At 42.8% G+C, this 69,531-nt stretch overlaps 6 protein-coding genes across 8 annotated transcripts; 4 read left to right on the top strand and 2 right to left on the bottom strand.

The window, feature by feature from the left end:
* Positions 1 to 10,973: 10,973 nt before the first annotated feature.
* Positions 10,974 to 13,520, bottom strand: g6pc1a.2 (glucose-6-phosphatase catalytic subunit 1a, tandem duplicate 2). Its single transcript, XM_030755010.1, has 5 exons — positions 13,211 to 13,520; positions 13,017 to 13,126; positions 12,329 to 12,446; positions 11,910 to 12,025; positions 10,974 to 11,811 (listed from the first exon to the last, which is right to left on the bottom strand). The coding sequence occupies exons 1-5, from the start codon at positions 13,441 to 13,443 to the stop codon at positions 11,309 to 11,311; spliced, it is 1,080 nt and encodes a 359-aa protein (XP_030610870.1). The 5' UTR covers positions 13,444 to 13,520; the 3' UTR covers positions 10,974 to 11,308.
* Positions 13,521 to 14,340: 820 nt separating this feature from the next.
* g6pc1a.1 (glucose-6-phosphatase catalytic subunit 1a, tandem duplicate 1) lies at positions 14,341 to 18,179 on the top strand. The gene is made up of 5 exons (XM_030754943.1): positions 14,341 to 14,558; positions 14,659 to 14,768; positions 16,253 to 16,358; positions 16,445 to 16,560; positions 16,844 to 18,179. The coding sequence occupies exons 1-5, from the start codon at positions 14,341 to 14,343 to the stop codon at positions 17,350 to 17,352; spliced, it is 1,059 nt and encodes a 352-aa protein (XP_030610803.1). The 3' UTR covers positions 17,353 to 18,179.
* Positions 18,180 to 20,303: 2,124 nt separating this feature from the next.
* psme3 (proteasome activator subunit 3) lies at positions 20,304 to 26,961 on the bottom strand. The gene is made up of 10 exons (XM_030754447.1): positions 26,775 to 26,961; positions 26,257 to 26,289; positions 25,650 to 25,712; positions 23,911 to 24,015; positions 23,762 to 23,810; positions 23,564 to 23,682; positions 23,293 to 23,429; positions 23,135 to 23,189; positions 21,614 to 21,700; positions 20,304 to 21,521 (listed from the first exon to the last, which is right to left on the bottom strand). The coding sequence occupies exons 1-10, from the start codon at positions 26,814 to 26,816 to the stop codon at positions 21,441 to 21,443; spliced, it is 771 nt and encodes a 256-aa protein (XP_030610307.1). The 5' UTR covers positions 26,817 to 26,961; the 3' UTR covers positions 20,304 to 21,440.
* Positions 26,955 to 40,526, top strand: nbr1a (NBR1 autophagy cargo receptor a). 2 transcript variants are annotated; one of them, XM_030754445.1, is made up of 22 exons: positions 26,955 to 27,198; positions 27,536 to 27,598; positions 27,683 to 27,701; positions 28,693 to 28,715; positions 28,956 to 29,138; positions 29,363 to 29,440; positions 29,566 to 29,789; positions 29,911 to 30,030; positions 30,265 to 30,564; positions 30,920 to 31,079; positions 31,474 to 31,722; positions 34,135 to 34,266; positions 34,389 to 34,464; positions 34,672 to 34,782; positions 36,150 to 36,329; positions 36,431 to 36,589; positions 36,713 to 36,867; positions 36,954 to 37,363; positions 37,552 to 37,637; positions 37,856 to 37,943; positions 38,150 to 38,249; positions 39,023 to 40,526. In XM_030754445.1, exons 1-22 carry the CDS (start codon positions 27,097 to 27,099, stop codon positions 39,209 to 39,211), a joined length of 3,207 nt encoding a protein of 1,068 aa, XP_030610305.1. In that variant the 5' UTR covers positions 26,955 to 27,096; the 3' UTR covers positions 39,212 to 40,526. The 2 variants fall into 2 exon arrangements, with proteins under 2 accessions (XP_030610305.1, XP_030610306.1); XM_030754446.1 differs by lacking the exon at positions 30,265 to 30,564.
* A 1,741-nt stretch (positions 40,527 to 42,267) lies between these two features.
* tmem106a (transmembrane protein 106A) lies at positions 42,268 to 47,321 on the top strand. 2 transcript variants are annotated; one of them, XM_030754749.1, is made up of 8 exons: positions 42,268 to 42,450; positions 43,252 to 43,421; positions 43,700 to 43,763; positions 43,865 to 44,018; positions 45,532 to 45,672; positions 45,766 to 45,809; positions 45,912 to 45,965; positions 46,919 to 47,321. In XM_030754749.1, exons 2-8 carry the CDS (start codon positions 43,256 to 43,258, stop codon positions 47,028 to 47,030), a joined length of 735 nt encoding a protein of 244 aa, XP_030610609.1. In that variant the 5' UTR covers positions 42,268 to 42,450; positions 43,252 to 43,255; the 3' UTR covers positions 47,031 to 47,321. The 2 variants fall into 2 exon arrangements, with proteins under 2 accessions (XP_030610609.1, XP_030610608.1); XM_030754748.1 differs by having other exon boundaries at positions 42,269 to 42,450; positions 43,249 to 43,421.
* Positions 47,322 to 49,762: 2,441 nt separating this feature from the next.
* On the top strand, positions 49,763 to 52,230 carry arl4d (ADP-ribosylation factor-like 4D). Its single transcript, XM_030754750.1, has 2 exons — positions 49,763 to 49,880; positions 50,793 to 52,230. Exon 2 carries the CDS (start codon positions 50,905 to 50,907, stop codon positions 51,508 to 51,510), a length of 606 nt encoding a protein of 201 aa, XP_030610610.1. The 5' UTR covers positions 49,763 to 49,880; positions 50,793 to 50,904; the 3' UTR covers positions 51,511 to 52,230.
* The last annotated feature ends 17,301 nt before the right edge of the window (positions 52,231 to 69,531 follow it).

Here is a 69,531-nt window from a genome sequence, read left to right as displayed (position 1 = left end):
TTATACAATACAAAACTCTCCATAGAATACATTATACAGGACACAGGATGTTCCAAATGGGCCTCAGAGACACAAATATATGCACCCACTGTTCAGGCAACCATACTGAAAACTATATGCATGCAGTTTGGTCTTGCACACCTGTTCAGAGGTTCTGGCAGAGGATATGTGAGGAATTATCCACATGTTTTAATTGCGATATCCCAACATCACCAAAACTGTGCATTCTAGGTGATTTAAGTGAATTAAACATGGAAACAAATATATCACACATAGTTCTTACTACCTTATGCATCGCTAAGAAAACTATCCTCATGAGTTGGAAATCAAAAAATGATTTATGCGTTACTCACTATAAGAATCTACTTTTAGACCACATTAGTCTGGAAAGAATGTCTGCCACCTCTAAAAATCAACTGGCAAAATTTGAATCTCTCTGGTCCCCACTGATCAGCTCCATCGCATGATGGGGGTGACGAGCTGTGGTCTGGTTTCATGGCGCACCCGGTAGGTGGCTGGGGGTGGGCCGGGGGGACCTGGGTGTCTGATGGCTCTGGCCTGGAGGCGGTGGCTACCGTTTTGTGGTTTCTGTGTCCGGGCCCTGGTTGTTGGTGGTGGGGACTTGGATGGTGCTCTTATGGTCGTGGGGTGTGGGGCTCGGGGTCCCGTGGTGGCGGTGCTGGCCCCGTCCGGGTGGCCGGCTTCCTCTGTGGGGGCCGGGGTGCGGGGGTCGGGGCCCTGGTGCCCGGGGTTGCCCGTTTCCTGGCTGGGCCCCTCCCTGTGCTGGAGGGGTCTGTGCCCCCTTGGGCGCGCCGCCGTGTGGGGTGGGTTGGCTGTGTCGGGGTGTCTGGCTGGCATTCCGGGATTCTGGGTGCCCTCCCCCATGGGGTGGTGGGGCGCTCAGGTGAGGGAGCAGCAGTTGCCCCACACGGGGCCGGTTGGTTCTGACTCAGGACCACTGTGTGCGTGTGTGTGTATGTGTGAGTATGTGTGTGGGGGTGTGTGTCTGTGTGTGTGTGCGTGCGTGTGTATGTGTGCGTACGTGCGTGTGTGTGTGTGTGCGATATTTGTCGTCCTTTGTATGCATGTGGGGTGTGTGTTGTGTCCTGTTCGCAGTGGGGGCAGTGGGTGCCGGCCTGGAGTACGGTGGCGTCCTGGGGGTGCGGTCACTTCAGGCCCTGGACCTGCCTTCCCTGGGCTGCGGGGGGGTGTAGGGAACTGGGGTGCCTAGTGAGCCAGTAGCTAGCTGGCTCTCTTCCTCCGGGGGGTAGTCCTCTGCCTCCCGGTCATATTTATCCTGCACCCTCCCCTCCTCCCACTCAGTTTAACATCACATTATGCACACATAGGTTCTCGGGGGAGGGGGGCTCGTGCTGCAGTGAGTAGGGCCATCACCTCGGCTCTGCTCGCTGTGCTGCGTGATGTCCCACTCCTCCTTTTTTAATTGCATTATACAGCTCACAACACATCATAGTACATATAGGGCCTTGGGGGGCAGGTGTGTCACACAGTGGTTAGTGGGTGGCACTGCTGAGGTGGCCCCACTTGTCTGTTCACTGCTGCCTGCACCTCAATTTTATTTACATTTTAGACATTGAGGGCCTTGGGGGGACAGTGTGGATGGGCGCTGTTATTCAGTGCTCATATTACATCTGTCCCTCCAATTTTAAAAGCACTGTAGTTTTCACACAGCCATACACATTCTTCTCAGTACATACACTCACATCACCCCCCCAACACGCTGAGTGGGAGGAGGGGGCGGGCGGGCCTTCTTACACCCCAGTTCCATGCACCCCGCCTGGGATGGGGACTGGCTCATTGTTCGGGGCTGGGTTGGCTGCTTCCCTGGGTTGCCGCTGGCTTGGTGCTGGTACCCGCTCTCCCACATTAGGTGTCCATATATGTTACATGTGCGTATGCATGAGTGTGTGACTGGTGCATGCGAATGTGCGTGCGTGTGTATGTGCGTGTGTGTACATGAGGGAACGACTGGTACGTGTGTGTGTGTGTATGTGCGTGTGAGTGTGAGTGTGTATGCATGAGTGTGTGACTGGTGCATGCGAATGTGCGTGCGTGTGTATGTGCGTGTGTGTACATGAGGGAATGACTGGTACGTGTGTGTGTGTGTGTGTACGTGCGTGCTTGTGAGAGTGTGTGTGTGTGTGGACAGCTGGGCCTGGGTTGGTGGCTTGCCAAGCCTTGGCACCTGTGGGACACGGAGGGTGGGAGTTACCCCTCCCTACCGCTCCACGCTGCTCCCCACTGGTCGTCACTGCCGCCCCTGGGGTGTGGGTGCCCGTGGGTCCCGGGATGTGTGGCCGGATGTCTCGGCATGGTTTTTGGCCTGCTCCCTTGGCGGCCGTGACCTGGGGGTGGCTTGGGCCTCTTTGGCGCGTGGGGGGGCTCTGCCGGGTGTCGGGCTGCTCTCGGGCGCTTGGGGACTCGGGGGCCGCATGCCTGGCTCGTGCTGGGGGTGCCGGCCTGCCGGGGGGGGTGGGCTGCCCGTCGTCTCTGGCTCTCTGGACTCTAGCCCCTGGATTGTGGGGGTTCCGTCTGTAGCCTCCCTCCTTCCTCTTCTGGGGAGTGTACGCGGTTGCCATCGGGATGTGTGGGACCAAGTCTTCTGAGCTCCTGTGCTGTGGATGGCCTGGGTCCCCTGGGTCCTTCCCTATCTGCCTCTGGATCGCGGGGGGCATGGTTGCAGTTTCTCGCCCTCATTATCGAATACATTGCATGACAAAGGCGCATACACACACATTACTACAAACAATAAACTTGTGTGTGTGTGTGTGTGTGTGTGTGTGTGTGTATATGTAGGTGCATATGGGTGTGTGTATGGATGTGTGTGTGTGTGTGTGTGTGTGTGAGTATATCAACCCCTTTTATTTTTTATTTTTTTTCTATCTCCTTTCTTCCTTTTCTCCCCCCCCCCCCCCCCCCCCCCGCTTTTCTCCCCCCCACCTCTTGTTCTTGCCCCTTCCTTGTTGCCTGTCAGACTTGGCATGAATAACTAAATAAAAAGATAAATAAATAAAAATAAAATTGCAAACATTAACAAGAAGAGCCTATAGGAAACATATAGAGCTGTTCTTGTCAAAGCAAATATGTTTGGTACATCAGTGCATTCGGATCATCATTCCGATTGTGAAAGATGCCAGACATGACAGGCTAAAAAAAAAACAAAAAAAAAAAAACTAACATTTCTGGATTTATTTTCTAACGTTTTGTTTTTTCCAGTCCTCTTACATGGAGGACAAAGTGAGCACAGGGTGTGTGAGGACCTTACATTAATTGTTAAGCCCATCTTTTTAACATATAATGTCTAAATGAGTTAAGTGCACAAATCAATTATATAATCTCAAGGAGTTTGTAATATATTTTTCTTTTCTGAACCAATAGACATAAAAATTCACGATATGTTGTTATAGCACAGTTTACCCAAATGTGTGCTCCTCTTTTTCAGTCACGGTGCTTTTACTAAATTCACAATGATTCAGGTCATAAAGATACAATCAGCACCACAGAAAGGAAGTGTGCTTTTATCATCTGAGTCCAGCTTAGACAGCGCGAAGCATCTCATGGACCCTTTTTTATTAAATTATGCATCAAGCTTATAAAGGGGCCAAATAAACACCAACAAATACAGGGGGAGTGGCTTAATGTGATGTCAGGGTTGTCAGATATACCATTTCTCCTGCTATCATCCAGTATTTCTAATAAGCTACAGTACATCAGCCTATGTAGAGTCTGAGATGAAAATACTAATGAATCTAGTTGGACAAAAATGCAGGGATGGATAATTTGATCTTTAACATTTTAAGCTTGGGTTATTCTTTACATCTAAAATTTCTATATTTTAGATTTTCAAATGAAAACACAGTCACATGAGGATGTGTATTTTTCTTTAATGATTTTGCTGCAGCAACCCAAATTTGAATTCATCTCTTAATGATGTATCTTATAGTCAAACTATATGGTTTTTCAAATGTGTGTGCAGTAACAGATCCTCTCTGTGGGGGTGTAAATGTCCTGACCAAGAATAATTCAGGATTAACAACATGAAATGTTGATAGCAGAAACTTTCAGCCTTATAGTTCTCAGAAGTTGACATTAGCTTTGCAAACACAATGTCTTTCACATTTGTGTGCAGGTCTTTGTGGATAAAGAGATTTTTCTGTAGAACAAGCATTCACTAACTTTTCTTTTCTCTCCTGTACATATGCAGGAGTTTGCATATGACTCCATGGCAGTGAAATTATATACCTTCTCTGAGTTTAGAAAAGACTTGATACTGCACATCAACAAATCCAGTGACCCTTGGTTTCTTTCACTATTAAAACTGTCACATCTCAGCACTCAGAACCAAAAACAGAGTTGATCCAGGTGTCCATGAAGGCTGCTGCACCTATCAACAGCTCTGAAATTCCCCATTTTTTAAGAGTGATGTTGCTCTGTCTCCAAAGAAAACTTAAACAAACATTTCTAAAAAGAAGTAAAGAGGGGGGTGGTTTATGGCTCTTTATCACCTGTAGCACCATGCAGCACTTGGATGGTGGAATTTTTACAAGATGAGGCTGTTACCCCCCAACCCCCCTACCTGCAGGGCCCAGGTGTCTGAAAGCTAATCCTCACAGCCGTCTGTCCCACCAAGCACCCTGTGCAGGAGCAGTAGTAGTAGCCGTCGTAGTACCAGTGTTGTGTGTCCAAGAAAAAACAAGGACTAGTTCTTATATAGTGCTTTTCTACTCTAAGTGAGCACTCAAAGTGTTTGTACATCATCTTTGCATTCACTCATTCATGTGTATCTAAGCTATGTGCTTACTGTCTAGCATTCACACACACATGCAACCCTGACCAGCCAGGAATCAAACCACTAACCAACCAGTTAGTGTGTGACCTGCTCTACATCCTGAGCCACAGCCACCCCTATGGTGGTGCATTTATTCAAGTATATCGGTATGCGGTGGGTTTACAGACACAGAGGGTGGGTGTGAGTAGGTAAACCAACCCAGAGCCATCTATAAGAATGCTGTTTATACAGGAGACTACAAGGAAGAGTGGGGCAACAGAAACTCTGATTACATACAGAGAACAGAGGTGAGACATCAAAGGCTTGGTCAGCGACCAACGGGGAACCAGACTGCAGCAATAAAGACAAGATGGAAAGAAAGCAGCTAACAGGATTCATGTTTACATGCAAATTACAAAGCATGTGTACTTTTATTTATGTTTCCTACGTATAAGAATTTCGGTGGGACAGAGGACACGAGGGGTTGTTAAAGTTCACAGTAATACACCCACGAGGATGTGCGCAGATAACCACTGTGTCGGGCATAAAATACGTTGTGTTCCAAGGAAGACGTGTTACCTCCACAGTAACCCTTTCACTACCAATGAGATTAGCTAACAGGCGTGCGTGTCATAAAACATGGTGTGTTAAGACATGAGGGTGCTGCTACAAAAGACATAAGGCATTCACTAGCGATATTCTTGGCTAACAGCTGTGTGTGTGTGTGTGTCATAAACCACATTGTTACATCCATTTCCCTGCTTCATTAAATATCTAGGTGTCCATACACAGATTAGTTGATGCCAAACGATATAAGACACGATCATATTGTGTTAATGTATCTGTCTCATTATCCATTGTTTACAAAACAGCACAAAGTGTGTCGCGTGCTACAAGAACACTTTTTAACTCACATCTGTGCATGTTGTTTATATTGAATCATGCTAAAACACATCTAGTTTGATTTCACTATAGGGGGGCTCACATGTTTTTCATAGTTGCATATCACTGTTTGTTGTTGTTGTTGTTCAAAGTCTGCAACAAAATGTTTTTAAATAAAAGTTGTAATGCAGTTGTGGACAAACAGCTGCAGTTTTATTCCCAAAAACTGGACATAATATCGGACACCATCATGTCTCAGAGTATCGATCAGACATTCAACAGTTCATTTAGTTATCGTCCACGCCACAAAGACCAAAACATGGTGTATTTATATATATTTGTATTTCTGCCGGGTGGTACAGAGGGGGCATTGAGCTCACACATACACACACCACTACTCATAAATCCTAAAGGTGTTAAAGCATCTTTGTACTTCGGCATTGCGGCAGCATCTCTGCTGTATAGCTGTTATCAACATTATTCTTAAACATAATTGCCCATCTATTCATCTGTTGGTTGATCTACAAACACTTTAGATGTTTTGTTTGCACAGATGTGCTCATAATATGTCTGTAGATTATCACTGCATCCGTTTTACTGTTTCACAAATTCCAAGTTGGACACACAGGACTAGTGGGTGTGTAGACACACAAAGTATTTTTTGCTTATCTCCACTCCTATTTGGTTTTAGTTTAAACCAACTGTATAAGAGAGAGAAAAAAACTATATTCTAACCATCGCACCTGAAAGGATGCTCAAAGTTTTACTCAAAAAAGCGTTGCATCTCTCACATCTACTATGAAATGGTGAATAACAGTTAGGATTAGCTACCAGGTGATGTTTTAGGAGTAAAATCACTGTATTGAATTGCATTATTTAAAACTATGAGATGAAATTAACAGTGTCACACACATGCTTGTGATGTTTATGTATGCAAAAATCAAAACATTCAGCGCTCTGAAAACATTACATACAGTTTAGTCAAAATGAACTCTAAGCAAATTCAAAATCCCACAGACTGGAGAAGGAGATAACTAAGAAAACATGAACTCTGCAATGATCCTAAACACCAAGGAAAGCCTTTAATCATTAAAGATATGTAGGTGTACAACTATCACACATTTACCACTGTTTTTAACTGTTTTTATTCCTTTCATGGTAACCATCAAGAGGTATGATTGAGTAAATTATCCACATATTTTCAGATCCTGCAGCAGTTGTAAGTGCATTCTGAAATTAAGTTAAAGAAAATATTGCAGTTGCACATGGGTTACTGGGTTCATATATATGCTGAAGTAGAGGACTACCAGGCTTATGTAGTTGAAGAAACAATTTTATTTAATAAGATACATCCACACATACATAATTTTGTTGTGATAAAACAGCATTCGCACACTTATTTGGTACTTTATCCGTAGTTAACATCACAGAGTTTATCAGTTTTTAATGATCAGATACACATGAACAGATGTGATTAACGTCTCTCTGACACGCAAAAGGCGAAAAGAATCGTTAGTTTGGACGTTTTAGGCAGAAACAGCATTGAATGCATAGTTTGTTTTTCAGAAACATTCATTATGTTTCAGAAACTGTGACCACAGAACAGTCCTTTTCTTTTTGGAACAAAAACTATAGCTTTTTTTATTCTGTACACAAACGGCGTATCCATCTTTTTCACAAAAAACAACGTGTCACTGTAGGTATTAGAAAATGATATATTTTCATACATAAATGATGTAAAAATCATTCATTTTATTAGTGGTTTTCGTCCATATTTTCCAACATAATGCTTGGTAATCATTTATTTTACAGTTACTATGAATCAAACATACATATCAATGAATATGAATGAATTTATTGTCAATTTAGATGAGGGGAAAATAACGCCTGTTTTACCACGAGACCCGCCCCCTTCACACACATGGTCTTTAAAAGCCGTGGTCGATTGCTGTAAGGTCATGTATTTTCACTACACAGGCTTTGGGGTAAGAATATGGCATCTTGCAACTCTTCTGATCAGACAAATCTCGGTCCTGCAGAATGCTGTACAAACACTACAGTCAGTGAATGTGTCACAAAGGGCACTGAAGGGCAATACTGCATCCCTACATCCAAAAAAGGGTGTGATGATGATGGTGACGAGGCTTCGGTGTGGAGCACATCACCGCCGCAACCCTGGACTATCGACACCAGCGATGAAGAGAAAGATCTGTGGCATTTTAGTCCTTCTCCTATCATCGATGCATCAGAGTGGGCCTGGCCTCCTTTCAGCGGAGCACAGAAAACACCTGACCCCGAGCAGCTTAAGTCTGAAGATGCCATGTCAGACAAGCCTAACCCACCACACAGCGAGGCAAAGAAATCACCAGACCCCATTCGGCCCGCGGGTGATGAGAAAACACCTGATCCCGAGCCGCTTAAGGATAAGGACCCGTCATATGATCCGACCTGGTGGCGCGGCTCCCAGACAGCAAAATGTCCATGTTCATGGTGCGATCCAAACTTCCACACACGACGGCACCGTATCCACGCCAAGAAGAACAAGGGGTGGGATTTCGGTGTAGCTGCCATGTTAGGCATCCCACTGAACCGTATCCAGGATGAGGGGAAAGCACCTGATCCTGAACCGCTCTGGGTTCAGGATGAAGACATGCCTTACACGCGTGTGACGGACACCGTCTCTGCTCTGACTCACTGAATTTGTGACATTTCAGTAACAAATTTTGATTGTGTGATAAAATATTTGTTGCCTGACGTTGTTTTTTGTGATAAAGATGGATACGCCGTTTTTGTACAGAATAAAAAAAGCTATAGTTTTTGTTCCAAAAAGAAAAGGACTGTTCTGTGGTCACAGTTTCTGAAACATAATGAATGTTTCTGAAAAACAAACTATGCATTCAATGCTGTTTCTGCCTAAAACGTCCAAACTAACGATTCTTTTCGCCTTTTGCGTGTTAATCACATCTGTTCATGTGTATCTGATCATTAAAAACTGATAAACTCCGTGATGTTAACTACGGATAAAGTACCAAATAAGTGTGCGAATGCTGTTTTATCACAACAAAATTATGTATGTGTGGATGTATCTTATTATACTTACCAAGAATATGACTATGAATGTATTATTAGCAACTGTAGAAGCAGTTTAGTAGGTATTGAGTTGTAACCATCAAGGTGGTATTGCACATGATGGAGACACTGGCAGAGTAAATGTCCAGTTCAGCAGTTCTTTAATGTTCTAATATCCCACGGCACAACTGATGGTTTCTCACGGCATACTCATGTGCCACAGCACAGCGGCTGGGAAACACTGCTGTAGAGGCGAAGAAATGTGACTGATGCAGTTGTTAGGGATTATTTTTTACTCAGTGAATAAAGGACAAATGTTTAAAGGTAAACTCCAGTAAATTCATTAATAAACAGTGGATCAACCAAATAATAAACAATTAAATAATACATTGAGAAAACCAGCGGGGAGGGCATTACATAATTTAATAACACGGCGTTTTAAACGGCGTCATATCTGTCACAGAACGCCTTTTTTTACGGCGTTCACTGTGCACGCATGTGACGTAAAATGCGGCGTTCAATGACCAGAAAAAACGGCGTTTTTTACGCCGCTCACCATGATGCATTCAAAACGCCGTAAAATACGGCGTTTTAAAATGATTTCTTTATTAAACGCGTTAGAATAGTGGCGAATTATGACCTTGATGGTTTGCCATAGAGTAAGGAGTGAGAACGTGTTGCTTTGCCAGGTCTTGCTGCCATGTGATTGGATAATTAGATATTTGCGTCGATGAGCTGGTGAACAGGGGTACCTAATGAAGTGACCGATGGGAGTACCTTCGATACTCCTTTAAAGCGATACAAATGACAGACAAACCCTTCTGAAGCCGAGTTTTAAAAGTATGCTGAGGCTATAAGTGTGGTGTTCAAACTGGAACTGTGGGTGCGTGCGTGCGTGAGTGTGTGTGTGTAACAAGTCATGCTTCACTATATGTTATTTACTCTGTGTCCCACTTAAATGTTCATCAGGCACGCCACGCGTGTATTATGCAAAAAAACAGAGGGACAAATATTGAATGTTCAGTGTGCACTTTTGGCCTTTTGTGCCTGACGGACGCTGACGGACACACACACACACACCGGTATGACGTGAGAACGTGTCATCACTGCAAGTCATGATAACGGATCGCAGTTAATGATTGATATCATGCCAAAATGTTATCTTTATCATAAGAGATTATACAACAGCCAAAAGGGGACATGTGGGCGAGGGGGTGTATTTCTAATATATATATTTCTAATATATTCTGTTTTTCACTGTCTTGCTCTGCTTATCTGAACCTGGAGGAATCCAATAAAAGAGCAAAGCTGGTAAATTCTCTAAACGATGAACTTTCATTTGTGTATCTGTCTGGCAAAAGAGGGAAAAAAAAAACAATACAAAGTACAACAAACCTGATGATGAGGGCTCGTGTGAGGGATGTAGTTTTTTATTGCATCTCTTTATTGCATTAAATTCCTATGGACCCAAAATACAGTACCAGACAAAAGTTTGGACATGAGTGTGTCTGGTAAATGTCTTAACACTAGTTAGTGTATGTATGCCAGTGCATCTAATTTTTTCCTCCATAGGCTAATTTATGGAAATTTATTTGATATGAATGTCCAGAAGGGAGCAGGAAAGAACAGGCACATTTATTCTGGTACTGGACTTTTTCTAGTGTAATTCAAACAGTACCTGTACTTTACTTGAGGACTTTTATTTCCTCCTCTTTAACAGGACTACATATTTGATTACTAGAGTTAGAGTTAAAGTAAAAAATAATTAGGAATAAAATACATATATGCAGTTATAATTAAAAAATCAAGTAAATTTCTTTTTCAAAAAATATTTTTCACATTTATATTTGTTTTTTTATGCAGCACAGTGGCGCGGTGGTTAGCACTGTTGCTTCACAGCTAGGATGATATCTACAAGTTCTGGACAGGCTAAGCAGAAGAGAATGAATAGATGGATGGATGGATGGATGGATGGATCTTTGTTTTTTCTGTTGGGAGAAAACCCGGAGGAAACCCAGAGAGACACGGGGAGAACATGCAAACTCCACACAGAGAGGTCCGGGCCGAGGTGGGTTCAGAGAGAACCGACCCTCTCCAGCATTGGGGAGAGAAAGCAATTGAATCCAAGTCTAAATCTAACTGTGGAATAAAATGGTTATTAAGGGTGCCGTCCAGTAATTGCACATTGTTAAAAAATGAACCAAGCTATTTTTTACTTTTTCAAGATTTTTATTAAAAAAGAAACACTCTCAAAAATACTTTCTATAACATTGAAAAAATACATTATTATTACAGTTAAAATAATATATCAAAGCCTCGAGTGACTGTCCGCGATGAGCATAATTATCGTGTTTTTCTAAACTCAAAATAGTTCTTTAAGTGTCACTGGGCATCGTGGATAGTGCTTTCACACAGTGTCATGCAATGTTCAAGGTTCAGTGTCCAAATAACACAAAATGCATTTTCCCATTGATCTCAAACCTTTTCCTGAGGATCACGTGGTCATGTGAACAAAATAAGCACCAAAGGAATGTGTTCTCATTAGTCTTTATGATCTGAGGTATGTGCTCACACTCCCTTTTTGCTGTCCTGGCTCAGAGATCGGTTCACGCAGTACGGGATGAGGCTGACAGTGACCAGTGGCACGGTGGCGCTCTTACAGAAGGACAGCAGGTAGAAGAGGGCGGCAGTGTGCGTGGGAGGCTTGAAGGAGTCAAACAGGTGCAGCAGGAGCAGTGAGCTGATGATGCACCCGGCTTTCACTAATGGGCTGCTGCTCTTTTTGGTTTCGGTGTAGAGGGGGGAGTGCAGGCCCAGACCCAGGCCAAACAGGGTGCCCATGTTGCGCAGGAGGCTGGCGAAGGGCGTTGTGTCCAAGTGGACCCACTCCGGCCTGATGCACCACTTTTGGGCTTTCTCCAGGGTCCACAGCAGGTCCACACCCAGAGCTTTGAGCAGGACGTAGAAGCCAACAGCAAAGGAGGTCAGGAAGAGGGTTGTGTAGAAGTACTTCTTCATGCTGGCGCTGTAGATCCACTGAGTTCTGTTGAAGGCCTCAGCCACAATCATACCTAAAAAACAATGATGCACATTTTGTGTTGCTTATTATACCACTGCAGGCTGAATAACTGAACACCCCATCAACCGCTGACACTGTAAATATACTGACCTGTGATAACACCAGCGATGACCTGGTGTGGGAAGTGGGCAGCAATGAAGACTCTGGAGAGACATACACACACCTGGACTCCACAGAACAGCGTCCACAGAAGAGCCTTCAGATACCTGTCAAAGTACAAATTCACACAGCCGAAATTCAATGATTTATGACAGCTCGATTTTTCAGTAAGTAAAACTTTCTGAAGCACTGCAATAATAAACACAGTTATCATCCACTTGTCATGAGAACTTCAGTTGCCTGCACGTCAAAACAACCCTGTTTCCAACCAGCAGTTCTCAGAAGTCAATCATCAACCACAGCACAGCAGAGATAGCGCATCCAGAGCGATAAGCTCTGGATGGAGAAAAATGGTAAACAACACCGACATCAGCCGGGCCCAGAGAGCAAAATTAAAGCCACAGACTCACCACTGACTGTCTGTGGATTTCTTGCTGCCTTGTTTTTTGCTGGTCATGACGGCGAGGATCGAGGTCACCAGGGTGTAGTAGACTCCCGCAGCTCCCATAGCATGGCCAGAGGGGCTGCCTAGGTAACGCAGACAGAGAGGGGAGGGGAGATATTAACATGAGGATGAATGAGGATAACCACTGACTGACTTCATTTGAGAATTCTTCTTAAAAAGCTACTAAATAAGCATTGTTGTTTTATTCCATTTATTTGTCAGCTCCTGTCAATTTGACTTTTAAAAGCATTCAGTCAGCTCATATGTCTGGCTGGTTAGGGTCTCACATTCACGCCTGCTGTCCATTTAGAATCACCAATGAACCTAACATGCATGTTTATGGTCTGTGGCACAGGGAGAGCACACAAACTCCACACAGGAAGGCCAGGAGGTTCAAATCAAAAACCTTCTTTCTGCGATGCCCAAAAATATGTACTAATTTAGCTGACAGCATAAGGTCCTCATCTTGAGGATGTGCATCAACATCTCGACCTTTAGTATGTTAATTTATTTGTGTTCAGTCAATTTACTTCAAAGTAAACTCCAGGCTGTAACACACGGAGAGCGAGAGGCGCTGTGGGTTAATGGCAATCTGTTTATTTTTACCCTCAAGCAGGTTAACGCAGTCGTGCATGAATAGTGATGTCTCTTACCTGGTCCGGTCTCACAGGTCATTGGGTACTGCTCGATGTGAGGAGGAACAGCGTTTGTGTAGTAGGCTGTCTCGTGGACCCACCAGTATGGCCTCTCTCCAAACAGAATCCTGAAGGGGACAGCGGTGACGTGCATTCAGTTATCATCTAAAAGAAGCTTATTTTACATGATTATACTTAAAAAATATGCTCACCATTTGAACACTAAATTCAGCCAGTCTCCAATCACAGCCACCCAGATCAGCTTGATCCCCACTGAAGCCCGCAGGTGGAACCAAAGAGGGAAAAAGATGAAGAAGGTGTTCCTCAGATCAGCTGCCCAGGAGACCCAGAGAAACAAGCCCTGGGCATCTTTATAGTTGGTCTGCAGGTAGTGGGTGCTGCTTACCCCAAAACCCTGCAGGGCGTCCATTACAGCGCTGAACATCTTAGCGTCGAGAGAAATCGCAGTCTAGTGATGTGTGAGTGGAAAAAAAGAGACTGCTGCTATCAGTGAGACAGCTGGGTGTTTTTATACCGGAGGACCCACTACCCAAACGCATGCACACGCTGATCTTTGGACCTTACAGATGTGTAATAAAACACTGGGAGTCACTAGAGTTTGGGAGGCATGTCACACAAACAAGTTGGGAAGATAACAGGAAAACAAAACGTCAATCAGTATCTCTGAATCACTGTACAGAGAGAGTCACAGGAGAGAGGAAGTCAGTCGATCAGTGGCTATCTTTCTCAAGTGTGACTTAAATGAAACACTTTGCAGAGAGATATTTAGTAATCCATTTGTTGATTGCATAAGGAAATCAATGATTAGGTTTAGGGTGAGTCGAAGTTGAGGAGAGAGTTGGTGATAAAACAGAAAAAAACAGATCAGCAGGTGGTACACGAGGTACTGCTCTCTTATGAAATAAAGGTCTGGTGGGGACATCGGTGCAGATGAACTCATACTTTGTTCTGTTTCCAGAGGCACGCTTATGAAAAGCTCAAAGCCATTTTGTTGTTTCTCACACTGGAGTTAAAGGATGAGAAGAGATAACGGGACTATGCTGGAAGTCTGCGATCTGTCCGAGGGGGAGCTGCTGCTTTCTGTTACGATAGCTTTTAGCAGAGGGGCCCCCTGAGGTGTAAAGGTTAAGGAACCTGTCTGCACCGTCCCAAAGGCAAACAAACTTGCTAGCCTTGAGTAAAGTCCAGTGGTTCCCCACTCAGTGGGAGAATAGGCAGGGCAGCCTGAAAGAACTTGACTGCAACCTAACCAACAAACAAAGACTAAACAGCTGAGATTTTCAGTGCCTCCTCCTCAGAAAGAGGTCTGGGTTGCGATACCATGGATCTTCTCCACAGCTGGGGCGTTGAGCTGGCGGTCTACCTGCAGACCAGATACAGCAGATACGAGGGTTTGTTCGATCTGGCGTCCACAGTGGCAGATCTGCACACCACGTTCTTCTGGTTATTCCCGATCTGGTTCCACCTGCGGAGGGACACAGCGCTCAGGCTCATCTGGGTGGCTGTCATTGGAGACTGGCTCAACTTGGTCCTGAAATGGTAATCAGGTGAAAGGGTTCCAACTTGAACCACAAATTTAAAAAAAGAATCAGAGACAGGGAACAACTGCATGATGACTTTTTTGGTTTCTTCACGCCAGGGTTCTTTTTGGGGAGAGACCCTACTGGTGGGTTCACGAGACCAAGTTTTACAGAGCAGGACCGGTCCCGTCGCTCCAGCAGTTCCCCATCACATGTGAGACTGGACCAGGTAGAGTTCATGGCAGACCTGTGGCCCACGTGAAAGCTGTCACTTCCTGAAGAGTTGATTGATGTAGTCCTTCATAATAGAATGATAAGATTTATCTAGGACAGTGAACTATAAGAATAATTAATACTGCAATATATCACCACCAGACGATAGTTGTACCAATTGGCAAGTGCCCACAGCTTCCTATGAATGGGTCTAGCCTTAACTGTGATAAGTAGGTAATAAAGCTCTGGCCTTTTGTAGTGATTTTTATCTTGTGCCAGTTGCCTTTGGCAGATCTTTGTCCTTATACGCAACAGTGGAATCAACTAAATGCATTTATTTTACTTGTTTTTATCCAGTATATGTGTGGAACAACTCCAACTACTGCAAACTTTAAGAAAAATAGCATACAATGATTTTATATTCATATTTCATACTTATCAAGATTTTATTTAACTGGTTCAGTGCCCTTTCACAGAGCGTGTACCCCAAGTTGTTTTGTTATTGCTAAAAGTTATAGATTTCCTTTAAATATGTGATGTTTTGCAATGTTTTTAAAAGAGGACAGCCATAAGAACACACTTACTGCTTGTGTGTGTGTAGCTGTGCAAAATGGAGAGATTGTGAGTTGCTGCCATAGACAGTACAAAACATGGATGTAGCTCACAGGTCAGAAAGGTGAAGCCAGTGTGTTCAGCAGTCGTCCGGTTGCATAGAAGCGTCTGGGAAAAGCTCTTTGGCTCTCTGACCTCAGAAAACACTTTCCGGAAGACTTTCTGGGCTCAGCTGCTCCTCTCAGGTACAACATGTGAAGTTAATTTTGTAAGTTATGATCAATATTAGAGTCAAAAAGGAGGCTTATCCAGGGTTTGCTCACTGGCTAACATGGATTAATCAGTATTAAAGATGGACATATCGTCCAGGTCTGAAAAGTGAAGCCAACCTTAAACCTGCATTCCATTTGATGGCCATCAACGGCCAGCCCCTGTCTGCAAAAAGACCATAAGTTATATAGAAGACTAGGGGAACCTGTCCCTTGGCTCCAGCCCTCTGTAAATGCTTTCCTGATGAGTTTATGAGCTCAGACACTGAACGCTAAGATGATGACAGTGAAAACACTCATGTCCATTCTTTTATGCTGTCTGTGATCTAAACACGATGACCACAAGCAATAAATACATGAAATTAAATAAAATCATGGAACCGTTGGAGGGATTATATTTTGTAAAACTTCCCTTCAAACACCTGTTTGTGGGTTAAGCCTTGGTTTTAGTGTTAAAGTCAGAATTAGGTTTAAGTTAGGGTTTGGCACACCAAAAACGCTGATAACAGAACGACTTCTAGCAAAATGTGACCTCAGACTTGGCACTACGCTTACTCGAGTCCCCTGCAACCCTAACCCTAACCCAAGTAGCAGATAGGGTGGTTATCAAGATAGCTGAAGAACAGACTTAATTACGAAGACTGAGTTACCAGTTTTGACCCAGTTTCTTTCCTTGCAGGAAGCCCTTCAGGTCATGCTATGGGTGCAGCTGGTGTCTGGTATGTGATGGTAACAGCACTGCTCTCTATTGCAAAAGAAAAACAGTGCCCCCCTTTGCTGTACAAGTGAGTCTGTGTTAATACAATCTTTTTTTCTGGCTCTTGGGAATCTGTGGGATCTGTGCACTTACATTTAGTATTCATCTTGTCAGATTTTTGCAGACGGGCCTGTGGATGCTGATGGCCATGGTTGAGCTGGTGGTATGCATGTCCAGGGTTTACATGGCTGCTCACTTCCCACACCAGGTTATTGCAGGAGTCATTACAGGTCGGTCCACCTAAACAATTAGGGATGATAAAGGGATGATGCTTGCAAAGATTTTCACACATGTAATTTTCATAAAACATTTTGTGAGGGGTGGAAATTAAGTCTACTGAATATTTTAGTGGGCAATGCTAAAAGATCAAACAATAAGCAGTATAGAGTATTAAAATGTGGCTCAAGTGTAAATTCATTGGCAATATTATAAAGATATGATACTTATGGTAAACCATTTTCACTTACAAATACCTGTTACCTGTTTAAAGGACCTTCTCTGTTGTTGTCGCAGGTGTACTGGTAGCTGAGGTTGTCTCCAAGAAGAACTGGATCTACAGCGCCAGCATGAAGAAGTACTTCCTCATAACCCTCTTCCTGACCTCTTTTGCTGTTGGCTTCTACGTCCTGCTCAAAGCTCTGGGTGTGGACCTGCTGTGGACCATGGAGAAAGCCCAGAAGTGGTGCATCAGGCCAGAGTGGGTCCACCTGGACTCTGCTCCCTTCGCCAGCCTCCTGCGCAACATGGGCACCCTGTTTGGCCTGGGTCTGGGCCTGCACTCACCGCTCCTCAGTGGCTCCAAGAAGAAGAGCGCGAGTGCCAGTTTCAGGATCGGATGCATTGTTGTCTCTCTATTCCTGCTTCAACTGTTAGATGGGTGGACATTTTCCCCTGAAAACCATATGACTTTCTATTCCCTTTCCTTTGGTAAGAATGTAGTCGCACTTTTGATCCCAACCACTCTGGTGCCTTGGGCTCTCAGCAAGATTTATCCTGTAAAGACAGAAGGCAAAAACCTATAGAGTCAACTGGAAATTAAGTTTCTATATTTACTAGGATTGTTCTCATTTTCAAAACAACATTAGGTCTCAGTTTCCCAGATTTGGATTAAGCCTCATCTGTGGAGATCCTCACTCATCTTTTTCTTTTAGTCTGCAGCTTAAACCATATCTAGGAAACTTGGGCCGGCCTCGTTCCCTCTTAGAAGTAATGGGATACTTGGCTCCTGGGAACAACATTCAGTGTCCAAATCTATATTAGACATTGAATGTTATTGTTCCCAGTGTCCAAATATGAATCAATATCTATATGGCCCCCCACTGAACACTTTCAGATGAACGCTGTCAACCTCTCTGATACACTGGGACCCCACGTTTGTTTAATCTGTACAAAAATTTCAAATGAATCCAAAAAACGTTTGTTTTTTGGGCAAAAAAGAAGCTTCAGATGTGCTGACAGGAGGGTTTTACTGCACAGAGACAGATCTGACCAGGATGCTATGCTAAGCTACGCTAAGCTCTCTCCTATCTGCAGCTCAGACACAAAAGTGGCACCAGTCTTCTCATTTAGCTATGTTGAAGTAAAATCTGAACAATTTTCTTCTAAAGAGTACAAATGGTGCTATTAGGATTTCAGCTGACACAGTGCTACTGCCATCATATTTCACCTCCTGAAAATCAAATAATGGTTCATTTTTGTGCATCTAATTAAATTTTTGTCAGGTTTAAATGCTGACAGATTCTTATGTTTACAATAACGGTCTTTTTTGGTGTCTGTAACACTGTAAGCTCCTTTCACGTCAACAGTATACAGGAAATAAAGATTTTTAGGAATACACACAACCAGCACCTCAGAAAACAAGTTTTTGTTTTTTTTGTTTGTTTTTAGCAAATAAAAACTGTTTCTTGTCATCATGTTTTCCTGCTTATCTGAGAAGCGCAGTGCAGTTTTCTCAGAACGTCTCAGACTGATACTGATTAATTCTCTGGCAGGAACAACCATTAAATATTAACCAGAGCATGCTCCACTCACTCAGCAGTCCCACATAGTGACACTGCCTTGCACCACAGCCATGCGCTTTCAAAGGGACATGGAGGGTCAAGGGGCAGAAAGCGTTGCAGACAACACGTGGGCCCCATAAGGCTTTAAAAATAGTACCTGGTTTGAAGGATCTCTGGATGTATGGTACTGAGATCAGCAGGATTGCAAAGGTCACAATCACATTATCGCAGACACACCTCTGTAAATCTGTTAATTACATAGTCAAACTGCAGCATATTGTACATCTGAATGCAACTGTAGGTCACCTAAAGTCAGCAGGAAACTGATGGCGGTCTCCCTGCAGCAGGTAGTTTAGACCCCACAGATCTCGACATCATGGAGTCAGTCTGGGATTTAATCCACCAAAGAACAGCGACAAGTTGTTAGAGGTGCTTGGAAAAACCCAGCTGCAACAGTTACAGATGGACATTTCATGGCACTGTTGTTGAGAACAACCTCACATTATCTTGCCTAAAATGCAGCACTGCACTATTTCACAAAATAATACAGTTCATCTTAACAGAGACCAATAATTATCAAGGCTTGTTGATCATTTTATCTTTTTTTTTTTTAGGTTGTTCTGGTTATTTCCGGTTCTTATCTTGAGAAGCTTTATGGGGCTGCTGTGTACAGGTGGGCTGCAGTGTGCTCAGGGGGACAGACGTCAGGAACATTGAGTAACTGTTTAGATCAGTTTACATTTCCAGCAGTCGGCTCAGCCGGGTGAGCTCCTCAGTTCAGATGCACAGATCTAACAAACCAAAACTAAACTGGATTGAAAAACAACAAAAATGAACAAAAATAAAAACTAATGAAAAATACAAAACTGTAATAACTCTGCTTGCAAATAAAAATCATGATGAAAAAAAGAAATTATCTGTAAACATTATTATATGTAAACTGAAGCACATATTTAGGGGAATATTGGAATTAGCTGTTAGTAAAAAGAATACTTAAAGTTAACATGTAACCAAAAAAAGGTGAGTGTAAGTTTTGCCTGCCCTGAGTTGTGTGAGCTTATGAGCCTTCTGCCCTCTGGACAGTAAAACATGCTCAAAAATCTAATCGTGAAGAGTGCCGGGGGTTCTCTTCTATCCTTTTGCAAACCCAATCAACATCGTACAGGTAAAAGCCCATCACATCATGCCAAAATGCAGAAGCATCAAAAGAACTAAAGTCAGAATGCTCATTGTGCAGAATAGTTCATAAAGTTCATTACACTCACCACCCACTTCATTAGATACACCCTGCTAGTACCAGGTTCTCTGAGATGGTTATTTGGGGAAACCCGTCTGGCAGCAACAACCACGCCACATTCAAAATGACTTAAATTACCTTTGTTCCCCATCCTGATGCTCAGCTTGAACTTCAGCAGGACGTCCTGACAAAGTCTGCGTACCTGAAGGTGCTGAGTTGCTCCAACACGATCGGCCTATTAGATATTTGCACTAGAACAGATGTACTTAACAAAATGGCCAGTAATTGTTGATACCCAACAATTACTTAATCTGTAATATCAAAACTCAGTGGTTAGTTAAAGTGGAGAAATTTCAAACTTCCAAATTGAGCTGCTTAACATTTGACTGAAGTTACCTCAAAGTTTTCCAATCTGGCACCCACAGATGAAACATTATCCACTTAAACACTATTTCATCAATTTTTTAAACTATGGATTTTCTTTTTTTTAAGTATAAATTTTGCATAGAATGAACGCACATAGGAAAAAGAATTTGATACTTGAACACAAGTAAATATTGTGCCTGGTTAAAATAGCAGACTCAGAAGTCACAGTGACATCTGCAGGTCAAGAGGAAACATTGTTTCCATTTCTCACCAGTATTTTACTTTATGCATTAAAAACCAAATACCCCCCCCCCCCCCAAAGAAAAACACCTACTTTTATTTGATATAACACAGCAATGTTATAACAATGTTTTATCAAAAAAGTTTTTTATTCAATACAATGAATGCACCAACATAAAAGAAGCTTTGTTGATGAAGCTTATGCTTTTTCGCTAAAACAATTCAAGCCTAGGACCTAAAACTTGCATCATTTTCATATTTCATGTTACATCTACGCTGTGCAATGTGTAACATTCACAGAAGGAATTAACAGCATATGTTGGGTATCCTATAAACCACTGTACTTGTGATGCAGGACGAGTCCCATATAAGACAAAACAGCAAAAACAAGAAAAGTGGGCAATGAACAACTTTGCTCTGAATATTTAAGAGATACAAACGAGGCAATTCACAAGAATCCGAGGATAGAATGTTTAATTAAAATTAAAAAATACAAAGCGCCTTTTAATGTCAGAAGCCCCTTTCAGACATGCATGTTTCAAATAACACATCTCAACTTTATCAAGTTACTGCTTAACACTTTTTTTTTTCACTCTGCAGAAGTCTGAATTCATGCATTAGCAGACAGGCATGCAGGCACGTTTCCCCATGTTGTGAGGTGCTCAGCTCACCAGAGAAGATCCTTTAATAACATTTTATCTCAGCTGTACCAATTTAATCTTTCACCTATGCCGACTAATCCAGGAGAAACTTGTACTCGGAGTCTGGGAACAGTGGGGCACATCTTAACACACACAGAGGCCCTGCTCTCTGCCACAACAGCAGACAGAACTGTAAAGAAGTGTGGCTGCACTTAAATACTAGCTGCCACATTTCACATGTGCAAGAACGTCTCCAAGAATTTGAAACATTAAAATAAGAATGACGTGTGAATGACAGGCTGCCGTGTAGTTAACAGCAATATTATGTGGCCCATGTCTGAAAGGGGCTTATGACCCGTCTCCCCATTTTCTGAGTGAACATTCTTCAAATGGTTTAAAAACAATATTTTATAATTAAAACAAAAATGTGTGTCCATCTATAGAAGCTATGTCTTTGTACTGGGCTGTCTTGATTGTACTGAAGTAGGTGAAGGTCTAGCTGTAGTCCTGCGGAGCAGGGCCCGGCTACTGTAGCTCAACAGGCATGGCAGAGAGACGGGGGGGTGAGACGAGGGGGCGACACGGGAGGGGGCGGGCGGGTGGATGCTGAAACAGCTGGATAAACATCAGTACAAAGCGTCAGTATTACTGCTTCGAGGCCTCTTGATCTTCTCGATGTTCTTCAGGATCATGTCGTGTAACGTCACCTTGAAACAAGCACACATACCCGTTATTGTTTTCTGAACCTAGATAAGAAATAAAAGTGAACAGATGATAAATAATAAAGACCACAACATACGTATTGATTTCTGAGCTCCGAAACTATGATTTTCAGACTGATGTATTCCTTCTCGTCGATCTCGGTTACTGTGCGCCGATAGTCCTCCTGTTTAAAAAGTTGATCCAGGGTTTAAGTGTGTTTTTTAATAAATATAATGAGAGAACGCTGCTCTGCTGAAAACCATAACAGCTGTTTGTAATAAAAATGACAAGACTGGACTTAACCCAGTATGGATTTGTCAATATAACCACATTTATTAGATATAATACACACAAAAAGGGACCACGTGATCATCACAGTATAAAACAAAGCCAGTTAAACTTCAGGGATCTCAGTCCATCCGGTGAGGAAGCAGAAACCACAGAGTAAACTTCACCTGCTTTGGTACCAGTCCAAGTATCAACAAAGGTGGTGACCACAGACCGTCGCTTTTTTCATCCCCAACGACCGACTGCAGCCCATTCAGGTTACGCAGGTAGTCCGACTCCTCCAGGATGGCACATCCATACATGCAGTCTCCTAGCACCGTCTCCGGAGTGGAGATGGGCCGTTAAATAAGGAGAGCTGGACAGGACCGCAGAAGGGCATCAACTACCTCAGCTCCTTTGTGTGAGGAGGAACAGGAGGAGCACTGAGACAGCCCCACAAAATGACCTCGAGTGTCACTCATGTGCATGTTTGTGACTGAAGTGTCAGAAACGGACTCCATGAGGGTCCGATGCCCTTCAGTGGGACCTATGCTGACTGACCAGCACTGTGCAGCATTCGCCTGAAAACACCAGAACAGGCAGGTCTGTGACTGGAAGCTCATTCTCTTCACAGACGAGAGCGCGTTCACACTGAGCCCATGTGACAGATGAGAGGGGCCAGCACCCTCAAAACCATTTGAGGGTCGTACTGTTCTTACCTCGACAGTGCACCTGTTAGTTTCATTTACACCCAAGCAGGTGAAATGGTCACCTTACTGGACAGACTGACATCGCTGGTGTTTAACTGATTTTGTTTTATACTGTGATAATCACGTGTTCCCTCAAATATTTTTGGCTGTGTAAAACACTGATTTTTTTTTAAAGGGTGCCAGAACAGTGAGACTGCATCGCCCTGTCAAGACTTAAAATTCTCTCCAACCCTAACCCTATCCCAGAGGATATCTGAATCTGGACTAGTTTGTACCATTTTCTTGAGATCAAGTAATTATTTGTAAAGATATAATGTGACATACTCAATTTGGCCCAATCTGAAAATCAGTTAACAGTCCAAAAACTTTCTGGATCCAGGTCCAGGAACCAAACGAGTTCCTTAACCTCTGACAGAAGTAAAGTTAAATGAACAAGGTGTGATATTTTGGTCCTTGTCTTATTGGTTACTGTACATGTTGCACACCACTAGATGTCACTGTTTATAGCTTTAAAACAAAGAACCACCCTTTTAGAAATGTCTTTTTCTCCAGATATTTCTTATAAGATAAAAAATTGTTAATTTGTAGCATTTGGTAGACTTTGACATCTATATGTCTTTACTTTCTAGCCATTTACTTACCACATGTGGATATTTTGCTATTTTAGAAACCAGCTTTGCCCTTGTGATGTAGTATCTGGAGATACAGAAAACAGAAAGTGGTCTCTCAACACAAAAGCCAATGTGGGACAAATCCCAAAGCTCACACACGACTGGGATTTCTGTAAGGTTCTACTAACCTGGATATCTGGTCGAGGTAAGATGCAGCCTCCCCTTCAACTGTTCTGAGTTCAGCTACTGTCTCCTCCTGGATTGACACCCCAAAGTTGTTGCCATCCTCTATTCTGGGGATGAGGAGCTGAACCCACATTTTAACCTGCAGAAGAGATGATTAGAGCTAAGAAAAGGGGAGGCAACATCTGAGATGCCATCTGACAAGTAAATGCTTACACTAACAGTATGGTAACAAAATAACATTACTTAGATAAGACCAGACTTCTGAGAACTTACTGTGTTACATTTTTCTATGAGTGTCCTGATCTCTGGCTTGACCTTTTCAATAAGATCAACGAGGTTTGCATTGCTCTTCATCATCCCACCCGGCATGACGAAGACCTTGGTGCCGGTCACTGATAAATAAAGGAGTAAAAAGTTAAATCTTAGTCATAAAATCCAGACCCAGTATTTGGCCAATGATACTGAACGTACCCATGTCATCACCACTTCCATCCTCCAGCTTTCTCTTTTTGGCATTTTGCTGTGAGACAGATGCAACAGTATTGGGAACAATTTCTCCTCCTTGCTCTGAACAGTTACTGTCAGCATATAAAAACTAAAGATTTTAAATGGAACCTCACCGCTTCTAGTCCGTCGTGGAGGTTTGAGAATAAGATGGGATCTGGCACTGCCAAGTTTATCTCTGAGTGAATCTCCTTCAGTTCAGTGATGTTTATGCTCGGATCCTGAAAAACAGACAAGATTAGTTTTCATGTGTCAAAATCTTCAGTCATGGTAAGAAGAACTCATCTGCTGCCAAATCTAAGACTTTACATGTCAGAATATCATAAAACATCATCTAACAGGTCCTTAGCAGGTCTTAGGTAACAACCTCAGATGATGATCATCATCATCATCAAATGACATATTACACTGTCATTATTTAACAAAACCTAAGATAAGATGCAGAAGCAGTGTGAGAAAAACACCTCATGACTCAGCAGCTTGCAGACCCACCTTTAGCAGCAACAACTTGAACTGTTTTCTGTATGACTTTCAGTCTCTCACATCGCTGTGGAGGAATTCTGGCCCGCTCTTCTTTAAAGTGTCGCTTCAGGTCATTGAGGTTTGCAGACATTAATTTATGCACAATCTCTTATGGTCCTGCCACAGTATTTCAGCAAGGTTGAGATCTGGTCTTTGAATGGATCATTGCAACACCTTGATTCTCTTTTTTTCAGCCACTCTGTTGGAGATTTGCTGGTGTTTGGATCGTCGTCCTGTTTTGCGACCCAGTTTCAGCCGAGCTCTAGCTGTCAGACAGATGGCCTCACATTTGACTCTAGAATGCTTTGATATACAGGAGTTCATGGCTGACTAAGACTGCAAGGTGCCCAGGCTCTGTGGCTGAAGGCTTTCTCCTTCCAAACAAGCCATGCTTGTTCAGTCTTTTTCCTAATTGTACCGTCTTGACCTTTAACATTTAGCATACTGAGGCCTGTAGAGTCTGAGATTCAACTACTGGGTGCATCTGCAACTAAGGATTGCACAGTCTGTCCTTGGGGTGAAATTGCTGGGACATCCACTCCTGGGAATATTGTCTTGAATGTTTTCTGTGTGAATAACAACATCTCACTCTAGAATGATGGACTTCAAATTGTTTGGAAATGGCCTGATAACTCTTCCCAGATTAATGGGCAGCAACAACTGCTTCTAAGATCATTGCTGATAACTTTCCTCCTTAGCATTGTGTTAGCACACACACACACACACACACACACACACACACCTGAATGCTCCCAATCAGCAAACTCTCAAAACTGCTTTTATAGATATGGTCACACTTGCAGATGCTAACCAAGTGCATTTGGTTAGCAGTAGCTGACGACTACTTATCCTCTTAATTCCTATGGAGGAGTAAGGGTGTACTTAGCTTTTCATACAGCACTTCTGTATTTTTGGTTTAGTTTTTGTTAAATAAATCATGACAGTGTAATCTGTCATGTCTTGTTCATTTAAGGTTGTATTTTACCAATTTCAAGACCTGCTAAAGTCAAGATTACTTTTATTATGTCCTGATACATAAAACTGCATAACTGAAGAGGGTATACTTTCTCTTTACCATGACTACCATAAGTTTGTACAGGCCGACTGCTTCTGCAATTGATTTCATTCAAATAGTACAACATGCTACCAATTCCAGTTTTCTGGGCATTTATGTAATATATTTTTCTTGCTGATATTATTTTTAAATTTGTGTGTGTAATAAAGACCAACTACCTGCTGCTGAATATTAAAGCCAGAAAAAGCACAGGAGTCTCAACTATCTGCATAACGATCTAAAATGATGTTTATTTACTTGAACAAACAATTAACTGACCTTGAGGAATTGGTCAAGCTCCAGTAACTTCTTTGGGAAAAAATTGGCGACTAGATCCTCTGCCTGGAAGAAATGTGCATTGTTAGTGGAGCCTTCGGGCATCATATTGGTGAGAAACTGTCATCTCAAATTAAACACACACATATATATATATATATATATATATATATATATATATATATATATATATATATATAGCAATACGTATGTATATCTCCGTTTAAAACTGGGTGGCTGGGACTGAGGTGATAGAGTGGGTCGTCAGTGGATTGATCCCCAGCTCCTCCAGTCCATATGTCAAAAATACCCTTAGGCAAGATACTTAACCTCACTTACCCTTGATGCATCCATTGGGGTGTGTGAGTGTACGTTAGATAAAATGTGCTTAAGCATAGATAAAAATGCTGCGTGAGACATTTGGTGAAAGAGACTTATAGCAGAAAGTGCGTTGAGTGCTCAAATTGAACAGAAAGGCATTAAATAACTGCCAGACTGATTTTTTTATTTTTATTAAAGTTTTCCCCCTCTGGTAAGTGGGGTTTAATGAACTCTTGCCAGGATAAATCCCTGTATGTATACATTTTACTTCACAAATTAACAGACTTACTTCTGCGGTGATACGTTCCCTGAAAGCACCGACCTGCAAACACAAAGATACGACAGTCTGAATATCGCACCAAGTAAAAAACAAACATTTTAATATCGTAAATTTGTTTATTTTGGTCCACAAGTGCCTCAGGGCAGGAGGCAGAAGCTCTAACGTGGTAACTCGACGCCGGAGTGAATAGCAGCTGGTTGAGTTAGCCAGCTTGGTAGCAAGGCCTTATTCAATGCATGTGGTCGTCCAACAGTAACCATTTTCCCAGGAAACAGACCTGTAAATCAAACTTTATCTAGTTCAACATGAGGCGTAACCTCACCCCGACACCACACCTGCGGGAAGGTTTGACAGGTGTACTGCAGTGGGCGGGAAACAATAAGCCGGTTAGCCGATAGCTGCTGTTAGCCTGGCCTTATCACATCTCCCACATCATGCTACCCAATGTGACTAACATGCTAGCAAAGAAAATGGCAACAACACGCCGCATAAACTCAACTGGAGTTCACAGAATGCCAAAACCTCACCTTGGATTTAATTTCACTGTCCACCTTGAGGAGTGAAGACATCTTATGTAGTCGAATTTGCGCAGAACGATTGTCCCAACAGCATTAAATTCACCTGTGAACGTATGGCTTATCACTTGTCAGCCACACTTCGTGAGCTTAAAGATGACGACAATAAACACGCGACGGCGGTGATGTTGCCAACGCGCTTGCGCGCAACGTCACCGTCTTTTTCCAGACGCAGCTGACGATGTAAACAAGAGAAAACATCCGAGGGCAGCGGGGCTTACACAGGCCGGGTTTCACGCAAATGATAGCCATTAAGCACCCATAGAAGGCGGACATGGGTCTCCCTGTTACTATTAAAGTCAATTTCCGGGGGAACGTGAAGAGGTTTCTGGCTCAGGATATGGATAAATTGGAGTGGGAAGCCGTTGAAGTCTGGGTAAGCCGCTAGCAGAGTCTTGGCTAAACGCTGGCGCAGTTTGGTGAAAAAAGTAGGCCCAGACGTTTTGGCCTAGACTCACAAACAGAGCCCCCGAAAGGCAGACGATACTGTTGCGGCAATATGTGTTCATAAATAGTAATTTTTAAGCGAGCCGGCACGTTACAAAGTAGGCACGCAACGGGAAATGTGCTCAGTTTGCTTTGAGGTTACTACATATGTATAATACAGTATCCAGCTGTGGGGAGCTTTCTCTCTGTTATTGTTCATGTTTCTCCTCTAACACGTGTTAGGAGAAAAACTGAACTGCTCTCACTTCTTCTGCGTTACTTTTCAGATCAAAGCATCATTTGGGATCAACCACTTTCAAGTGAAGTACTTTGATGAAGACAATGAAGAGGTAAGAAATCGTGTTTCAATGCTTCTGTTTTGGCTGGGTGTAAGTTCAGTTATTAATTCTGATCTCATTTACCTTATATTTCAGATTTGCATTAACAGTCAAGGTGAGAAAAACATTTAATTGCTTGTTTCATGTTTCATTTCATGTAGCATATGTTTAAGTTTAGGTCCTGGTGGTTTTTCAAAGGAAAATCACCAGGACTGTGATAAAAATAACTATAATCAGCATTTATATAAAGCTGGGTTTAATTTGCCCAAGATTAAAATACATTTTTGTTTATCAAATGACTAAAAATAGCAGGAAAAGGTATAAACCTGTGTTAACCAAAATAACAGAGTCTTTTCCATAACTACATGTGGATCCTTTATGCTTACATGCACAGTCACCCCCTAATATCCTGTTTGAGCCTGGAAACCTAGGAGCCCAGCTGATATAATCCTGATCTGATATGGGCCTATGACAGACAATATTGGCATTCTTGAATATGTTGTCCTAAATCATTGTCCAGGCCCTGTTTTTAAAGAATTTGCTCTGGTGGTGTGTTTACTTAAGTATTGTAATCTACAGAGAGCTTGCCACCAGATGGGGTGTGTGGTTTACATATAGGTGTTAAACAGAGACAAAAGGTAGAACAACAGGGGTTGGGAAGACAACAGTGAGGTGATGAATTCAAGGACATACACAGGTAAAACAAAGGGGAGATAGAATTGCAGGATCAAACACAGGCAGCTGCTTTCTGGTTATGGGGACTGTGATCAGGAAAGATTTGGATAATAGTGAATCTGTCTCAGTATTCTTCATCACACCCAGAAGCATTTTTCCACATTATGTTCTGTGAAAATATTTGGGCAGCAGACCGGTTTTGACTGCAATGTTGCAGAGTATGCATACCTATAAACGGAGAGGTGTGGACTCAAGCTGTGTTCTTAACTAGTTTGTGAAATGCATTCCTGGAAAGTTAGTAAATTTAGAAACTAATTTACTCATGGTGTACCTATACATAAAAATATTTTTTTTAAAAAGCAAGCAAAAGCAGAGATTTGAGACACAGAAATGTTTAGTTATTTACTGTTTGTTTGCTTTTTTCCCCACAGATGAATATGAAGAAGCCATTAAGGTACCGAAGCACTGCTGGGATTAAACAGTAAAGACCGAGTGAAAGTTTTTGTTACTACAGAGTCTCCCCTTATATAGAGAAGTTGTACTGTAAAACTTAAGACACAAAGAATACAACTATGTCCTTAATAACAAACATTGAAAATATGATAATATATGTATATGCAGTGTGCATATGTACTCATGTATTTGTATTTTGTATGTTCTTGTGGTGTGCATTTCACGCTGCTTCTCCATGCAGAGTGCAGAGAAGCAGGGAAACCAGTTGCATATGAATGTGTACAAGATGAAAGGGCAGGCCTGCGGGGGCCCGCTGAAGACCGAGGTGAAGGAGCTGAAAGGAGACCTTCGACCCGCTCCTCCTTACCCCTCGAGAGTTAAAACAGTGGACAAAGGCACGCAGGTCACCCCGGAGCGAGAAGCTGTAAGGAAATCTACTCTTTCCCCACTTTCTTCTCCCTGTAGATTCTCACATGTGTATATAGTCTGTTATAATTATAGTCTGTAAATTAATGTGAAGAGCCTTTGAAATCATTTTAATAAAGTCGGTGCCTCCAGTCAGTTAAGTCTTTCTGTCTGTAGGAAAAATGTTTGTACCTAAAACAAGCTAAAATCTCTGATGTTGCCACTTAACTGATTCTGATGCAGGTAGCAGTAAAAGACAACAAGGGGAACAAACCAGAAGACGAGCCCCCTCCCATGTGGTTCAGATCATACATGGAGAAGGTAAAATTTAACTGCTGCTGTGAAGCAGTGTTGCTACATTTAATATTTTTGATGCATGATTAATGCTTGAAATAAAATGCTGTGCTTCGCTTCTTTTTACATGTATAAAATTCTGTTTTTCATAGTTTAAAGATGAGGTGGTGAAGGAGGTAGTGGAAAGGATGTGCAGCGACTTTTCTGTCCAGTGTTGTACCCACAAGTCTCCTGAAGGGCCCCATGAGACCAGTGGGGCTATTGGCGGTATTATGGGACCCAAACCAGGCCCCTCCACCTCGAATGGATCCCTTGGCTACACCCCAAACTGCAGCAGCTGCAACAAACTCACCTCTGAAGGAGCCTACAAATGCAGGTATGCATAAAATGAATTCTAGTTATTATAACATTGTTCTTTAATTATTTTTACATGCTTGTTGTATTTTTTTTAAGCTGTGTGAATGTCTATATTGATGCCTTTTTATTTTCCCTGCTAGCGTGTGCCCATCCTGCATCCTGTGTGAGATGTGCAGACATAGCCATGACCCTAGCCACAACCTCGTGAGAACCAAGACACCTCTCTCCATCCCTGAACATGGAATGTCAGGAGAGTTAAGGTAAACTGCCAAATCTGAGGATAACTCCACCCACTACTTAAAACAATTTTACTCACTTCTTCTGGATTAATGAAGGAAAACATGAATAGAAACGCACACACAGTGGGATCGCAAATGATTCTTGCAGCTAGATTACTGTAATTCATGACTTATCAATGGGAATGTATTTTTGTTTTTGGAAAATAAACATTTGATAGTCCACAAATAGGTGTTCCTGATGACATTTTAAACCAGGTTCCCAAGGCGAGGAGACAGGACAGTGCGCAAGGCCGAGCGACAGCGCCTCAAAGCAGAAAGAAGGCAGCTAAGAGCCGAAGTGAAGGAAATCAAGAAGAAACTGAGACTGGAGAAGAGGGGGCTGCAGTGGAGTGGGCCCTCTACCTCAGGAAGAGCCACCCTGACAAACATGGCCTCCACATCCACCCAGGTCCCTGCTCTGTCCCCTCCTGCTGCCTCAGACACAGCCTCAGGTCCAGCCCCAGTCCAAGGTCCCAACCCTGCCCTGGTCCCTGAACCCCAGGCCTCCAGTCCAGAGTAAGAGCCACCTCGGAAGAGCGTCCACCAATGCTGGGTACCTTGAACCCAGCATGGATGCCAAAAAGTCTTTTTTTTCCAAGAAAAGAAATGAAAATATGCCATCTTTGTAATCTAGTCTGTATGAGTGTATCGCTGGCTGCTCTGGGGTGGTGGAAATTGTTGGAACTACCTCAATGTGAAAACTGCTGCTGCTGCTTCATAGATTTTCTAAGAAAAATGCTTTTGAGCTGCAAAAAAAAAAAAAAAGAAAAAAAAATCTGGGGTCCTGCTTTTTTGATTCGTAGAGAACAAAAGATGGGTATTATAAGAAACCAGGGCTTTTTTCAACAATGCTCTGTACACTTGAAACTAGGGGTCCCGGGGTCTCGCACACGTCCTTGGTGCCCACAATGGCTGCCTTGTTTCTGGATGAAAATCTGCCTGACGGCACCAATCTGGAGCCTGGTACCAAGTTCATCAAATACTGGAAGATGAAGAACACGGGCTCTATCTGCTGGACCTCAGAGACTAAGGTACCCCTCCCACTCGTCAAGAGGACAGGCTGCACTCTCTTTCCCTCCTGCTTTACTTCCACTATGAGCCCCCACTCTACTCATAGCCTCTTCTTATCCACTAATAGCTGTTAAGATTTTTTTACCCAGCCTAATAACACTAACGCCCTCTTTGTCTGAGATCTTTATTATTTTAATTCAGTTAATCTGTGTCGTAGTTTAATTTTGAAGTCTTTGTCACTGTTTGAGTGGATGCGTGTGCGCATGTGTGTGTGTGTGCGTGTGTATGTGTGCCCCTCACTTGAGTGTGTATATTTTTTAAGTTGTGTGACTTTGGTTGCATGCTCTTGTCTTTGTGCTTTTTCGCATGTGTATTCCTATTTTGTGTTTTGTGTATGTGTGTACGTGCACCCAGCTAGTGTTCATGTGGGGAAACCTCAGCTTGGCATCAGAGGAGAAGAGGGAGGTGCCGGTGCCCTTGCTGCCTCCCGGACATGTGGGAATGGTCAGTGTGGCCTTAGTTGCTCCTGTGACAGAGGGGACGTACACCTCCCACTGGCGCCTGGCGCACTGTGGGTCTCAGTTTGGCCCGCGTGTCTGGTGCAGCATCGTGGTCAAGCAAAGAGACAAATACATCGGATTCAGGCATCAGAGAAAACGACTGGCAAGTCTGCTATTCAATAACTCCCCGCACAGCTGCTACATGTGCACGTGTCGGTTACTGAGTTAATTCAGATAGTTAGTCCTGGGCGTGGATGATGCACTTTACATATTTAATTTTTCTGAAACAAAAAACTCAATTATAGGGCTGTAACAATTTGTCAGTCACATAGATAGAAAAATTAAACTGTTATAATGCATTTTTAAATATTTCATGTTTGCTAAATGTGTGGATTTGCTTTTCATATCACAGCAAATTTCGCAAGTTAGGCTTCAGTAACACGGGCCTAGAGGCCAGTTGGCGACCCCCTGGTGACCAGAAGGAAAGGTATTCCTCTATTGGTTGGCCAGTGGTTGGTGGAGGTTGCTTGCTGCCTCTGGGTGAAAATTGTTGCAAAGGGGGAACTGCATCAAAAACCTCCTGGTGATTTCTTTGGTTGCTAGCAGATTGCCACAGTCACCTGTGGTTTGCACTGAAGACGCTGACATCTGTGCACACACTCGCCGTGTACTCTGCAAGCTGCAGTGAAACTTGAAAAACTGTGACGTGAACAGCGAATGTTTGACTGCAAAGTAAAAGTTGTGCCTTTTGAAATGTGTTGCTTGCAGCAGTAAGGCGCAACTTTTACTTTGCATGCAAATGCACTTCTCGAAGTTTCACTACCGCTTGGTGAGAATTTTGCGAGCGTATGCATCTTCAATGCAAACCACTGGTGAACATGGCAACCTGCCAGCAACCGAAGGAACCACAAAGCGGTTTTCACTGGAGCACCGTATACCTCTTTGCAATCAGTCCCACCCTAGCCATTGCCGCCCACCTCCCATTGCCACATGCTGGCTGCAGAATATACTTTTCTCCCAAGTGACTGTGGATTACTGGGGGCAGGGTGTCACCAGTCGGTCTCTGGGCCTTGTAAAAGGGGCTTTAACAAATAATTTCACAGGAACAACTCGCAACCAGCCGCTGAGCACTCATTTTTCCCTCCTTGCAGCTGGGTGTCAGATAGTTATCCACCGTTTTGTCGGCCTGTGTAATTGGGGCCTTATTAATAAATGCTAAAATAACTGACAGATTAATTACCAAGACCCTGTTTCCCAAAAAGTTGGGATACTATATGAAAATGTTAATAAAATCAGAGTGCAATATTTTGCAAATCAGTCCAGGAACAACTATATCAAGTGTTGAAACACTTTTTTAAAACATTTATGCTAATTTTAAATTGTGTGTGGCTCTATAGGGTAGTGATTTACACATTCACCCAACAAGTGAAAGATTTCGTGTTCAATCCCAGGATGAAACTCATCCCTCTGTGGTTACGTCAGGAAACATGCGGAGCGCCCCGCTGTGGCAGTCCCTCCTGAACATGGGAGCAGCCAAAAGTAGCTTCTTCATTTTAAATTGGATGCCAGCAAAACATTTAAAAAGTTGAGAACAGGGCAACAAAACACTGGAAGAACTAATGAGGTTAATTAGTAACATGAGTGGATATGAAGAGAGCATCACAGACAGACTGAGTTCTTCAGAAGTAAAGATGGGGAGATGTTTTCCACTCTCAGTCCATCTTAAACAGGCCCAAAGAGCCCATGCAGTCACACAGCTGCTGCCCATTCAATGCTGAGATAAAGTATAAGACTGTCCTGTCGTCTGACCAGTCATACATCTTTTTCTTTTTTGTCACTTAGCTCATAGACCCCAAAGCGGGCAGGGATGATCTGCATTGTTATCAATGCACAGTTCAAAAGCCAGCATACTTGATGGTATGGAAGGGCCTCAGTGGAGATGACTTGGGTAATGATGCTGAACAGTATATGTAGGATTTGGAGTAACGTGTGCTGCCATTCAGAAGACGTGATTGTCTGGGAAGTTCTAGCCTAAGTAATAAAGAAGCACATTCTGCATGGATTAAGGCTGCACGGCTCCATATCGTGCTAAACTACCCACACTTGTGAGCCACTGCAAACATTTTGGCCATAATGAAACTAAAAGTGTGACACAGGAGGCTTCGGACTGTTGAGCAAGAATGGGATTTTGTTTTTGAAACCCTTTGGCTTTTTCTGCTCACGACAAATGAAAAAAATCAGTTTCAACATTTGATATACTGATGTATAATTGAGGTGTCTTAAAATAAATAGGCAATAATTCATTTCACAGTATTATCTGTATGTAACTAGACCACATCATATTTACTGATCTGTACTGCAGTATGTGAGCATGTGACTCTGTGTAATTACATCTGAAGGCATAAGAAAATAGAAAATCCTGAATAAGACCGCAATAAAAAAAGTCAATGTGTGTAAAAAAAAAAAAAAGCATGAAAAAAACAGCATTTTTCAAATTTTAAAAGTCATATTATGAATAGAAATGTTTCAGTACGCTGCAGTGATACTAATTATGGCGTGCTTGTTTGTCCTTCAGAAGAAAGATTTAAAGCCTGTGAAGAAAGAGGTGAAGCCGGAGGAGAAGGAGGTGCGGTCCAAGGGTGGCTTCTTGGCAGGCCTCTTCCCTGAAGACTACTACTTCCCACCAGTGGACTTCATGACTGCACAGGTGTGCGCTCACAAAGCTCAGAAAGCTGAAACATGTTTTGAAATAGCTTCATTACTCCTTAAAGATGGCCAGTGGGAAATACACCGGCACTGATTTTTCTATTGATCTGATTTGTTCCTAAGGATCTGCTGTCATTTGAGTTGCTGGATTTAAATTTCACGGACGACCTTGAAAAGGTTCCTCACAACACCCCTGAAGGTGAGCAACGCTTTAATAAATCTGTCCGTTAATTATATTTCTTTTCTTCCTGCTTTATTTCATACAAAATTTCTGAGATATTTATTTTTTTTGTCTGTTTTTGGAAGAAAGCTTCTGGCTGCACTTTGTTCTTTCCAGGTTTAACAGTTTAACTGTGAATGCGTCCACGTTTAAGGATACAAACTGTGTTTTCTCGCTCATTTCTAGATCTGACGCCGTGCATATCCCCCCTCCCCTACTGCACCGTCATGATAGACAAGGCCAGCCCATCTCCCAAAAAAGAGGACACAGAGGTCTCAGCAGTTCGAAAACTTTTTGGTGAGACGAGCAGAGTAATAGAAAACATTCAGAGTAATGTGTATTCAATATGAACTCTTAAAATAATAGGAAAAGAGTCTGCCAAAGCCGTGTGTTATGGTGTTATTTGTTTTAATTCAGTGAAGGTTTAGAGGGCAGCTCCAGGCATTTCACGCATTAGATTTAGGTTCAAGTTCATTTCTTCTTACCTCTAAGTAGATTTGTTTTGCAGTAGTGAGTCATCCATGTGTATGTAACATTTTTCTGATCTATGGATCTATTGTGAGCCTACAGTGTAGCCTGCACACGTGGCTGACACTGTTGCCAGCATTTATAGCTGTACTGGTGTCCTGTAGCGCTCTGCAGTTTTGCTGCAAAAACACTAGTGGGTGGTGGAGTTTCTCTCTTCGGTTCTCTTCCAGTCATTTAAGAAAAAAAAAACGGTGACAGAAATAGTAGCAGCTGGAAACGAGAGTGCCAAAAGGGCCAATCACAGTCACCGCGGGCTACATCAACATGAGATGTGGTTACATTTTGGTGGAGGTGCACCCCAGGGCTTCTGCACGGTCTGTGGGCCTGACGTAAATAAATCATACCTTTAGATAACAGATAAGCAACCTACTGCCAACATATTCAAAGTACTAATCATTAAAAAAACAATAACAATAATAAAGGTTAAAAAATAAAATAACATAAAGTTGCTTCTGTGTCATCTAAGATATAAAATCTCTGATTTCTTCATCTGAGCGATGGCTGCTGGAACAATATTTTTACAACACGTGCTTCTAAATGTTGGCACCATAAACCTTCATCAAGAAGGAAGAGTTCACAACTGTCTGCACACAGGGTGCAAGCTGTTAATTAAAAATCAAACCAGCTAATTGCTGCAACTGTCTGGTGGCTCAGCAGTCAGCCCACGAGGACCTTTCACAATTTAATTTCTGGATTTAATTCAAGTTTCTGGTCTTTACAGATAAACAGCCAAACAATGACACAAAGGAAAAACAGAAAAAATCAAAGCGTGATTTAAAAATAAATATATATATAAAATCATGGTTTTGTGAATATGGAAGCAAAACAGCTAGGGCTGCTGTATTAATGCTGGTGCCACAATTACCAAAAAAACAGCGGATTTAATAAACATTAAAAAATTAGGGGGACTTTCATGCAATTTAATTGTAACTCACCTGAATAAACTAAATAAATGTGACCTGAACTAAACCTACAGCAGCATGAAAGGGAGTGAAAATACTCGTTTTATATTTGAAATCAGTGGTAGCCAAAACTGTAATGAATTTAAATTCACTGCACAGTGCTGACAGATGCTGCTGCCTCTGTTTCGGCATAGGTAAAGTGCTGAATTGTCACGTTTGTTGAACTTTCCTCAGGCCGGAAGCTGAGGAATCTGACGGAAGTGTTTAGGCCTGTGCTCCAGGAGGAGGAGAGGGACGAGGAGATCAGTGGAGCCCAGTTCCTCTGTGAGACGGTCATGCGCTCCCTCACTTTGGAAGAAGCCCCCGACCACAGACCCCCACGCAGGCCGCAGCACTGCTGCCACCCACCAAAGGGTGAGGAGCCTCGCTGTTATCTTAACAGTTACAAACACCATCTCGTACGGTGTGCTTGGTTACTAAGCTGTTGTTTTTCCACCACTGTCACACATTTCCAGCAGTTTCCCCGGATCCGAGCTTTGAGAGAACAGATGAGTCTGAGGAGACGGACGAGGTGCACGAAGGAAATGAGACCTGTGCCATTAGACTTGAGACTTCATCTCCACCTGCAAACACAGGTCTCAGCTGGATCGCCCAGAAAGAGGAGACAAGACCAAGTTAGTGCAAAACATCCAGGATTCATTTATTCCTGTTTATTTCTACAAAAATGTTTTTTTTCTCTTTATAAACGGGGCTGTAATTGAACTTCAGGCTTAATTTTTTTTTTTCCTTCTTGCTAGTTTCTCCACTGGAACCAGAGAATAAAAACCTGCATATCAGCTCACTTCATTACAGCGAGGACAAAGAATTTGTGGTTTCTGATCCTACGCAGAACATGACGGATGATCGAGAAGAGAAAGAGGAGGGTAGAAGCAAAAGAGAAGACTGGGATGAGGTGACTCTCTCAATTATGGTTTAGATCTAAATTATAAGAGTTGTAGAAATTCTCATAACGTGAGAAATTCTTCTCTTGTGTGTCAGGTCAGCAGCCAGACCTCCTCGGTCTCCTCTGACGATTACATCGTCATCCTCCCAGACTGCTTTGACACCAGCCGGCCTCTGGGGGAGTCCATGTACATCTCCGCCATGTCGCAGCCTGGCACTACTGCTGCTGCTGTCAGCGCAGCCGAACCAGACGTAGGCCAGGAGGAAGAGCAGGGTTTCGACATGGAGCTGGGCAGGGATGCACCGCAGAGAGAGAGGCAGGAGCTGACAGAGGTGGTCGCTGCCGAGGATTCACTGGCAAACACCGGGCCGCCACCCGTCGCTCAAACCAGCAGCATGAACCAGATGCTGAGTGCCTCCCAAACTGTGGACGCTGTGGTGATCACCCCTGAAGTGGTGCCATTCCCTGACCCCCTGCTACCCCCACCAGCCCTCTACTCACCCAGGTTAGACGGGAGGGAGGGGGTCAGTGACATGACCAGTATCCAAATAGGTTAACCCTGCACATGAGGTTAAAATATTTGCATATTCAATGATATGGAAGCAAAATTATATCTTTTTCTCCTACCAGTATTATTCCTGATGCTCTGAAATTGCCTCCTCTGTTTTAATAAAAGTGCCTGTATCATTTTAGGTCTGAGGCACTGTACCTGGCTGAGGATCCCAGTCCTTCAGCCTGTGAACCAAATGAGCCACACCAACCACGGGTCCACCTCAATAGTGAGTATTCCTGCCGCTGTAATTGGATGTAACGACATTATAGCATTAGGTGAGTAATGACATAGCTCACACGACCCAGGAAACACATTTTTGCCCACTGTGGCAAGACAGGAAATGAGACTGCATGGCAGCTTTAGGGATGTGTTGCTTTAGCAGAAGCCTCTGTTCCTCATCTAACATGTATTTTTGTATTATTTCCTTTTTTATCTGTTCTGCAGTATCATCTGGTCTGTCAAGATCAGCAGGCTCAGGAGCCAGTGCCTTTGAGACATACAATCCCAGACCCAGCCACGCTCTGCAGCCAAGGTGCAATACAACAAGCAGGCTTCATTTTTGTTAAGGGAACTCTTTTCTGTTGTGTTGTATCTGTCTTTAACGCCTTTTTATTAATTATTCAGCAGAATCAGTGATATGCTGTCTGCTTTTCGTGACAGTTGGGATAACTGGACCACACTGCTTCCTGTAAAACTGTTATATAACGTTGTGTAATCACAGTGCTGTGTTTGTGGCAGGGACCAAGGAGGAATCACGGAGGGACTTGTTAAGGGGGCCCTTTCTGTGGCAGCGTCTGCTTATAAGGCTCTCTTCACCGGACCGAGCTGCTCAGTAGAGGTACAGAACACACGCTGTTTGGAAACACACACAGTTGAGTCCCAACAAGCATTTACTGCACTAAAGATTTATGTAACTTCTGTATTATTTATTTTTGGGGCTAATTAATGTTTAAAGTGGCTGTAATTAATAATATAATGGGTCATGTGAATATTTGTATATGAAATCAAACTCTCTCTGCTCACTTGTAACTCCTTCCCCATCCCTTCATGCCAACCTTCTTCTGATTGGCTCCCCCTTGTAAACAGAAGATGGTTGGGGTCTTGTCCACTCAAAGCCGGGGCCATAAGTCTGAGATGACCATATTAGTCATATCCATACTCAGTGTATGAATTAAGTGAAGTATTAGTGAAAAATCACGTGCTTTGACGTTATATAAACAATGGATATAAGCACCACCGCTTTATGATGATCGCATTGTTTTACTGTGAGAGTACACTCATTTGTACTCCTTTCTGATTCTAAAGATGACCAAAACTTACAAAATGAACTTCAGATTTTACTCATTATGGCTCAAAATAAAGTGTTCACTCACAGAGCGAGGGCGCTTACGGACGTTTTCTCAAGGAATTCTGTGCAACCAGAAGTCGTTCTGAAAGTGCCTCGACTCAACTCGCTGAAACTTTTATTGTCAATTGCTGCCAAATGTACAAGACTATCCTGTCTATCTTTGGCCTTTTTGGAACAATGTGAGGCTTCAGGAATCAGTGAAACCCTCAGAAAGAGCCAATTGTAGTCATTTGGCTCATCCACATTTCTCCCCTCTTTTCCAGCGAGGCATTGACCCAGCCACCAGACAAGGCCCTTCCAAGATGGACACGCTGTTGGAGATGGGTTTCAGAGACCAGCGGCTGAACCGGCGGCTGCTGAAGAAGCACCTCTACAGCCTGGAGCACACTGTCGATGAGCTGGTGCAGTTGGCTGAAAACCGACGCAACAGAGATAATGTGATTCTGGAGTGAGGGAGAGAAAGATGAGAAAAGGCAGCCTAAAGGCTGACTTTAAAACACAGTGTAAAGAGAATAACTGGAATAAATTCCAAACAGATAGGAAAATGCATTATTTTTTTCTAATTCATGCAATTGGTTGAGGGTGGACAGATCATCTGGATCAATAAGAAAATTTAAAAAACTAAAACAAGAGCCTTTATTTCTTAATCATGGGAAATAAATGAACATTCATTAGTGGCTTCGCCTGCCTTTGCCTTTAATTTAGCTTTACCATTTTGATGCAGTTAACAGCAGATGCACACTTAGAAATTACGATGATAGCGGCTAACCTTTGCCATGCCTACCCGGGCCATAGAACCGTATGGTGCTGGTCAAAAAGGAGCAGGACAAAAGTGTGTATTCCAGCTCTTCATCTTGGTGTTCGTGTGGCTGTAGCAGCTGCTTCCTCAGTGCTGAGAAATAAGTGTTTTGGCTGGAGTCTAATGGAGCACAAAGCTGTGAAAATGAAAACTGCTGAATGTCTGAAAATGTTCTTAAAAGCCAGCGCTCGTGTACGACGATGCTGTAAAGCTACGTGGATACTCTGCGGGTCAAGGGTCAAAGTGCAGTAATAAGAACAACAAATATTTAAGATGTTTCTTGATTATTGTAGTGAAATCTGCCTAACAATGCAATCTTTTTCTGTATCAGAGTACTGTTATTTTAGATGTTGACATGTGGAATGTACACAAAACTGTCCGAACAGGTCGCTGCTCGGATGCAGATGTTTTTGTTTTTATACTGCTCTTTATTAGGAGACACCTGCATGACAGGTAGAGGCTTTTAGAGACGAGTTGTGTTTTTCGTGGTTTTAGCACAGTTAGAATGGAAAATGTCCACTTTGCATCATCATTCCTGCCTGCCTGCATTTCTGCTCGTTTAACCACCAACTGCAACCTAGAAAATGTCTTCAAACACTAACTCGAGCCGAAGCGTCTCTAACAGCACATTCCTCAGTCTCATAATACAACCAAGTCTGTTTTTATCATTACATTTCCACAATCATTTGTTTACTGAAAGACAGTTAACTGACAGTGTGATGGGTGTGTGTGTGTGTGTGTGCGTGTGTGTGTGTCAGGTTTTAAGTTGCTGTACACCTCTTTGACTTTGATTTTTGTGTGTTTGGGGTTTCCTCAATCAGTATTTTCTTATGCGTACGATTGTTCATATTTCAAAGATCAGTGCTCTAGAGAATAATTCTGAATATATCTACAATCTCAAATTATTCTGCTACAATATATACATTAAATAATGTTCTGTCAATCTGCCAATAAACTATTTGCACATCTCTGTTGCCTCTCCAGTCAATGACAAACACCTGAATGTAGGTCAAGGCACACTGCATGCTGAAATACACAAGTAATACACTTCTGGATCCCCGAGGCCACTGTGGCCACAAAGGGACGGACATGGTCAGCAACAATACTTACTGTAGGTAGGCTGTGGTGTTTAAACGATGCTCAGCTCCCCTACTGCCTTCAGCCATCAACACCATCAGCAGCAGCCTGAACCGTTGATACATGATTGCTTGGACCCGAATAAGCGGAAGAACATGGATGGATGGAAGCTCATATCTGCAGCATAAATGTGGAGGAAAACTCACCTGAATACTCGCCGCGTGCCTACCTGTTTCAACCTTTTATGAAATAAAACTTTTACCTCTCTCAGCATCTGCTTTTGAGTAAAAAAAATAAACTGTGCCAATTATGACAGTTATAATAAAGTGAATTGAAATCTATGGGTCAATAATGAAACAGCAAAGATGGTGGGAGAAGCAGAAAGTCTGTTAAATACACAAGTCCTGATGTAAAGTTGAGGCCACTGTTGTCAGATTTGACTGTTTAAAACTTATGCTGACAAAAGGAGGGACACAAGGTGCCCCATTAAAGCCGCAGTGACTGCAGAGGAAACTCATTTCCAACTTAAAATCCCTTTAGCTGTAATATGCAAATTAACGTATCGCCCACTACAATCGCTTACTGCGCGAAGGAAGGCTGGTTAATGAATAACAGCTCATGTGATCAGTGTTGCCAAGTCCGCTTATTATAAGCGACTTTGGGCTTGTTTTTTCTAAAGTCGCTTGCAAATCTCGTGAGTCGCGGGTTGCGGTTTTTTGGACTTGTTTTTGAACGTGGAGTTCCTTATTTGGGCTTGACTTTCTTTCCGAGTGAAACTCCTTGATTATCTCTCGGCGCCCTATAATAAAGCAAAAGACGAGTGGTAGGTAGTTTGTCCCTTCCAAGCTCCCGTTTCCTGTTTTTCGCTCCTGCCCAGGTTGACCGGGCGCACACCCAGAACAAACACTGATAACAGCCTAGAGAGGAGGCAGCGCAAGAGTGAGCTCCAGTAAGTGGGGGAAAATATAGAAAAAAATATAAAGAGTGGGAGAAAGAGAGCGCACTTACAGAATGGATCCGAGCTCCGATGGGAGACAGTGGCGCTAAAAGTTTATATACACTATATGCAATACATGGGGGCGCCGCACAAGAGGGCTGCGCCAAAACAACGCGGCGAAATTATTTCTCTAGTTGCATTTTCTGTATTTAACAGCTGTGCATATGAAATGCGCTGATTAGGCACCCATGTGCTCCTTCAACCCCCCCCCCCCCCCCCCCAATAAATAAATAAATAAATAAAAGAAATTGTGTCCGCATACACCTCTGAAAGTAGCTGCGGTCCTAATGGGAGACGTACCAAAGGCATTCCCCAGATTTTGCAAGTGTGAAATATGTGCTCACCATGCTGGTTTAGTTCAACATGCTAATACAGAGAAGCACACACACACACACACACACACACAAAAACTGTGCACCCTTCTCTTCTATGAGGCTAAGAACCATGGGTTTGACTGCTCCAAAACACTGAGACAAAACAAAGAAGTGAGCTATACTACTACACAGCCATACTGTTTAAAATCGGCCTCAGGTTTACACAGTGTTGTGAGCTGCCAGTTGGGCTTCTTTTGGGCTTGTTTTTATAGAGCTGGTTGCTTGTTTCTGTCGCGAGATCTGGCAACACTGCATGTGATCAGCCACTGGAAGGAACGCCTGAGTCAGAGCATCGGGAAGCGCTGCTCGCAGTGAGCGCACATGAAGCAGCTGCGCGACTGTCTTAATCCAGCTTTTAAAAAAGCTACAGGAGAACTTAGCGGGCAGAGTTTCTGCGCACGTCCTGGACGGTATTTGGAGTAAAAACTGAAGCGGAGCTCTGACGTAAGTTTGCAGGAGATGACGTGTTTTGATCTTGCTCGACTTAATTTTTATTTGTATAACAAAATTGCGATTTTGGACATGAAATCAGTAAAAAAAACTGTTATCATTTTAGACCCTAGAAATATACGTTACAGTTCAACACTGGCTAATGGGCTCCAGAGTGAATACACGTGTTATAAGAAACAGGAATTTCCTACATTAAAAGTGGTACTTTATTTATTTTAAAGTGTTTAAATACTTGGTTACGCTCCGGCCTTGCACAGCAACGATCAGTCTTTCATATACAGCAGATAAGATATGTAATGTGTACTCAAAATACACACTGTGGATGTTTTAGTGTAGCTTCCTGTAGTACAACACAAACCAGATCTGCCAGTTTAACGTGCAAAGTCTGAGCTCAAATGTCCAAGTGTCTGAAAAATATCTTCTTCCGGTGTCAACTCAGCAGTTTCCTTCTGTTTACACGGGGCAGGCAGGCAGGCAGAGGATGAACTGAGGGGGCTTCAGGATAAGATAAAAAAAAAAACGATGATTTAGTACGGTCAGTTATGAACATCTGCACTACTAGAGTCTAACACTAAAAATCTAGAGTTGGACATGAGCATAAAAGGCCCCCCTTTAAGAAGGAGACACACTGCTGACTGCTCACAACCCAGCATGTAGAGCAGTAACCAGCATTTATTGGTCATTACAAGGTTTATGAGGGAGGCAAGCATAACAGCTGACCACACAACAGTTGCAATCTGATAAGTGCCAGTCATAAAGTGTGCTTCAGCCATTTGAATGTGTTCTGTACAGCAGTGTCATGGTTGCACCAGGTAACGTCAGCAGCATCAAAGAGGACCCTGATGTGACACAAAACATGGAGAAGGTGAGAACTCTGCTGCACTTTCCTCCGTATGGTGCCATGGATGAAAACCCAACAGGGGACACCTGCCCCACCTGCCGTGGCACCGGAAAAATTCCCAGAGGTTGGTTTTTTTTTTTAAATGAAGAAAAATCTGTTTTTTCATGTCTGCACTGGTCCGTTTTTGCACTTTTTTTTTTGACTGAAGTTTTAATGCTCTAACACCAACATCTGCTGATGCTAGAGGAAACAGCCAGCTGTTAAAAAAAACTGTAGCTGAAGAAAAACTGAGACTATGTTGAATTCTTCTTCTCCAAATTGGTTTCACTTCACATCAGACTGGAAGCTACTTTCATATAATTTCTGTGGTAAAAACAAAACTTTTCCTTCTTGTTCTGACAGAACATGAAGACCAGCTGGTTGCTGTGATTCCGTGTAATGATGTAAGGCTGAAACCCAGACACACGTAAGGAAAATAGGAATATGTGAATGTGTTTGTGCCTTTACAATGTTGAACACTGTGTTCATGGTTCATTTGAAATGTTGCATGTCTCTGTTGTATTTCAGGAAGCTGTACGTGTGCATCTCCATGGCTCTGTGTCTCTTTGTTTGCTGCCTAATCCTCTTTTTCCTCTTCCCACGGAGTGTCACTCTTACCCCGGTGTCTGTGCTGTCAGTCATGGTCTACTTCATGCCAGATAAAGTTGAAATAGAGGTCACAGTGAGTAATTCAAAAATCATCTCTACTCATCAGTGGTTTTGGTGTCACGGTGCTGTCCTAAGCAGCCAAAATTCTGAGCAACACTGAAAGTTTCTAGATGGCCATTAGTACCCCGGTGATGAGGCTGATCAGAGATGGTAGGACCATGCAAATGATGGCTGGCTTGATCGCTGTTTTTGATAGAGCTGTGAAAAAGTTTTCTCACGACTCTGTGCAGCTCTGGGAGTTTGCTGCTCTGGAGCATTCAGTTGTGTGTTAACACAATGCCACAATCTTCCCATGAGGAGATTTCCCAGCAACTTCACCCCAAGATTTGACTGTGCAGTGCTCAGAGAAATTGGGGAAAAAAAGCCATGAGCTACATCTCAGACTCTACAGGCCTCTGTTAGCGTGTTAAACGTTAAAGTTTAATTAGAAGAAGACTGGGCAAATATGGCATGTTTAGAAGGGTTGCCAGGCCTGCAGCCACAGGACCTGGGCACCTTGCAGTCACTGAGTCGACCATGAGCTCCTCTGTATAGCAAAGTATTCTAGAGTCAGAGGTGAGGCCATCTGTCTGACAGCTGAAACTGGGTCACGAGCACGACGGCGGTCCCAAACACAGCAGCAAATCTCCAACAGAACGGCTGAAAAAGACTCGAGGTGCCGCGGTGGCCCAGTCAAAGTCCTCATCCCGACTGAAATGCTGTGACCAGAGCTAAACAGAGCTGTGCATAAATGAATGAACTGAAGCAGCATTGTGAAGAGGAGTGGGCAAATATTCCAGATATTCACAGATTCAAACAGAAGTGAATATATGTTCAATACATGTCCAGCTTTACTTAAGTGCAGTCGGCTACAGTATATTCCTTCTTATCAGACCATCAGTCTGCTTTGATGACAGACTTCCTGGTTCTCCCGTGGATTAGTCATGCAGAGTGTGGAGTGTCGGCCAGCTTTTACCCAGATCTATGCAGATCTGTGGACAAGTGACGCGACCTCTGATCCACTTCCTGTGATAAACATTAGGCAACCGGACTTTGAGAGTCAATAAATATCTGCAAATGACTCACCTCTGGAATATGCTGCACAGCATCGTGGACCTCGAGGTCTACCTTGTGATTCATCCTGTGAACGACGGTACTGTGGGAAATTTTTCATGTAGGAGTTGCTTCTCTTTATAGCAGCTGCACCATCAGACTATAGTTGCAGTCGTTTTAAGAAGCAGTAGTTCCTTAAAACCATGTAGGTTCAGAATGTGACTTAGAAACGAGCAGCAGTTTAAAATCTGTGTGATAACGAGTGGAGGCCACTGTAAATATTTTACAAACGGACATAATGTGTCTATAACTGTAAGAGGGTTAAGCCATTTTTATTGTCGCTATCAAAACACGATCCACCTGAATTGCACTCACATGACAGATTGTACAGTAGGTCACTGCCCCACTTACGCCGTGGTTAAAATTCCCGGACACTTTTATTGATCCAAAGGTGTGATTGTTGCACTTGACTTGCTGAATTGATCATTTTCCAGAATCTCATCAACATCACCAATGACAACTACTACCCAGTTGAGATTGTCAACTTCAGCATTCAGCCTGTGGTTGCTCAAATAGCCATCGAAAAGACCAAGATCACCAATACGACAGCCATGCAGCCCCGATCGCAGAAATCAGTGAGTCCCACACTGGATGAATTGCACTGCTGATATTCTGTATTTATCGTGTGTTTAATTTCTGACCTCTGCACCCTCTGTTGTATTTTGCAGCTTCCAATTCTAATTGGCCTGAATATTATAGATGAAGGCATAGCGTAAGAGATGAACCTTAGATTTCAGCACATAATATCAAAAAGTCCATCATTTTTGTTCATATGTTTGACTTCTTTACATGTCAACTTTTTCATACCTTTCAGCTCTTACTGCAAGTCAACCAGTTTTAAGATTCACACCTTATTCCTGGAGCTTCAGTAAGTGTCAACCTCCATCTAACATTCAGGGGAAGAGGCAGAGACGCTTTCTCAAACCCACAGGGTGTTAAAAGTACTCCGGCTTCCTCCTACAGGCCAAAGACATGCATGGAGTTTGGTTAATTGGTCATTCAAATAGCCACAAAGGTTTCCAGGATTTGTCCCAATCTGTTGTTGTCAGAGACTATTGCAGCTGAACGCTGTTCTTGTGATAAACTTTTTCATAAATGTTCAACTTCTAAAGTTGTGTTTTTGACCTGTCTGAATTTGCTCGCCTTTGAGCTCGGTTTTAGTGTCCACCATCTCCTGAAAAAATAATCGGCATCTTGAGCTATCAAATCCTCTGCTGTGTCCACCAGGGCCTTTCCAGATACACTGGCAAGCCACTTTATTAGGTACACCCTGCTAGTACCAGGCTGGACTCCCTTTTGCCTTCAGAACTGCCAAAAAACAGGGTGCTCAGGTGTTGACATGATAGCTTAGTAGGTTGTACACCCATGATGTGACTCTCCTGTTTCAACACATCCCAGAGGTGCTCTGTTGGATTGAGAGCTGGTGACTGTGGAGGCCATCTGAGAACTCATGATGTTCAAAACCAGTCGGAGATGATTTGAGCTTTGTGACATTTTTATTTTTTGGTAAAATTTTGCATGACTTCATTAAACACAACAACATTAGTGCACTAGAAAAAGAACACTGATTCTCGGGGAGGTCAGGCGGCAGCTCTGTTTGCTTTTACACAGACAGACTCACCAGGTAGTCTCCAGGTTAGCCTGTCAGCTGTTTAGTGCTGGGTATGCAGAACACACACGTGGCTGGAAGCAAAGCAAAGTGCATGTATGTTTGTATGTTAAAGCTGAAAGACGCTAAAATGTTCACATTACACATTTACATAAAAGGATTATTTAACAAACAAGCTTTGAAACATGTTTTTTTTTTTTCTCTCTCTTCAGAATGACGATGAATATTTCGTACCTCTCCCACACGGAGCAGCTGTCCGTGGACACCTTTGAGTATATCGACTGCGGCACCAATTCAACAACCCCACACCCTGTGAGCTCATGAATTAACATAAATGATCACTGCTGTACAATCATCTTTTTCTCTCTGTTGTTTTAACACATGAGGACACTTTAAATTAATCACTACAGTGTTAAAATGTTAAAATGTTGTTTTTGCTTTTGTGTTTGATCTGCATGTAAATGTAAGTTTCACAACATTGTGGGACAGAAGTACAATTTCTGAACTGTAAAACGTAAAAGTTATTTTTGAGTCATGTCATTTTATGTAATAGTGTGTTGACCTCTGATCATCTTATTCTTTTTCATTTGCACTTTATTAAACTGTGAAAGTTAATGTTACAAATTTAATGGGTTTTTTGGCCACAGCGGCTTTTATCGGCAGTGTAGGGAGACAGGAAATGCGGGCAAGATACAGGGGAAGACACGCGGGCAAGTTGGTGACAGGCCAGGACTCGAACCCGTGCCGCAACACGGCATATGTACGTGGTCGCCAGCTTCATCACTAAGCCACCTGGGTGCCCTAATGTTTTTATTTTGTGAAAAACTTAGTGCTTCAATTGGATTTGAGAGGTTAAGTAGCAGCCAGGTGCTGCTAATCAAATGCACTTTATTAACGTGTCATCAGCAGGTGTGGAGCACCTGTAATAAAGGCACAGGTTTTAGCAGTTTGCTGGTCTGGAGCTTTCAGGTGTTAACACAATGCCAAGGAGAAAAGACAGCAGCAATCTTACAGATGCAATTGTTGCCACCTATTTTTTTTATATATATATATATATATATATATAAATGGCTTAAATAAATGGCTATACGGCCATTTTCAAACTATTTGAAGTTGATCATACTACAGTGAGAAATCATTCACAAGTGGAAAACCGCCAGGACAGCTGACAATCTTCCCAGCAAATTCATCCCAAGCTCAGACCGTGTAGTGCTCAGTTAGGATGTTAAAGTTCATAATAGTACAGTCAGAAAAAGACTGAACAAGTGTGGCTGGTTTGGAAAGTTGCCAGGAGAATGGCAACATTGCAACGCGGCTCAGGTAGATCTGAATAAACCACAACACTTCTGGAACAATGTGCTTTGGACGGATGAGACCAAAGTGGAGATGTTTGTCTATAATGCACAGCACAAACACCTCGTGCCAGCTGTCAGCATGGTGCTGGAGGGTTGATGAGTTGGGTTTGTTTTGCAGCTGCAGGACCTGGGCACCTTGCAGTCACTGAATCAACTGTGAGCTCCTGTATACCAAAATATTCTAGAGTCAAATGAGAGACCATCTATCTGACGGCTAAAGCATGGCTGAAATTAGGTCACACAACATGACAATGATCCCGAGCACAGCAGCAAATCTGCAGCAGACAGAGAAAAGCATCAAGGTGCTGCGACGGCCCAGCCACAGTCCAGCCCTCAACCCGACTGAAAGGCTGGGGTGGGACCTTCAGAGAGCTGTAGTACGCAACCACAGAGCTCCTTTTTTCACATGTTTAAACCAGAGCCAATCAAAATGTTGGATAAAAACGTCAAACCCAAAATGAAGTGCTCACCCTGCCTACAGAAGGTCGCCAATATTTTTCCTCTGTTATGTCAGCGATTGTCCACAAGGTGAAGCCAAAGTGTCTTCACAGAGTGACACAACAGGCCCACACTTGACACACAGTGTAAGACACCAGTATTGTGGCACTTGTGCAAAATACAGGAATATTTTCTAACACAAAAACGCTGACAGGGAAATGTATGTCATATTCTCTGATTATTATATTTACCCTCCAAAGTCTAAACGAGCGAAGGGTCTACCCTGAACCACTCCATGGTTTAGGGAGGTGTGAAACTTCCAGTTTGGTCATCAAATACTGAAAGTTTTTAAAAGTGTACTGCTATTCCTGGGGTGGTGATGGCAGCATTACACGGGAGTGAAAATGAATCTAAAAATCAAAATTATTTCTAGAGCTGTTGTTTGAATCATAAACAAGCAAAAAAAATATTTTTAAATTCCAAAACTGCATATGAAGGTTCAATTTCAACGGCTGTGTTTTTATTGTTGAATCCTTAATTCAGCCAGGTTCTCTTTTTTAAAGAGAAATCTGTACAAAGGACAGACTGAAAGATACATAATACATGTTAAAAAAATATCTCTATATATATACACGAGTTATTAAACACATAAATATGACCATTTAAAAATGTGTTGGTGGTATCGGTGAATGCTGCTTCATATTTTGCAGCTTGTTCAATTATTAAAGTATTTAAATTCAGCTTTTCAAAGTCCAGCGTGCAGAAGAACACCTGATGTTGAAATGTCCTGTGACTGGACCATTGTAAATACTGTTTTTAATTTAACCAACGAGCAGAGGTAACCAGGCGACCTTTGCAGAGCCTTGTATTTAAACATCATCCAATGCTGCTCTGTTCTTTTAGTCACAACTTTGGACTCAATGCATGGGGGAAAACTCAGTTCTGTATTTGAAACTGCACCCATTTTTCATCTGTTTTGTTAATGCATGAGAGGAGTGGGGTAAGGGCTGACTTTTGGTTTCATATTTTAATGGCTGAGGTCCAGGTTTGTACTTGTTTAGATTTAAAGAGAAATATTGAGCAGTTTATTATTTGAATTTTTAAATGCATGCTATCATGCAGCGGCTTTTGCTGGTCTGACCCTCCTGAGATTAAGTTGGGCTCTATGTGGCTGATAATGTACGCGGTTCAACTGCTGAACCACCAGGGGGCGCGGAGCAGCCCTCCAGGTGGCCGTGACGTCACCCGGGCTTAAGGTGCTGTGCGCTGAGTCTCCCCAGAGCTTCTCAGTACTGCTGGAGGAGAGCACGAACATCGCTGGTGATCAGCTATGGCCGTGTTTATCGCTTGTGGATGATGATTTCACCGAACATCTAAAGAGGTACGAAGATGTTTAAATATGCAGAGAAGAGGTCAGGCTCTATTTTTAATGTTTGAGTTCGCGCAGGCTCTGCAAACTGCATGCATGGTTTATTATCCTATAGTGCCGTTATATATATATAGATATAGTTGATGCCTTAATGCCTTAAAATGAATCGTGCAGGCTCATTAGGTAGAAGAAGATGAAGTTGTTCAGTCTATTTGCGCTTTAATGATCAGGATGAACACCTCACATGAAGTAGGTGGTGAAATTTCATGCAGGAGAAAACTGGAGAAAAAGGTGGATTATTCATTATATATACACACGTTTCAAATACAATCAAGTAATGAAGACATCAGTTAATAAACGTGACAGCGCATTGGCTCTGCACACAATAACAGCTGGATGAAAGTCTCGCTGCACACCTTATTAACATTTTTTGGGGTCAAAGTAAATAGATGCCCTCCTGTAAACATGTAATGGCTTCATTCTGTCCGAAGAGCAGCTGTTTGATGGGTATCAGGATGTCAACAACAACCGGATTAGTGCTGCTGAAGCAGTCCTCGTAGACAGTGAGCAGAGGGAAGCAGTGAGTACATGTTATCCGTTCCCTGCATTGAAATCAATCTGCCCCGGGAAAAGCCTTTTAGGTTTAGCAATCTTAAGAGGATTAACCCTTAGCAAATAAACTGCATCACCTCAGACACCAGTGAACTAAGGTTTGGCTCTGTGATGTGCCCTGAAAGCACGAGACATTTATTGTTTTAAAGTCAAGTTTTGAAGACATAAACTGTGCAGGTGCTTTAGTAAGGTAAGGATCTCAGTGGGAGGAAATTTTAAGTGCATTTCAGTTAGCAAACATGCCTGAAGCATCTATTGTCTTCTCATTAATTGTTAACCCAGCATGTGTGTGTGTGTATGTGTTTTGATAAGGCCTCCAGCACTATCTGATCTTGGACGGGGACCAAATGCCAATCCACTGAGAAAGGATTAAAACAGGAATCTTTCACCTCACCTAAGTAGGTGTGAATTGCTGGCTGGAGCCATGGGGAACCAGCTGACTGATATCGCTCCCAGCACGCCGTTCCTGCCAAGCTTCCAGTGCCTACACGTGGTCGTCATCGGCCTCGATTCGGCTGGCAAAACCTCTCTGCTCTACAGGCTCAAACTGAAGGAGTTTGTGAAAACAATCCCCACCAAGGGCTTCAACACGGAGAAGATTAAGGTGGCAGTCGGGGCGTCACGTGGAATAAACTTCCAGATTTGGGATGTGGGCGGGCAGGAGAAGCTGCGCCCGCTCTGGAAGTCTTACACTCGCAGGACGGACGGGATGGTGTTTGTGGTGGACTCCACCGAGCTGGAGCGGATGGAGGAGGCCAAAGTGGAGCTCCATAAGATCACCCGCACCTCAGAGAACCAGGGAGTCCCGGTGCTAATCCTGGCCAACAAACAGGACCTGGACACGGCCTTGTCTGTGAGCGAGATGGAGAAGCTGCTCTCCGTTCATGAACTGAGCATGTACACGCTGTATCACGTGCAGAGCTGCAGCGCTGTGGACGGTCAGGGTCTCCACCTGGGCCTGGAGAAACTCTACGAGATGATCCTGAAGAGGAAGAAGATGGTGAAGCACAACAGGAGCAGAAAGAGATGAACTACTGGTTCGCACTGTGGACTTTGGAGATTTACACACTGCTCCGACGCTTCCAGGCTTAATGGTCCTCTTTAATGGGAAAGCAATTTGTGCCAACAAAAACAACAATTACACACGGCCTGAGGGTCAGGAGAAATTGATTTGCTCATAATAAGTGAAGCAGTATCGACATTCTTTGTTCTGCAATTGTGCAGCTGTCCTTTGAGAGCTTATAGATTTAAGGAAACCTTGATAGCAGTTAGTCTTCACTAAGTGCTTTTTTTTTTTGTTTTAAAAGGATTTCTGAGAAGACATTTGCGTCTTCACTTTAGGACTAATATATGGCCACGTTCCCGTTTGATGAAGACAGTTTATAAAAAACGTTCTTCTGTTCTCTGAAAGGCTCGCACAGACTCTGCACCACTAAGTTGCTGTTTTTCTTCCACAGTGTACGGCTCTTTCCCCAAAATATTTATTCACTGTATATGTATTTGTGCTGGACAGAGGCTCCTTTTTTTTTGTAAATTATATGAAATGAACAGTGTCCATTGCTCACTTAGCAACAATATTTAGTTTTATTCCCAACAGAGAGCAATCCTAAGTGCATTCCCTTCATAGACACATATATGAAAATTTAGTTACCACTGTATTATAATAATAATGATAATGATAATAAAAATAGTGTTTTTACAAATTGTACAATTTTTGTAAACTGAAGACTTAATAAATCCAAGCACTGTACAGAACTTGTATTGCTATCTTTGTATTTTGAAGGTAATTCATAGGAATGATTGAGCATCCTTATCATTTTGGATCACATGACTTTGGGTATTTAAACCAACAATCTCTCAGCTCTACATTCAGCTCAATATTTTCATTTTTATGCACCACAACTTCATTTTTTGTCCACCTTCAGGTCACCTCTGCAGCATCATTTTCTTTTCAGGAAAAAAAAAGTTTAACATTATCTGTCAAAAAGAAAAGGTTATATAAATAAATCTTTATTCCAATGTTGATGAGTCTTTAGCAAGTGGATTAAGGAGACTCAGTGGTAGAAAGGTGAGTCCATGAAGGCATGCATGTGTATATAAGTTTAATCTATGACTTTAATCTGGGTTTATAGTAAAACAGTTTATGGAGTTCTGTTTATATGACACCAACAAGGCATTTTCAAGGCTGATTATATATTTACTGGTGTACCTAACAAAGTGGCCGGAGAGTGTAGAGTTTTCCCTGTGATATCTGCAGCTGTGACATTAATTTGCAAGTGGATGCTAAAATTAAATGACCAAATCAAAATACTACCTTGAAAAACACATTTTCTTATAATTCGTTGCTGTTAATTAGACAAACTAATATTACTAATGACGGTAACACAGACAGCAGATTTGGCATAATTATCCATCATTAATCATTATTTGGGGTGATATCAGACATGCATGCTTTGTTAACTTGCAATTAAACTGCAGTCGTGACTGATGACACATTTGTGTGTGAAAATTAAGTGTTGCTGATGTTTGTGCAAGTTGAGCAACACTTGAGGTGTGTTTGGGAAAGCGGGCGGGAGGCCTTGATAAAGCTATGGCCCCGGGGCCTGTGGTATCTTAATATGGCTTTGCTGCCTGCTGAGCACCAAACTGCGTTAAACACCTAAAGAAACATATTTCCCTCAGGACTTGGCAGACTGATGCAGAGCTGAAAGACAGCAAATATTAGATTTGCTTTGTCTGCACACAAGAAAGAGAAATTATATCAACCAATGCATATTGATTTGGGAATATTTAATTCCCCAAAAACCTGCACTAGTACCCCAAAATCCAGTATGAGACGGGCTTTAATTAATATTGCTCTGCATCAAATATTTGCTGCCTTAAAAGATAATAACATCTTTGTGTTCTTACCTAAACGGGGGCAAGGAGCTCCTCCTCTCCTCCTCCCCCACACAAGACCAAACAATCCGTTTAGTTTGATTTCCACCCACTGCTGACAGCATAATTGCATCAGTTAGCGGTGAGACGGCTCAGAGGTGAGCTGCTTGAGTGGTGGTGTTGATTTTGCGGTCATGTGGAACCACCTGAGGCCATCTGTACAGCAGATGCTGCGTTGCACTCTTGCTGGAAGTCAAAACAGAAGGAAGTGGATTGGAGTTAGTTTGTCTCAATGCTAACTTTGATATTACTTTGATATTACTGTCATATTCACCTTTGTTTAGTGACCCTGGAATGAAATAAAAGAATTAATATCACTGGAGCTGCATAAAAGCATCTTGAAAAATGTATGCATGGAGTCAAAGAAGACATGATCTCCTTGTCTCTTGCTGGTTACAATATCAGAAACCTATTTTCTGTGACCTTTTGATTGTCACCTGTCAATCAAATCAGCCACACCAATAGCTCCAGCATCCAGGTGGATGAGTTATACAAAACTCAGAGTTGTGCTTAAGAGGGAAGCTATCCACAGATAGCAGGCTGTAAGCATGCTTTTTAATGCTCTGTAGTAGGTCGGTTTAGCATGGGAGTCTATGGGGTTTGACCTGCATTTGGAGCCAGCCTCAACTGGCCACTAGAGGAAATGCAGGTTTTTGGCACTTCAGCGCTGCCTTCATTTTCCCACTCGGTGTTAATCCTCCCTTAAGTTGCCACTCAGCTGTGCGTGGGTGTGCTCCTGCTCTGTATTTGTCTTGCCTGACATGATGAGATAATGACTTGTTACCTATTCGCGTGCCTCCCGCTGAGTGTTCTTAAACGCTGAATGTCAAGCACACTCGTGTGCACATCAACACATGCGTGTAGATTTTGACAAGAAACCGGCACACCCACGCAAGCACACCGGTATGCACGCACTTCTTGACTCATGTGACCTCATCGTCCCCATTATTCACAACGGTAAGCTCATTAAAAGTTTCAAGGATGTGTGTTGCAGCATCATCCTCACATAGCAGCTGGTCCCTGAATACATTTGCATCATAATGTGGTGTTTTCAACAGCTGAGACACATTGCGGGCATTTGGAGGCATCAGTCAGCCAATGAAAAACAAAATGCATGTGACTGAGCTTATCTCCTCAGATGAGCAACTCCATGAAGATACGGGAAAGAGTTGTTGAAGCTAGGTTAAGTGGACGGGTGACAATAAACGAGCAGCAGTATGGCTTCATGCCAAGAAAGAGCAGATGGAGGAGTATAGAGAAGGTCAGAAGGAGTTTCACTGTGTCTTTGTGGATTTAGAGAAAGCAGATGATATGGTGCCAAGAGAGAAGCTGCGGTACTGCATGAAGAAGTCAAGAATATTAGAGAAGTATGTGAGGGTGGTGCAGGTCAGCGATGTGGTGGACAGTGATGAGGTGTGTGGTAGGAGTGACACATGGGTTCAAGGTGGAGGTGGGTTTACATCAGGGATTGACTCTGAGCCCCATCTTCTTTGCAGTGATATTGGACAGGTTGACAGATGAGGTCAGGCGGGGGTCTCCTTGAACTATTATTAGTGTACAGATGACGCTGTGATCTGTGGTGAGAGTAAGGAGCAGGTGGAAGAGAGTGCAGAGAGGTGGAGGTATCTGCTGGAGAGAAGAGGAATGAAAGTCAGTAGAAGCAGAACAGAACACATGTGAGAGGGAAACAGGTTTAACAATGCAGCAGATACCCGGGGTCAACAATTCAAAGCAGAGGACAGTGCACAGCAGAGGTGAAGTAGAGAGCGCTGGCAGGATGGAGTGGGTGGAGACGAGTGTCAGGGTGATTTCTGACAGACAGGTAGAAGCAAGCGTGAAAGAGGAGATTTACACGATTGTAGTGAGACCTGGTATGATGTATGGTTTGGAGATGGTCGCACTGACAAAAATACAAGAGGTCGAGCTGGAGGTGGAGGAGGTGAACATGTTAAGATCTTCATTGGCAGTGAACAGAATGGACGGGATTAGAAATGAGCACAGCAGAGGAACAGCTCAGGTTGAGGACTTTGCAGACAAAGTTAGAGAGGTGAGGCGGACACGGTTTGTGCAGAGGAGGGATAGTGGATATGCTGGACAAAGGATGTTGAAGATGGAGCTGTCATGCAGGAGGAAAGTAGGAAGGCCACAGAGAAGATTCATGGATGTAGTGAAGCAGGATGTGCCGACTGCTGGTGTGACAGAAGAGGATGCAAGGGACAGGCTGAGATGGAGGCAGATGATCTGCTGTGGCGACCCCAAAGGGACCAGCCAAAACAAGAAGAAGAAGAGAACGCACACTTGCAGATAAGGAAAGGCGCTGTCGTGCCTACAGTATCCTGCACATCTGACTGACTCCCATCCAGTGGGGGGAAAGCCTGAGGGAGCTGCATGTGCATTGTCTTTTTTTGCACAGAGCTTTTCTCTTGCATGTTTCTGTCACATGCTGTGCAGACTCCTCGTTATTCTCCACCTTGCCTCCTCCTTTCTAGGGCATTCTGGTGGCTGACAAGAAACACAGGAGAGGGAAGCCTGGGGATTATGTGTCAGGGTTTAATCTCACATAGGCAGGTGTATCCCTGGAACAGTGTGACATAAAGCAGAGACAGGCACACCACTGGGCTTTGAAAACAATAAAAAAAAAAAGGCACAAACAATAAATTCTTCCTCCTGTTCTTAAAAATCACAATGCAATGACTGCAAGGAAGCACCACCTTTATATACCAAAAAGCAGTGCTTTGAACACATAGATGACATGTTTATGATGACTATGCCAACATGCTTGATGACTATCCTCAGTTAATTATATTAAACATAGTCATCGTTGGGTCTCTGCTTACAGTGTTGTAAAACTGCATGCATGCAGACGTTCAGGCTTCTGAAACCTTATTCAGCAGATTTCATTGAACTATCATGTCTCTGTGTCCTGTTTTAGATATGTACAGTATTATTTTCCTTGTGTATCCTTGTTCCTCATTATTTTGAAGAGTTGCTTGCCTTGTGCAGCTTTATTGTTTTTTTTTATTTCCCTCCTTGGAGACTGTCTGCACTGCCCTCATTAGTCTCACCTGTGTGCCCCGTTAGCCTCGTCTCGTCCCTGTCAGTTATCAGTTCATTTAACTTCTGGTTGACCTGCTTGTGCTTTGGTGGTTTCTGGTTTTGTGGAGTTGCTTTTCATAAGCTCTTAACAGTTTTTTATTAAAACTTGACTCCTGTGATTCAACCTGTCTGTGGTGTCTGCATTTGGCTCACCTCCTGTGGATCAATAAGCCGAATACGAACACCAGAGGGGTGCCCCACCGAGGTCTGCTGACCCAGTTGGGTCTGGTTATACTCAGAGTTTCAGTTTAATCTTGCTTCACTTTTTAGGTGGACTGTTTGCTTTATGTCTTATGTCAACATATGCAGTATTTCAGTGTGTTTCTATTTGCATACTAAATGCTATAAATCAATCAGTGTGCAGCACTTTTCCTTTAACCCAAGTATGAACCAAGACATTGCACTGGCTGGTGAACCAACCAACTCACAGCTTGCATGGCTAAATACAGAAACATGAAAAGCAAATTTCCATGAGTAAACTGGCGGATGTACGTAAACAACCAACAGCATCAGTCATAAAAAAAAGTCCCCATAAATAACAACAGACACGTAACGCTCTGCTGCAGTCTCTTTATAGGCCCTTTGATGAAAAGCAGCAGGGAGCTGGGCACAAATCCAGCGCTCTTAACATGTCCACCCAGGCCCTATAGACGTAATTTCACCATGGCAACCCAGAGTCAGCAGTCACTAAAGGGCGACCCAAGAGGGCAGCGGTGGGGGTCAAATTGCTTTTTGTGGCTGGATGTCCAATCCAGCTGGGGTTACTGAGGGGGCAGGGAGATTAGAAAAAGAAGCTCAGATCAATACAGGAATCCTGAGATCATCACCCCACACCGTCTATTTCTCTGTCACTTCAATCTTTTCCTTTTTTCTGCCTTTACCCCCTCTTCTCTATCCGGATTTACTCAGCATCAGTTTTAAAGTTGTCAATAACCTTGGCTTTGTTTCCTCTTTCACTCTCATCTGCATACTGTATTTACCAGTATTGCTATCAATAGAGGCCTTTCAAGGAGATCAACCTTGATGGCATTGCTGTGGCCGCAGGGGGAGGTTGGTGCAGTGGAGAGATGGCTGTCTGTGCAGGATACGGTGCAGAGTGAAGGTCCTTTGAGGGTTCAAAAGGGACGGTGTTTGTGGGAGGGCTGGATTAGCTGCTTCAGCTTTTATTCCTGAAAGGTCGTAAAGCTGCCATTTGCCTCCTTTAGATTCAAGCCTGCAGGACTGAATGGATGGGAAGGGATTGCAATGGAAACAAATCCTGAAATCTTCTGCGCTTGGGGCTATAAATGAAGAAATAATTAACACCAAGGCTATATTTCTTGGTCATGAAAAAGGCAAAGTCACCATGGGAGGGGGCTCTGTGTTTGTGTCAAATTGCTTTTATCCCTGAGGTAAGCCTTTACGAAAACATGTGGTTCAAATCATCGCTTTGATTCCTCCTTTGCTATCAGCTAAAAGGACAGAAATGAAGTTATTGTGAATAAGTATCACATCAGGGGTCAGGGAGCATTTATTCATGCTTATATGTGCAGCAGGCTCAGGGTGAAGGATGATTTATTGCTCGGGGGAGCTGTGAGGAAATAATGGGCCATGCATTTGCTGTGAGTTAAACTTCATGGCCAAACTTTTCTATAACTTGTTCAGCTGCAGGAGTGATATAAGAATGACTTCATGAGTGATTTCATGCCTCCACATGGAGTCTCCAAGGGTCACTTGCTTTTCAGGCTCATGAAGTGTTTCATTAAAAGACAATGTGGCAAATCACAGTGCTGTTGTCTTTGACTGTTTTCACACACAGCTCAGTAACAGAGCTTTTAAGATGCGTTTTCTTTTGTCTTAATGCGGCTGCAGTTAATCCAGTCTGGATTCCACACTCTGCCATCCAAGGTCTATCCCTGATCCCGCACCAGGATTACCCAGAGACCCATCTGGCACGAGCCAGCTAGCGGGGTGTGCACGAACAGCACCCAGTGGCCACCAAATGCATGCTAATCCTGAGTGTTCCTGCTTTAAGAGCAGGCAGACCTCTGAGCTGTAACCCAGACTGCTGTGCTGATCAAAGCTGACTATTTGTGTCACACTGGCAGTGGGCGGATCTGGGAATGTGCTGACATGAGATTTATGTGGCTTGATTTAGTGTAATGGGATGATCTAATATGAGAGAAGAAGCATAAATAATTGTCACTGTTAAATATGTGCTTGGCAATCCAAGCAGTGACTCAGTGCAGCTGTCTGATGAGCAGTGAAAGCTGTCAACATTTGCTGTAAAAATACAATAAATTTACATGAACCTTTTTTTTGTGAATACAGTAAAAATTAGTCAGATAAAGAAAACATAAGAGCTGTACATTGTTTATGATCAACCTTAATATCTCCTGAAATAATTATTAAGAGTACACAAACCATATTGAAGATATACTGAATTATACAGTCTGTAGCTAAATATAACCTTTGACTAATATTTTACAAGTAATATGGAGACGGGCAGATTCAGTGATTGGGTGTACAAAGCAGAGGACTTTAAAGCTTGAAGTTGGTCTCTGTCCTAACCGAGGCGATCATCACTCTCACTCACATGGATCAAAACTATTCACATTTTTCCCAAAAAGTCCAAAATATGTAGTTAAGGTGCGGTTACCATAAATCATTCTTGAGGTTAAGCATCTCTCTTGTGAGAGTGTCCCGGGTGCAGACAGGGAGCATTAACCGTGCAAGCTTTTTTAAGGTGAGAGAAACTGTTGCCCCTGGAAAACACGCAGACTCAGCACGAAAGGGTCCCACACAAGTTCATGGCCAAGACCCCACCCTAAGGTAGCCCCGGGTTACCCGTTCATGGTTTAATTAATATCTATATTCCCATGATTTCTTGAGCTCGCCAAAGAAAACAAATACTTTAAGTTCAAGTCACCAACTTGGCAGTGTTGTTTTGTGTTTCGACTTTCTCTAAGGTCTCATAAATGAAACATTCTTGTATAAAAACTATTTTTGTTGTGAGTTTGGCAGATATTGTGGCATGCCTCATGAATTTAAAAATCAAACAAAGTGATGAACTCATCTCTCTTTTTTTTATATAATGCAAAGAATTTTTTTTTAACCATTATAGATTTTAATTTTTCTTTCTGTTTCTAATCACTAAATATGTTTTGCAGTGAGCTGCAACTGCCAGACTTAGAAAAGGAAGATTTAGTGGAGAGGCCTCGAGGCAGCTGCTTAATGCCCAAAGTGAGCATCTGTGGTGTCTGCATTTTGACAGGGATGAGCCGGGTTAGCTCCTTTTTACATAAAATAATTAATAGATAAAGGCAATAACACAAGTATGAGCCACTGAAGCAAGCACTGCTGTATAAAATATACTGGGATATAAATTACCTCTCGTTTACTGTAAAGAGTTCCAGGTGGTCAGAGCACAGAAACTAAAAGCAGTTCTTCCAATATTTACACGATAATAATTTTACCATTTTGGTAACTACTGCTGCTTTCATACTTTGGCTTCAGCAAAAAAAAAAGAAAAAAGGTTTTAAAAAGCTCAACACGAGACAGCAAGTAAATATAGCACAGCTCATATTTCCATCAGCGCTAGAAGAGGGTAAATACAGCACTGAGGTCAACAGAAACATGACTCCACGTGAATCATCGTGTTGGATTATAGCTGCTAGATGTGTAAACAAACAGCATTTACTGCAGCTTTTAATCCCGATAAGCTGAACCAAAACAGGGTGCAGTCTGCTGTGTCTTCTTCTTCCTTCTGCTTTTTTTTTTTAGGTTCAAGGTTCAAGGTTCTTTATTCGTCTCCCTTGGGAGAAATTTGGCTCGGCTAAAAGGGGGCACTGCTGCACAGACAATAAGAGCATCCAGACAAATAAAAGCACTACAATAAAACAAGAACAGTGAGACGAGCACGCTAAGAATTACATAAACAATAAAACAAGACAATAAAAACATGCTAGCACATAAAAATGCTGTGCAAAATTAACCATACCTACTTTGATGTTTCCTCATTGATAAGCTCGATTGATAGAGGCAGAAATGAGTGTGTGTGTACCAGCTATGTTTACAGGGGGGAATCCTGCAGCTCCTGCAGGTCCAACAATGTAATTCTGTGTGAAGAACACAGCAGCTGTCAGTTAAGATGCTGTTAGCCTGTAAAATGACTGCCTGGTCAAAGAGGTCCTGGAGGTTAAAAGGAGTGTGACCCACGATCCTGCCTGCTGTTCTTATTAAATACTGAATCCGAGTTTTGGATTTGATTGTCAGGTCCCCAGACCAGCTGGCGATACCGCACCAAAGGATGGACTCTGTAAAAGATTAGCATCGTGTTTTTGCAAATGCAGAATGAACTGTGAGTCCACGCAAAAAATGACACTGGTGGATTCTGGCAGAAATGGTGGCAACCCGTGTCCACCTGCTCAGGTCCCGGTCAGTGTGTGTTTAATGGTATCATTGTGTCCGGTCACAGGGTTCGGTCACCAGCTGATCTGGGATCCAAAATAGTGTAAACAAATTCTGCTGTTGAACTGCACAACATTTAACTTTTTGAAGCATCTGGATGTGGAAAATGCATCATTTTATAGTACACTCACAAATTCACCCCAAATCCTCTGAGCCATTTTTAACCCATTTATATACTGCTTGGTAGATTCAGCTACATTATAGCTCAAATTTCTTGGCAAACTTATACAAATTACAGCTGCCAAAAAAAGTGTATTGGAACAAAAAGTACATCTTCTTTTAAAGGTACAACAACAAGCAGGGTATGAAGGGGAATCTGGTCTTGCTGTGCAGCAGCGGGTAAAGACCTCATGATAATTTGCATTGTTAGCTCTAGTTTGTGATCAGCTGATCTGTGATGCTGCTGCTCTGAGGAGGACTGCTCTTTGAGGATTTAGGAAACCTCATTTCTTGACAAACAAGTTTCAGATTTTGTCGAGCGCGCTGATGCAAAGAAAGCCCGGCTTTGTTGAGCTTCCTTTGTAGTACACCTCTGTGGTTTCCACTGTCCATTTTACTTTGGTCATTGCTCTCCCAAATGTGTTGTCTTCCCATTCATTCCTTGTCTGTCTCCACCCTTGTCTCACTGTAGTCAGACCTCTGTGTAGTGCTCTCTTTCCCTGTGTCTGTATGTAAGGTTTAAACTTCTTAACCTTTTCTGAGCATTCGTTGTCTCTGAGAGTGAAGTTATCACACATTTACCCGTTTTCCTTTCTGGGAAATGCAGCCACTGTACCTGCCATAGTGTAGACTCTATTATCTGAAGAACAACAACCAGGGGAAGGATTTCATTTCATCTCATTTGTATTAAAGGGAACTTGTATTTTGTCAAACCACAGCTGTGTCTGAAAAGATGACTCACTCCACTCCAAACACAAGCTGCATCTTCGAGGTCATGCTATCGCTCCCCATGTGGGTTTTGTTGACTGTGTGTCCTCTCTGGGAGATCAAGATCAGAACTCCATCAAGTGTGGGATCCCAGCGTCACATTTGCTCTGTCGGTGATGCAGGAGCAGCTTGGGCTTTTGTTCAGAGCACGTGGGAGTGAAGCTGCACGTGAACTGTGGGCCTCATGGCAAAGCAAAAATGAACCTACTGGGTTGATATTTTTTATTCTCTGCTTGTGATGAGAAACAATGATTATCATCCATGCATGTCTGTTTCTAACCTCTCTGTACTGTTCTTTTTTCAAGTAAAAAGAAATACCCACCAAAAACAAAGTAAAATATAAAATATATTCTCCCATCAGGAGATTGCACCGCTCAGTCTGAACTCAGGGTCCACTTATGTGCTTGTTCTGGAGGGTTCGGCCGCACTGTGGACTCCTCGTATGCAGACTCGGTTTGCTCTGTTTCCCTGTTTGCACCATTTAGTTTTGCTGACTTTGATGCCTTGAATCTGTGGCCTCATCATTACCCGGAGCTTGGCATTTGGAATAAAATTCCTTAATCTTTAACCATTTGATGGATTGCTGCACAGACTGGCTCAAACATTCATGTCCTCTCTGCGTAACAACTATAGAGAAATATCACTTTTTCTGTAAGTTATTTTAGGACCAACTGTAACTGTAAACTGCCACTGCTGTCATAATCAGCTCTACAGTGAATACATGCATATTCCCCATCATATCCACTATAGTTATGTTTTTATGTTTCAAGAGTCTTCATTCCCTCCTGCTTTCTGCTGATATCTCTGGCTTCATGTTTATTTTTTCATGTTTCATCATATTTTACATGGAAGGTCAGTTCTCGTGTGTCTATTAGTTTTTCTCCTTCCCTGCCTCAAATGTTTCTACCTCAGCCTTCTGTGTACATAAAGCTTTTCACATTTCTCCAATTTATGCTTCCTGGTCTCCTCTGTCTTCCTGTTATTGACCTGCGAATCAATGTCTCAATTCCTAAAATACATTTGGAGGAGCGAGGACGTTTGCTGGAGAAGCTACAACGGAGGATGGTGCAATTTCTGGCACCTGTGAACGCTGGCTTTGCCTCCTGGAAACAGCTGTTCACTGCTGGGAATAAAAGGTTCTGCATTTCCTGTTGTCCTTGTTGAATCACGCCCTCATCCTCAGTACCTACCTGCTTCCCAGTCTGTGCTTGATTGAGTTTGGTTTAAAACTTAAAAAACTCGGCTCAAGTCAAACTAAATGAAAATAAGTTGGATACACTGTAAACTTTTATAATAAAACCAAATAATACTTGTTCTAGTTACAGTGGGCTGAAAACTGTATTGTGATGAGAGGTAGTGAGGGGGAATCCATGCGGATCAGATCTGGTATTTGGGGCTTGAGGCACCCAGTGGCCTTTTGTTCATCCCGAGCTATTATTGCATTCCTCGCGTTGCTTTTTTTTCATGTTATTCTATCAAAGATTTCCCTGTTTGAAGGTCTCAAGTTGGCCAGACTCTCAGGTCATTGCTTCATGGTTGGGTAAATGCTGTGCAGTGAAGGTCAGCAATAAAATCCCAATCTTCCACTGGCCATAACTACACGGGATAACCCAACCATCAGCGCTGATGTGACAACAGGAGATGTGGTCACCGAATCAAAACGCATAAACCTGGAATGAAATCTGTTTTTAATGCACAAAGAGCAGCTGGCCGTAAAATGATGGGCCAGGTTTGCTCATCTTTTGGCCAGACCTGCACTTTTTCAGCTCAGTTCAGAGGCACTGTGCCCCAGTTTGTACTAGATTCATGGTGTCAGTTAACAGTGGGAAAATAATGGCTCCAAAGACTCTAAAACACAAGATTGTTTTAACTCTGTAGCCAATATTTATTTCTCATAAAGGTTCTCTAAGTAGCACTGTCAACAGAGCAGTTTAAGGAAATCATTTCACATATTAAGAATATCATGAAGAGTTTAAAAGGAAATTGGTACAATTCACATGTCTTTACTTAAGGTGAAGCTAGCTTGCCACAAAGGACTTGAGGCTCCAAAAATAACGGCTTCTTTTGGCTTAATATCAATAAAAAAAATGATGATCACAGTATACACAGCCCCTTTAAAGTCTTTTGTTATAGGTTGTTAACGTTATAGCTTGTTGGCTTAAACATATAAGCCCAGTTTCCCGTACAGGGATTAAGCCCCAGTTCTAGATTAAATCACATTTTAAACCAGGACTTATTGCAGCAGCTTGCTCAGACATGGATTATAGTAGTCCCAGACTTGTCCTAGGCTTGAGTTAAATAATCTTCTGTCTTGAAGAACAGAGCTAATCCAGGTCTAAATGAAGACTTAAATTAAACCTGGCCAGAGTAAAGGCTGTTTGCTCCACTGTGGATGGGCAAAGTGGATTATCTTGACTACATCAATGATGCGGGAAGACCACCACCAAGACCAGAAAGAAGCTTCCTCAGAGACAGAAGTAACCCGCTGAATGAATTTGATGATACAGATTTCTGCGACCGTTTCCGTATGTATAAAAACTTCAGCTGAAATAATTTGTTTCAGACAAAGATTTCATGTGACTCAGTAAGAGGACCTCCTCTACCTCCTTCCTTACAGGTACTTATCACTCTGAGATTTCTGGCATGTGGAACTTTCACCGTGAAACAGCAGATTTGTGTGGTGTGAGTGAATCAGCTGTCTGCAAAATAGTGCACAAAGTCTGCAAAGCTATATGTGAACTGAGAGAGGATTACATCAAGTTCCCAGCTGCTGTTGATCAGACAACCTACAAGCTACAGTTCTATGAATATGGGAACTTTCCTGGAGTAATTGGCTGTATTGACCGATGTCATATTCCCATTAAGTGCCCTTCAACAGAAGATGCTGAGCTGCACAGGAATCGTAAAAACTGGGTGTCTGTACTCCCACTATGCAGTTCTCAAACATTGTTGCACATTGGAGCGGTTCAACACACGACTCAAGGATTTTCCAAAACTCCTCTTTGTGTGCTCAGTCTGAAGCTGGAGACCACACTACTTGGCGACAGTGGTTATGCACAGACACACTTCTTGTTTACTCCTTATCTGCATCCTATCAGGCCTGAGCAGCAACGCTACAACCGAGCCCACACCCACACCAGAGGGCTGGTAGAGCACATTTGGTGTCTGGAAGAATCGTTTCAGGAATATGTTACGATTTGAACCAAGAAGATGCTGTATTGTTATTGTGGCAACTGCAGTGCTTCATAATTACCTCAGACTGCATGGCTGTGTAGAGCCACCAACTGAATATTACAATGACCCACATGTTCCCATGGAGGTAGCCAATGACAAAACTGGACATGCTTACAGAAGCAGCTGTGCTGTGCAGCACTTTTCATAAAGAAAAAGAAAAGAAGCTAGAAACTGTTGAGTGATCCACAAGTGATCTGTTTGATTTTGTTTGACTACATTTTGTATCAATTTGAAAATGGTTAAGATGAAATGAAAATATGGTTCAGGACTGAATACATTTTGGTTGGATTGTGGTTGTAATGGAACATTTTTATTTCATAATGGCACAAGGTCAACAGAGGCATTGTTAGAAATAACACTGAAGTGTTGCTGCTGCTGCTTCATGTCTCTCTCCATCTCTTTGACCGACAACTCCACTTGAAGGATTTTCATCTTGAGTTCATGTTCTTCTTTTAGATATTGTAGTTTGTGCTCATGAAACTCTATAGCAAATTTTTCATGAATAATCAGCCTTTTCACTCTTGCTGTGCTGCCTGGGATGGAGATACTGGCTGCAGATGCAGAGGTCTGATTTTTCTGACTCTGTTCTGGCTCCTCCGACATCTGATTCAAGCTCAGGTCGTCTTTTTTCTAGAGAGAATTACAATACAAGACATAAGATTTCTACAGTATTTTTCCTTTTTATTCATAGTGCAAAAGATGGTACTATTTAGCTTACCTGAGCAGGGCAATAAATACACACAGACACACACATTATAACAAAGAGTACAGAAGAGTTTCCTCTCCTGAACTGTCCAGATGATCATCATCTGGGATGCCTTCCAAGGGTTGCTGGCTTTCAATCATCCCACTCAACAAATCTCCCAGGTCATCGGTCTGTGGTCTAACTGGGGGTCCCCCACCTGTCTTGAAACGCTCCCTACGAGCAATGGCTGCTGTTTTCTTCAGCTGTATTTTGATGTTTTTCCACAGGACCTTTACAAGGCAATATGTGGCCTCATATGAGCAAACATACATTTCATTGTGAGTGATTAGAACAATCAGGATACTATAATTAAATCTTACCTGTATCTGTTGGAGGGTCCTGTTGGTAACTTTTTCATTTGAGTTATAGTCATTCACAATTGCAGTCCATGCATTTCATTTTTTTTATTTCTGTGGTTTGTCCTCAATTATGGGACATTTTGAAATAATTTCCTTCAAAAGCATCTTCTCACTTTCACTGAAGTTTTTCAATGCTTTCTTTTTCTGTTTCCACACTTGGTCAGGAGTCAAACTCCTGGTCCATACACATAGATGGCTAAAATTTATAATATTCCACTCCAGGTTTTCGGGGCAACCTCACCTTTGCACCATGCATTGTTAATCTGATTCGGCTTCCAACACATGATCTGACTGGTCCTTGATTAGCTTAGTCATAGACTCTGTAGTCTGGAATGAGTTAATCTGAAGTTAAACTACATCTCAGAAAGCAATTGGATCAGTGTGGATTAAGTTAGACTAGATTAGTTTAATCCTGGTTTTATTTAAGCCCTGACTGCAAAACTGGGCCATAGATTTTACAGACACAGCCAGAGCTGTTCAGAGTTTTCTGATCTGCCAGCCACATCCTAACCTGTGGTCATAAAGGCTGAGAGTAGGGGAGGGTTTTTAGACAAAAACCAGATGCACTGTTTTCTGTTCAGTTGTCCTGCTGCTGCAGTACCTGCTTCTCCCGGCTCTCCTCTTGTTACTCTCTCCTGTCATGAGTGTGAGCCTGAGCATTAACTCGGCTTACCTCCTCCTAGAGTAGGTGTGGCTTATCCAGGCTCCGGCTGGTGCACCTGTGTTTCATTCATACTCACCATGTGAAGCTCAGGCGTAAGTTCAATAAGGAAGATTTGAAATCACTCATCCGCTTTCTTTCCCAGGTGTTTTGCATTTCTGTCATCACCTCCACTTTCCCACGCTGTCAAACTCAATGCTGACCTCATCTCTTCAAGTCCAATCATCTTTCTGCCCACCTTCCTCGACCCAATCAGCCTCCGCTCAGTGTGCTTTAAATGTCACTGCTTACCTGTCATTCTCCCTGCCAGATTCATTCACCCACCCCCTCCCCTTCACCACCCAAGAGCTCCTCCAGCTTAGTATCCACCAGCATCCAGTCTCTTGGGTGTTATAGCTGTTTCTCATGTCCACTGGCCCTCCTGTGTTCACAGGTAACACAGACTGATGCCTAAATCCTGTTAGGAAGGCCGAAAACTGGGAGTGTTGCCAGGAGTCACAGTGGAATGAAACCATCAGGTCACAAAAAGCCTTAATTCCTGTCTAGACACACAAACTAATGGATGTTAACACCCTGCATATGCAGAGCACTGCAAAATGATCAAATCATAATGTGTGAAAAATCCAGCAAACGTCAACTTTACTTGACCTGAGCTTACACGTTACACTTCATTACTAAACTCTGTCTTATTCCATCTCTGTCTACTTAGTGTGCCGACCAACTATTCCTCTAACACAGGAAATAAGCAGAGGGCAGAATGTGGTGCATACTGAAAACTCATTAGCATCAGACAACTTTGACATTTCTCTACCTTTCCTTATCTCTTTGAGCCATGCATTGTTTGATTAAAGGACAGAAAAAAAACCTCACAGGTTGCACACTTTTCTTCATTATCCCTTTCCCCCAGTTGTTGTTTTTCCTCACATGCTGCAATGTGATGAAATGGAGTGCTGGCAGCATTTTTTTCTTACTCAATTGAGCAGCAGCTTTCTTTATTTTCCAATGACACCACGATGCACACTTGAAACCATCATGCCAATTCCCAAGAAGGGGAAGGGGACATAACCATTGTGCTTCCCTTTGTCTGTTGCCTGAGACACCCCCGCTTCCATTACTATAATAGAGGAGGAGAAGGAAATGGAAAGCCATTGTGTGAATGCTTTTTGGAATATGTCCCATGGCACATATTTAAATCACCCTAAATGGAGCATCCAATGATCTGTAACTGTGCAGAGGAGATTGACTTAAACAGCTTCCGCCGGCCCTCTTTCATTAGCAACTTATTAAACCTGAATGGAAACTTTGAGAGTGCAACAGCACGTTGGAGGAAAAAAAAAAAGCCTCAGGCTGAGGCTCCAGCTGACTGCGGCTAAATACCCTGTCATTCTGTCAAGGGCACGCTCCAATTTTAGGGAAATGCAGAGGATTTGGGACTACAGTGTGCCACTTGCCTTTACTTACGATATAGCAGTTCTGTTAAGGCAGCAGAAGCCACCATTTGCAAGTCCATTCATTATTCACCAGCTGTGTTTTATGTGTGTTAAAGCACACGTGCTGGGACTCCACAGCAGGAGATTTGCAGAAAAATACACTCGGTATCTTTATATTTGTTAAGAACGACCAGAATCAATGCACTTGTTTCACCCACAAGAACACAAGATCAGGGTCTTGTAAAAGGAAAAAAAAAGTACTATTCTGTTCCCAGAGGTAGATGTTAAGGGCAAAAGCAATACTTTCTCATCTGTGTCAGCTGCAGCGTGACAGCTTACTGCTCAGTGTGCGTCATGGGACGACAGCTCAGAAGGTGAAGCAGGACAACAGAGTATCGCATTACCCGATGTGCTCCTTGGTGGTCTGTGCACAGACCCAAGATGACACACGGGTGCATGTGTTTCAGACTGCAATGCAGGAGAAGAGGTGGGGGAAGAAGACACAATAACAGGTGCACACAGTCACCAATAACTCACATTCTGTGGTGTAAAATGACTATTATTAGGCAATCCCACACTGACAGCACTGAACGGATGTTAAAAATGCATGAACAGCTCCAAGGCAGTTTTTCTTTTGCTCTCTGGTAGAGTGCTGTATTTGTTCAGCTGATGACAGGCGCATGTTAACATGATACTAACATAGAAAGGTATGAATATTTTTATGTTTCATTTATATACACTCGGGGAGGGGAGAAAAGAAATGAAGTCACCCTACACATCCTTATTTCTATATTTTATGGAAATACTCACCCAAGCACATCAAATACTGCTGTCAGTGTCCTCTGCCATCTGTACCTTGACACAACATTACTGCAAACCTGCAAACTCTATAGTACAAAAGGAAGTTCCAAAGTTAGTCAGCACCTGTTTGGAGCTTTGAATTTTACCCTTTGCTTGGTTTGTTTTTTTGTTTCAGTCGTATTTTCATTTTTACACTGTGATTAGGTCGAGGCACCGAAAACTGCTTGGTTAGATCAGGGCAAAGACCCTCAAAGACTTACCCTGCATGTCAAATGTGAAGCCAAGGGGTCCCGATGAAGCCTGCTACCTCACCCGCTCAGAATCAGCCGACTCAAAGTATATTTAATGGCCTTCATACTATGAATACTTCCCAAGGAAGTGAGGCCATTTATGTGATACGACTGCTTTTTAT

This window comes from Archocentrus centrarchus, chromosome 19 (assembly GCF_007364275.1).
Source record: "Archocentrus centrarchus isolate MPI-CPG fArcCen1 chromosome 19, fArcCen1, whole genome shotgun sequence".
Taxonomy (NCBI): Eukaryota; Metazoa; Chordata; class Actinopteri; order Cichliformes; family Cichlidae; genus Archocentrus; species Archocentrus centrarchus.
The sequence above is the reverse complement of the archived record's forward strand: the minus strand, read 5'-3'. Positions and strand labels throughout refer to the sequence as shown.

Bases quoted from the DNA above. Each gene is read 5' to 3' on its own strand.
- g6pc1a.2 (XM_030755010.1), bottom strand. From the start codon at position 13,443: ATGTTCAGCGCTGTAATGGACGCCCTGCAGGGTTTTGGGGTAAGCAGC. The intron at 13,127-13,210 runs GTGAGCATATTT...TGTCCCCTTCAG, and splicing joins CTGAATTTAGTGTTCAAATG to GATTCTGTTTGGAGAGAGGC. The intron at 11,812-11,909 runs GTCAGTATATTT...ATTGTTTTTTAG, and splicing joins CATCGCTGGTGTTATCACAG to GTATGATTGTGGCTGAGGCC.
- g6pc1a.1 (XM_030754943.1), top strand. From the start codon at position 14,341: ATGGATCTTCTCCACAGCTGGGGCGTTGAGCTGGCGGTCTACCTGCAG. The intron at 16,359-16,444 runs GTGAGTCTGTGT...TCATCTTGTCAG, and splicing joins TGCCCCCCTTTGCTGTACAA to ATTTTTGCAGACGGGCCTGT. The intron at 16,561-16,843 runs GTCGGTCCACCT...TTGTTGTCGCAG, and splicing joins TATTGCAGGAGTCATTACAG to GTGTACTGGTAGCTGAGGTT.
- psme3 (XM_030754447.1), bottom strand. From the start codon at position 26,816: ATGTCTTCACTCCTCAAGGTGGACAGTGAAATTAAATCCAAG. The intron at 26,290-26,774 runs GTGAGGTTTTGG...TTGTGTTTGCAG, and splicing joins ACAGTGAAATTAAATCCAAG to GTCGGTGCTTTCAGGGAACG. The intron at 21,701-23,134 runs GTAAGTAAATGG...CTTTTTAAACAG, and splicing joins TAGCAAAATATCCACATGTG to GAGGACTATCGGCGCACAGT.
- nbr1a (XM_030754445.1), top strand. From the start codon at position 27,097: ATGGGTCTCCCTGTTACTATTAAAGTCAATTTCCGGGGGAACGTGAAG. The intron at 31,080-31,473 runs GTACCCCTCCCA...ACGTGCACCCAG, and splicing joins GCTGGACCTCAGAGACTAAG to CTAGTGTTCATGTGGGGAAA. The intron at 34,465-34,671 runs GTGAGCAACGCT...GCTCATTTCTAG, and splicing joins TCCTCACAACACCCCTGAAG to ATCTGACGCCGTGCATATCC.
- tmem106a (XM_030754749.1), top strand. From the start codon at position 43,256: ATGGTTGCACCAGGTAACGTCAGCAGCATCAAAGAGGACCCTGATGTG. The intron at 43,422-43,699 runs GTTGGTTTTTTT...TTGTTCTGACAG, and splicing joins CACCGGAAAAATTCCCAGAG to AACATGAAGACCAGCTGGTT. The intron at 43,764-43,864 runs GTAAGGAAAATA...GTTGTATTTCAG, and splicing joins AGGCTGAAACCCAGACACAC to GAAGCTGTACGTGTGCATCT.
- arl4d (XM_030754750.1), top strand. From the start codon at position 50,905: ATGGGGAACCAGCTGACTGATATCGCTCCCAGCACGCCGTTCCTGCCA.